The 72089-nt window shown below is 44.0% G+C and overlaps 1 protein-coding gene across 1 annotated transcript; it reads right to left on the bottom strand.

The window, feature by feature from the left end:
- Positions 1-50296: 50296 nt before the first annotated feature.
- LOC125534319 (GATA transcription factor 4) lies at positions 50297-51974 on the bottom strand. Its single transcript, XM_048697576.2, has 2 exons — positions 51394-51974; positions 50297-51252 (listed from the first exon to the last, which is right to left on the bottom strand). Exons 1-2 carry the CDS (start codon positions 51751-51753, stop codon positions 50536-50538), a joined length of 1077 nt encoding a protein of 358 aa, XP_048553533.2. The 5' UTR covers positions 51754-51974; the 3' UTR covers positions 50297-50535.
- Between the last annotated feature and the right edge of the window lie 20115 nt (positions 51975-72089).

The following is a 72089-nucleotide window of genomic DNA, read 5'->3' as shown; positions in this document are numbered from 1 at the left end:
CAACAGTTATAACATAGGGTGAGATAGAACTAGCTCCAGTTCATAAATGTAATGTAGGCATGTATTCTGAATATAGTCATATGTGCTTATGGAAAAGAACTTGCATGACATCTTTTGTCCTACCCTCCCGTGGTAGTGGGGTCCTATTGGAAACTAAGGGATATTAAGGCCTCCTTTTAATAGAGTGCCGGAACAAAGCATTAACACTCAGTGAATACATGAACTCCTCAAACTATAGTCATCACAGGGAGTGGTCCCGATTATTGTCACCTTGAGGTTACCGGATCATAACACATAGTAGGTGACTATTGACTTGCAAAATAGGATCAAGAACACACATATGTTCATGAAAACATAATAGGTTCAGATCTGAAATCATGGCACTCGGGCCCTAGTGACAAGCATTAAGCATAGCAAAGACATAGAAACATCAATCTCAGAACATAATGGATACTAGGGATCAAACCCTAACAAAACTAACTTGATTACATGATAAATCTCATCCAACCCATCACCGTCCAGCAAGCCTATGATGGAATTACTCACGCACGGTGGTGAGCATCATGAAATTGGTGATGGAGGATGGTTGATGATGACGACGGCGACAGATTCCCCTCTCTGAAGCCCCGAACGGACTCCAGATCAGCCCTCCTAAGAGAGATTAGGGCTTGGTGGCGGCTCCGTATCGTAAAACGGGATGAATCCTTCTCTCTGATTTTTTTTCTCCCCGAACGTGAATATATAGAGTTGGAATTGAGGTCAGTGGAGTCTCAGGGGGCCCACGAGGCAGGGGGCGCGCCATCCACCCTCGTGGACAGGGTGTGGCCCCCCTGGTGTTGATTCTTTCGCTAGTATTTTTTATTAAATCCAAAAATATTCTCCGTGAAGTTTTAGGTCATTCCGAGAAATTTTATTTCTGCACAAAAATAACACCATGGCAATTCTGCTGAAAACAGCGTCAGTCTGGGTTAGTTCCATTCAAATCATGCAAGTTAGAGTCCAAAACAAGGGCAATAGTATTTGGAAAAGTAGATACGTTGGACATGTATCAACTCCCCCAAGATTAAACCTTTGCTTGTCCTCAAGCAACTCAGTTGATAAACTGAAAGTGATAAAAGAAAAACTTTACAAACTCTATTTGCTCTTGTTGTTGTAAATATGTAAAGCCAGCATTCACGTTTTCAGCAAAGATTGTGAACTAACCATATTCACAATAACACTTAGGTCTCATATTTACTCATATCAATAGCATAATCAACTAGCGAGCAATAATAATAAATCTCGGATGACAACACTTTCTCAAACAATCATAATATGATATAACAAGATGGTATCTCGCTAGCCCTTCCTGAGACTGCAAAACATAAATGCAGAGCACCTGGAAGATCAAGGACTGACTAGACATTGTAATTCATGATAAAAGAGATCCAGTCACAGTCATACTCAATGTAAACTAATTGTAATGCATGCAGAAGACAGTGGTGCTCTCCAACTGGTGCTTTTTAATAAGGGGATGATGACTCAACATAAAAGTAAATAGATAGGCCTTTCTCAGAGGGATGCAGGGATTTGTAGAAGTGCTAGAGCTCGAGTTTTGAAATAGAGATGAATAATATTTTGAGCGGTATACTTTCATTGTCAACATAACAACCAAGAGATCTTGATATCTTCCATGCTACACACATTATAGGAGGTTCCCAAACAGAATGGTAAAGTTTATACTCCCCCACCACCAACAAACATCAACCCATGGCTTGTACGAAACAACAGGTGCCTCCAACTAATAGCAATCCTGGGGGAGTTTTGTTTGCAATTATTTTAATTGAAGCACGGGATTGGGCATCCCAGTTACCAGCCATTATCTCATGAATGAGGAGCGGAGTCCACTCCTTATGAGAATAACCCACCTAACATGGAATATATAGACAACCATAGTTGATACATGAGCTATTCGAGCATACAAAACAGAATTTCATTTGAAGGTTTAGAGTTTGGCACATACAAATTTACTTGGAACGGTAGGTAGATACCACTTATAGAAAGGTATGGTGGACTCATATGAAATAACTTTGGGGTTTATGGGGTTTAGTACAAGTGAAGGCTAGAAAAAGACTAGGAAGCAACCAACTAGACAGCGACAACAGTGATGAACATGCATTAAAATTAATCAACACTAAGTGTAAGCATGAGTAGGATATAATTCACCATGAACATAAATATCATGGAGGATATGTTGATTTTGTTTCAACTACATGCGTGAACATGTGCCAAGTCAAGCCACTTGAATCGTTCAAAGGAGGATACCACCCTATCATACCACATCACAACCATTTTAATAGCATGTTGGCACACAAGGTAAACCATTATAAACACCTAGCTAATTAAGCATGGCATGAGCAACTATAACCTCTAATTGTCATTGCAAACATGTTTCATTCATAATAGGCTGAATCAGGAACGATGAACTAATCATATTTACAAAAACAAGATAGGTCGAGTTCATACCAGCTTCTCTCATCTCAATCAGTCCATCATATATCGTCATTATTGCCTTTCACTTGCACGACCGAACGGTGTGGATAATAATAATAGTGAACATGCATTGGACTGAGCTAGAATCTGTAAGCATTTAATACAAGGGAGAAGACAAGGTAATATGGGCTCTTGGTTAGGTCAACAATAATGCATATGAGATCCACTCAACATTTTCATCATGGTCTTCTCCTGTCGACCCCCGAAGAAAATAAATAAAACTATTTACACGTGAATGCTCCCAACAAGAAAAAGAAGAACGAGAAATCTTTTGGGGTTTTCTTTCGATTACTACTACTACAAGCATGGAAAGTAAACTAGCTAAAAGCTACAACTAATTTTTTGTTTTTTTATTAAAGTTTTTCAAACACACAAGAAGAATGCTGGAAAAGAAAATAAACTAGCATGGATAATACAATGAAAAAGTATGAGCACCGACAACTGGAATGAGTGTGTGAACATGAATGTAATGTCGGTGAGAAATACGTACTCCCCCAGGCTTAGGATTTTGGCCTAAGTTGGTCTATGGCCACTGATGGCCTGGTGGATATCCAAAGTTGTAGTTGGGGTCATACTGAGATGCAGCAGCTACTTCCTGACGAGCTGAAGCTTGGAGGCGAGTTGCCTTCGTCCTCCTCTCATATTCGTTTGCTTCCTCCCTGGTTATAACATATCTCCATTTGCCTAAAAGTCAAAGAAAGTAGGAGCAGGGAGGGCAACATGGACGGTGCGCCATCTGTCAAAGATTAGTCGGTACTGGAGGAATTGTTCATTCCTCTCAACAAACAGATGGTGAACCATGGCATTATAATCTAGGTAAGCAGGAGGTAACTCTATATATCATTTCCATGTATGGGTATATTAAGACAATTAGCTACATGAGTTGCATAAATTCCACCAAACAAATCTCAACTTACACTTTTGTGATGTAACCTTCGTGCAACAATGGCCCCCAAGTTATATTGTTTATCACCTAATACCGCACTCTTGAGGACACTAAGATCTGGAACGCACATGTGACAGGCCTCATCTTTACCGTTAATGCATCTACCAATGAAGAGAGCAAAATAATGTATGGAAGGGAAATGAATGCTCCCTATGGTAGCTTGTGTGATTTCTCTAGATTCCCCCACAGTAATACTAGCAAGAAAGTCTTTATATTCAGATTTGCGAGGTTCACTAACATTGCCCCACTACAGGAGTTTACAAGCAATATTAAAATCTTCTAGGTCCATGGTATATGATTTATCATAAAGATCAAATAAAACAGTGTGAGAATTGCGCGAGGATGTAAATTTAAACCTTCTCACAAAGGAATCAGTTAGGTAGCGGTATTGCCGGCACTTATGTGACACGAAGTCCTCAAGATCAGCATTACGCATATACGCGTCAAATTCATCCTTGATGCCTGCTTGGACCATAAACTCCTCTGACGGCCATTCACAAGGCCGCACTTGAGATTCCCTTGGTGGTTCATCGTCATGTTCATGTATCGCAAGCCTTGGTCCTTGCTTCCTTGAGAAACCACCTTGGTACATTTTCCTAAACATTTTTCTTCCTCTGAAAAAATTTCTGAAATTTTTAGTGACTCAAAATGAAAGTGAATCAAACTCAACTAGATTGATAGCAACTACTCCCACAAGTGCCTATAGGCTATATCATGCATTAAAACTACTTTTGACCATATAAAGTTGACATGCAAGCTCAAGAACAGGGTCACCTAAGAAGCAAAAATTTGCAATGAATAAAGCACTAGAACAAAAACTAATTGGACCATTGGAGGAGTCACATACCGAAGAACAATCCCCCAAAGCAGTTTTGTGAATGGAGCTTTGAGCTAGGAGATCGAAAATGGCAGCAAGATGAGTTAGAACTCGGGTTTGAGCTGTGGGATGATTTTTTCTGGAGGAAGACGAAGTGTGTGGGTGATGGAATAAGTGGAGGGGGCCCATGTGGGGTCCACGAGGCAGGGGCACGCCCTGGACCCTTGTGGCCTGGTGGTGTGGCCCCCTGGTGTGTTCTCAGTGCCAATAATTCTAAAATATTCTACAAAAAATCATATTTCATTTTCAGGACATTTGGAGAACTTTTATTTTCGGGGTATTTTTTATTGCAAGGATAATTCAGAAAACGGACAGAAAATACTATTTTTGCTTTATTTAATCTAAATAACAGAAAGTAAAAGGAGGGTACAGAGAGTTGTGCTTTCTAACTTCATCCATCTCATGCTCATCAAATGGAATCCACTAACAAGGTTGATCAAGTCTTGTTAACAAACTCTTTCCGAATAACATGAAACCGGAGAATTTTCGAATAGCACTAAGTTACCTCAACGGGGATATGCATGTCCCCAACAATAAGAATATTATATTTCTTCTTGACAGTAGGGAGAGGAAATTCAAAACCTCCAATAGTAATCGCTGAAGTTTTTCCAATAGAATTGATACTATGGACTTGAGGTTGTTTCCTCGAAAAGTGTACCGTATGCTCATTACCATTAACATGAAAACTGACATTGCCTTTGTTGCAATCAATAACAGCCCCTGCAGTATTCAAAAAGGGTCTACCAAGAATAATAGACATACTATCGTCCTCGGCAATATCAAGAATAACAAAGTCCATTAAAATAGTAATGTTTGCAACCACAACAGGCACATCCTCACAAATACCGACAGGTATAGCAGTTGATTTATCAGCCATTTGCAAAGATATTTTAGTAGGTGTCAGCTTATTCAAATCAAGTCTACGATATAAATAAAGAGGCATAATGCTAACACCGGCTCCAAGATCACATGAAGCAGTTTTAACATAATTTCTCTTAATGGATCATGGTATAGTTGGTACTCCAGGATATCCTAGTTTCTTTGGTATTCCACCCTTCAAAGTATAATTAGCAAGCATGGTGGAAATTTCAGCTTCCGGTATCTTTCTTTTATTTGTGACAATATCTTTCATATACTTAGCATAAGGATTCATTTTAAGCATATCATTCAAACGCATACGCAAAAAGATAGGTCTAATCATTTCAGCAAAGCACTCAAAATCCTCATCATCCTTTTTCTTGGATGGTTTAGGAGGAAAAGGCATGGGTTTTTGAACCCATGGTTCTCTTTCTTTACCGTGCTTCCTAGCAATGAAGTCTCTCTTATCATAACGTTGATTCTTTGAGTGTGGGTTATCAAGATCAACAGCAGGTTCAATCTCTACATCATTGTTATTGCTAGGCTGAGCATCAACATGAACATCATCATTAACATTATCACTAGGTTCATGTTCATTACCAGATTGTGTTTCAGCATCAGAAATAGAAATATCATTGGGATTCTCAGGTGTGTCAACAACAGGTTCAGTAGAAGCATGCAAAGTCCTATCATTTTTCTTTTTCTCCTTCTTAGAAGGACTAGGTGCATCAACATTAGTTCTCTGAGAATGTTGCTCAATTCTCTTAGGATGGTCCTCAGGATACAAAGGTTCCTGAGTCATTCTACCCCCTCTAGTCACAACTCTAACAACATTATCATTTTTCTTATTATTTAATTCATTGAGCAAATCATCTTGAGCTTTAAGCACTTGTTCTACTTGAGTGGTAACCATAGAAGCATGTTTACTAATAAGTTTGAGCTCACCTTTAACTCTAGACATATAATCACTCAAGTGTTCAATCATATAAGTATTACGTTTCAGTTGTCTACTAACATAAGCACTGAAGTTTTCTTGTTTACCAATAAAATTATCAAACTCATCTAAGCATTGGCTAGCAGACTTATAATGAGGAATATCACCTTCATCAAATCTATAGAGAGAATTTACCTTTACTACCCGTGTCGGGTTATCAAGACCATGCATCTCTTCAATATGTGGTAAATTCTTAACATCTTCCGCTTTAATACCCTTTTCTTTCATAGATTTCTTTGCCTCTTGCATATCTTCCGGACTGAGAAATAGAATACCCCTTTTCTTCGGACTTGGCTTAGGAGTTGGTTCAGGAAGTGTCCAATCATTATTATTACTCAATATACTATTCAATTGCAATTCAGCTTGCTCGGCAGTTCTTTCCCTGAAAACACAACCAGCGCAACTATCCACGTGGTCTGTAGAAGCATCGGTTAGTCCATTATAAAAGATATCAAGTATTTCATTTTCTTGAGAGGATGATCAGGCAAAGCATTAAGTAATCTGAGAAGCCTCCCCCAAGCTTGTGGGAGACTCTCTTCTTCAGTTTGCACAAAATTATATATTTCCCTTAAGATCGCTTGTTTCTTATGAGCGGGGAAATATTTAGCAGAGAAGTAGTAAATCATATCCTAGGGACTACGCACACAACCAGGATCAAGAGAATTAAACCATATTTTAGCATCACCCTTTAGTGAGAACGAAAATAACTTAAGGATATAGTATTAACCAATTTTCTCCTCATTAGTGAACAGGGTGGCTATATCATTTAATTTAGTAAGATGTGCCACAACAGTTTCAGATTCATAGCCATAAAAAGGATCAGATTCAACCAAAGTAATTAACTCAGGATCGACAGAGAAATCATAATCCTTATCAGAAATACAGATAGGTGAAGTAGCAAAAGCAGGGTCATATTTCATTCTAGCATTCAAAGACTTTTCTTTCAGCTTAACTAACAGTTTCTTAAGATCATATCTATCTTTTCAAGCAAAAAAGTCTCTATCAGTTTCTTCATCCATAACATAACCCTCAGGTACATCAAGTAATTCATATCTAGGGGGAGAATCTTCATCATTACTTTCATCGATATTATCAGTTTCAATAATTTCATTCTCTCTAACCCTAGCGAATTCTTCATCAAGAAATTCACCTAGTGGCACAGTATTATTAAGCATAGAAGTAGTTTCATCATAAGCATCATGCATAGCAGAAGTGGCATCATCAATAACATGCAACATATCTGAATTAGTAGCAGGAGTAGGTTTAGGCGTTGCAAGTTTACTCAAAACAGAAGGTGAATCAAGTGCAGAGCTAGATGGCAGTTCCATACCTCCCCTCGTAGTTGAGGGATAAATCTTGGTTTTTTCGTCTTTCAAGTTCCTCATAGTGATCAGCAGATATAAATCCCAAGTGACTCAAAGAATAGAGCTATGCTCCCCGGCAACGGTGCCAGAAAATAGTCTTGATAACCCACAAGTATAGGGGATCGCAACAGTTTTCGAGGGTAGAGTATTCAGCCCAAATTTATTAATTCGACACAAGGGGAGCCAAAGAATATTCTCAAGTATTAGCAGTTGAGTTCTCAATTCAACCACACCTGAAAGACTTAATATATGCAGTGAAGTATTTAGTAGCAAAGTAGTATGGAAGTAACGGTAACGGTGGCAAAAGTAACAGTAGCAGTTTTGTAGTAATTGTAACAGTGGCAGCGGAAAAGTAACTAAGCAAAGATCAATATGTGAAAATCTCGTAGGCAACGGATCAGTGATGGATAATTATGTCGGATGTGATTCCTCATAAAACAGTTATAACATAGGGTGACACAGAACTAGCTCCAGTTCATCAATGTAATGTAGGCATGTATTCTGAATATAGTCATACATGCTTATGGAAAAGAACTTGCATGACATCTTTTGTCCTACCCTCCCGTGACGGATTCCCCTCTCCGGAGCCCCGAACGGACTCCATATCAGCCCTCCCGAGAGAGATTAGGGCTTGGCGGCGGTTTCGTATCGTAAAACGTGATGAATCCTTCTCTCTGGTTTTTTCTCCCCGAACGTGAATATATAGAGTTGGAGTTGAGGTCGGTGGAGTCTTAGGGGGCCCACGAGGCAGGGGCGTGCCCCAGGGGGTGGGCGTGCCCTCCACCCTCATGGACAGGGTGTGCCCCCTGGTGTTGATTCTTTCGCCAATATTTTTATTAATTCCAAAAATATTCTCCGTGAAGTTTCAGGTCATTCCGAGAACTTTTATTTCTGCACAAAAATAACACCATGGCAATTCTGCTGAAAACAACGTCAGTCCGGGTTAGTTCCAATCAAATCATGCAAGTTAGAGTCCAAAACAAGGACAAGAGTGTTTGGAAAAGTAGATACGTTGGAGATGTTTCAAATAGCTCAGCTAGCGAGCATGTGCTCAGAATGTCTGGGTACTACAATCACTTGAATCAAGTGGGAGTTAATCTTCCAGATAAGATAGTGATTGACAGAGTTCTCTAGGCACTATCACCAAGTTACTGGAACTTTGTGATAAACTATAATATGCAAGGGATAATGAAAACGATTCCCGAGCTCTTCGCGATGCTGAAATCCGCGAAGGTAGAAATCAAGAAAATCATCAAGTGTTGATGGTTGACAAGACCACTAGTTTCAAGTAAAAGGGCAAGGGAAAGAAAGGGAACTTCAAGAAGAATAGCAAGCAAGTTGCCACTCCAATGAAGAAGCCCAAAGCTAGGCCCAAGCCTGAAACTGAGTGCTTCTACTCTAAAGGAAATGGTCACTGGAAGTGGAACTGCCCTAGATACTTGGCGGATAAGAAGGATGTCAAAGTGAACAAAGGTATATTTGATATATATGTTATTGATGTGTACTTTACTAGTGTTTATAGAAATCCCTCGGTATTTGATACTAGGTTCGGTTCCTAAGAGTAGTAACTTGAAACGGGAATTGCAAAATAAACATAGACTAATTAAGGGTGAGGTGATGATGTGTGTTGGAAGTGATTCCAAGGTTGACAAGATCACCATCGCACACTCCCTTTTCCTTCAGGATTAGTATTGGAACTAAATAAATGTTATTTGGTGTTTGCATTGAGCATAAATATGATTGGATCATGTTTATTGTGATACGGTTACTCATTTAAATCAGAGAATAATTGTTGTTCTGTTTACATGAATAAAACCTTCTATGGTCTTACATCCAATGTAAATGGTTTACTGAATCTTGATCATAGTGATACACATAATATTGATGCCAAAAGATGCAAAGTTAATAATGATAGTGCAACTTATTTATGGCACTGCCGTTTAGGTCATATTGATGTAAAGCGCATGGAGAAACTCCATACTGATGGGTTTTTGGAATCACTTGATTATGAATCACTTGATGCTTGCGAACCATGCCTCATGGGCAAGATGACTAAGACTCCGTTCTTCGGAACAATGGAGCGAGCAACAGACTTGTTGGAAATACTACATACTGATGTGTGTGGTCCAATGAGTGTTGAGGCTTGCGGCGGGTATCGTTATTTTCTAACCTTCACAGATGATTTGAGCAGATATGGGTATATCTACTTGATGAAATATAAGTCTGAAACATTTGAAAGGTTCGAAGAATTTCAGAGTGAAGTGGTCTGATCATGGAAACAAATATTTGAGTTACGAGTTTGGTCTTCATTTGAAACACTGTGGAATAGTTTCGCAACTCACGCCACCTAGAACACCACAGCGTAATGGTGTGTCCGAACGTCATAACCGTACTTTAATAGATATGGTGCAATCTATGATGTCTCTTACCGAATGACCACTATCGCTTTGGAGTTATGCATTAGAGACGGTTGCATTCATGTTAAATAGGGCACCGTATAAAAATCCGTTGAGACGATACCATATGAACTGTGGTTTAGCAAGAAACCTAAGCTCTCGTTTCTTAAAGTTTGGGGTTGCGATGCTTATGTGAAAAGGTTTCAACCTGATAAGCTCAAACCCAAATCGAAGAAGTGCGTCTTCATAGGATACCCAAAAGAAACTGTTGGGTACACCTTCTATCACAGATCCGAAGGCAAGATCTTTGTTGCTAAGAGTGGATCCTTTCTAGAGAAGGAGTTTCTCTCGAAATAAGTGAGTGGGAGGAAAGTAGAACTTGATGAGGTAATTGTACCTGCTCCCTTATTGGAAAGTAGTTCATCACAGAAATCAGTTCCATTGATTCCTACACCAATTAGTGAGGAAGCTAATGATGATGATCATGAAAACTTCTGATCAAGTTACTATCGAACCTCGTAGGTCAACGGGATTAAGATCTGCACCAGAGTGGTACGGTAATGTTGTTCTTGAGGTCATGTTACTTGACCATGACGAACCTACGAACTATGAGGAAGAAATGATGAGCCCAGATTCCGCAAAATGGCTTGAGGCCATGAAATCTGAGATAGAATCCATGTATGAGAACAAAGTCTGGACTTTGGTGGACTTGCCCGTTGATCGGCAAGCCATTGAAATCTGGCAAATGGATGTCAAAATTGCATTCCTTAATGGATTTCTTAAAGAAGAGTTGTATATGATAGAACGAGAAGGATTTGTCAATCCTAAAGGTGCTAACAAAGTGTGCAAGCTCTAGCGATCCATCTATAGACTGGTGCAAACATCTCGGAGTTGGAATATACACTTTGATGAGTTGATCAAAGCATATAGTTTTATACAGACTTGCGGTGAAGCCTGTATTTACAAGAAAGTGAGTGGGAGCACTACAACATTTCTGATAAGTATATATGAATAACATATTGTTGATCGGAAATAATGTATAATTTTCTAAAAAGCATAAAGGAGTATTTGAAAGGAGTTTTCAAAGAAAGACCTTGGTGAATCTGCTTACATATTGAGCATCAATATCTATAGAGATAGATCATGACGCTTGATAAATTTTTTCACTGAGTACATACCTTGACAAGGTTTTTAAGTAATTCAAAATGGAATAGTCAAAGAAGGAGTTCTTGCCTGTGTTGCAAGGTGTGAAGTTGAGTAAAGACTCAAAACCCAACCACGACAGAAATAGAAAGAGAATGAAAAGTCATTCCCTATGCCTCAGTCATAGGTTCTATAAAGTATGCTATACTGTGTACCAGACCTATTGTGTACCTCACCATGAGTTTTGGAAGAGGGTACAATAGTGATCCAGGAGTGGATCACTGAACATCTGTCAAAATTATCCTTAGTAGAATAAGGAAATGTTTCTCGGTTATGGAGGTGACAAAGAGTTCGTCGTAAAGAGTTACATCGATGCAAGCTTTGACACCGATCTGGATGACTCTATGTCTTAATCTAGATACATATTGAAAGTGGGAGCGATTAGCTAGAGTAGCTCCATGTAGAGCATTGTAGACATAGAAAATTTGCAAAATACATACGACTCTGAATGTGGCAGACCCATTGACTAAACTTCTCGCACAAGCAAAACATGATCACTCTTTGGGTGTTAATCACATAGCGATGTGAACTATATTATTGACTCTAGTAAACCCTTTGGGTATTAGTCACATGGAGATGTGAACTGATCACATAAAGATATGAACTATTGGTGTTAAATCACATGGCAATGTGAATTAGATTATTGACTCTAGTGCAAGTGGGAGACTGAAGGAAATATGCACTAGAGGCAATAATAAAGTTGTTATTTATATTTCCTTATATCATGATAAATGTTTATTATTCATGCTAGAATTGTATTAACCGGAAACTTAGTACATGTGTGAATACATAGACAAAACAGAGTGTCCCTAGTATGCCTCTACTTGACTAGCTTGTTAATCAAAGATGGTTAAGTTTCCTGACCATAGACATGTGTTGTCATTTGATGAACGGAATCACATCATTAGAGAATGATGTGATGGACAAGACCCATCCGTTATCTTAGCATAAATGATTGTTTAGTTTTATTGCTATTGCTTTCATCATGACTTATACATGTTCCTCTCACTATGAGATTATGGAACTCCTGAATACCGGAGGAACACCTTGTGTGCTATCAAACGTCACAACGTAACTGGGTGATTATAAAGATGCTCTACACGCGATAAAGGGGTTGTGAATCCCTTCACGGCCACTTGCAAAAGTGAGATCTAATAAAGGTAATAAGATAAATATTTTTGGTATTTTTGTATAGATTGGAAAGTAAAGATTGCAAAGTAAACAATAAACTGGAATTGTAGATCGGAAACTAATATAATGTAAAGTAGAGCCGGGGGCCATAGGTTTCACTAGTGGCTTCTCTCAAGATAGCATAAATTATGGTGGGTGAACAAATTACTGTCGAGCAATTGATAGAAAAGCGCATAGTTATGAGAATATCTAGGCATGATCAAAAACATAGGCATCACGTCTGTGTCAAGTAGACCGAAACGATTCTGCATCTACTACTATTACTCCACACATCGACCTCTATCTAGCATAATCTAGAGTATTAAGTTCATAAGAACAGAGTAACGCATTAGGCAAGATGACATGATGTAGAGGGATAAACTCAAGAAATATGGTATAAACCCCATCTTTTTATCCTTGATGGCAAAAATACAATACGTGTCGGTTCCCTTTCTGTCACTGGGATCGAGCACCGCAAGATTGAACCCAAAGCTAAGCACTTCTCCCATTGCAAGAAAGATCAATCTAGTAGGCCAAACCAAACTGATAATTCGAAGAGACTTGCAAAGATATCAAATCATGCATATAAGAATTCAGAGAAGAATCAAATATTGTTCATAGATAAACTTGATCATAAACCCATGATACGTCTCCATCGTATCTACTTTTCCAAACACTTTTTACCTTTTTTGGACTCTAACTAGCATGATTTGAATGGAACTAACCCGGACTGACGCTGTTTTCAGCAGAATTGCCATGGTGTTATTTTTGTGCATAAATAAAAGTTCTCGGAATGACCTGAAACGTCAGGGAGAATATTTTTGGAATATATAAAAAAATACTGGTGAAAGAATCAACGCAAGGGGGCCCACACCCTGTCCACGAGGGCGGGGGCGCCCACCCCCCTGGGACGCGCCCCCCCAGCCTCGTGGGTGCCCTGATGCTCCACCGACCTCAACTCCTACTCTATATATTCATGTTCGGGGAGAAAAAAATCAGAGAGAAGGACTCATTGCATTTTACGGTACAGAGCCGCCGCCAAGCCCTAATCTCTCTCGAGAGGGCTGATCTGGAGTCCGTTCGGGGCTTCAGAGAGGGGAATCCGTCGCCATCGTCATCATCAACCTTCATACATCACCAATTTCATGATGCTCACCGCCGTGCGTGAGTAATTCCATCGTAGGATTGCTGGACGGTGATGGGTTGGAAGAGATTTATCATGTAATCGAGTTAGTTTTGTTAGGGTTTGATCCCTAGTATCCATTATGTTCTGAGATTGATATTGCTATGACTTTGCTATGCTTAATGCTTGTCACTAGGGCCCGAGTGCCATGATTTCAGATCTGAACCTATTATGTTTCCATGAATATATGTGAGTTCTTGATCCAATCTTGCGAGACAATAGTCACCTATTATGTGTTATGATCCATTAACCCCGAACTGACAATAATCGGGATACTTACCGGTGATGACCGTACTTTGAGGAGTTCATGTATTCACTAAGTGTTAATGCTTTGGTCCGGTACTCTATTAAAGGAGGCCTTAATATCCCTTAGTTTCCAATAGGACCCCGCTGCCACGGGAGGGTAGGACAAAAGATGTCATTCAAGTTCTTTTCCATAAGCACGTATGACTATATTCAGAATACATGCCTACATTACATTGATGAACTGGAGCTAGTTCTGTGTCACCCTATGTTATAACTGTTGCATGAGGAATCACATCCGACATAATTATCCATCACTGATCCAATGCCTATGAGCTTTTCACATATTGATCTCTACTTAGTTACTTTTCCGTTGCCACTTTTACCACTATTACCGTTACTTCCATATTACTTTGCTACTAAATACTTTGCTGCAAATATTAAGTCTTTCTGGTGCGGTTGAATTGACAACTCAACTGTTAATACTTGAGAATATTCTTTGGCACCCCTTGTGTCGAATCAATAAATTTGGGTTGAATACTCTACCCTCGAAAACTATTGCGATCCCCTATACTTGTGGGTTATCAAGACTATTTTCTGGCGCCGTTGCCTGGTGCTACCTCTTTTAGCACTGCGTTGGTTTTCCCCGAAGAGGAAGGGATGATGCAGCAAAGTAGCGTAAGTATTTCCCTCAGTTTTTTAGAACCAAGGTATCAATCCAGTAGGAGGCTACGCGCGAGTCCCTCGCACCTGCACAAAACAAATAAATCCTCGCAACCAACGCAAATAGGGGTTGTCAATCCCTATAGGGCCACTTACGAGAGTGAGATCTGATAGATATGATAAGATGATATTTTTGGTATTTTTATGATAAAGATGCAAAGTAAAATAAAGGCAAAGTAAATAGCAAAGCAAATAACTAAGTAGTAGGAGATTGATATGATAAAGATAGACCCGGGGGCCATAGGTTTCACTAGTGGCTTCTCTCGAGGGCATAAGTATTCTACGGTGGGTGAACAAATTACTGTTGAGCAATTGACAGAATTGAGCATAGTTATGAGAATATCTACGTATGATCATGTATATAGGCATCACGTCCAAGACAAGTAGACCGACTCCTGCCTGCATCTACTACTATTACTCCACTCATCGACCGCTATCCAGCATGCATCTAGAGTATTAAGTAAAAACAGAGTAACACCTTAAGCAAGATGACATGATGCAGAGGGATAGACTCATGCAATATGAAGAAAACCCCATCTTGTTATCCTCGATGGCAACAATACAATACGTGCCTTGCTGCCCTTACTGTCACCGGGAAAGGACACCGCAAGATTGAACCCAAAGCTAAGCACTTCTCCCATTACAAGAAAGATCAATCTAGTAGGCCAAACCAAATTGATAATTCGAAGAGACTTGCAAAGATAACCAATCATACATAAAAGAATTCAGAGAATATTCAAATATTATTCATAGATATACTTGATCATAAACCCACAATTCATCGGTCTCAACAAACACACCGCAAAAGAAGATTGCACCGAATAGGTCTCCACAAGAGAGGGGGAGAACATTGTATTGAGATCCAAAAAGAGAGAAGAAGCCATCTAGCTGCTAACTATGGACCCGTAGGTCTGAAGTAAACTACTCACACTTCATCGGAGAGGCTATGGTGTTGATGTAGAAGCCCTCCGTGATCGATGCCCCCTCCGGCGGAGCTCCGGAACAGGCCCCAAGATGGGATCTCGTGGATACAGAAAGTTGCGGCGGTGGAATTAGGGTTTTGGATCCGTATCTGATCGTTTGGGGGTACGTGGGTATATATAGGAGGAGGAAGAAGTACGTCGGTGGAGCAACAGGTGGGCCACGAGGGTGGAGGGCGCGCCCCCCTACCTCGTGGCCTCCTGTTACGTGGCTTGACGTAGGGTCCAAGTCTCCTGAGTTGTATTCGATGAGAAAATCACGTTCCCGAAGGTTTCATTCCGTTTGGACTCCGTTTGATATTCCTTTTCTTCGAAACCCTAAAACAGGCAAAAAAACAGCAATTCTGGGGTAGGCCTCCGGTTAATAGGTTAGTCCCAAATATAATATAAAAGTGGATAATAAAGCCCAATAATGTCCAAAACAGTAGATAATATAGCATGGAGCAATCAAAAATTATAAATACGTTGCAGACGTATCACCGGGGAGCATAGCTCTATTCTTTGAGTCACTTGGGATTTATATCTGTTGATCACTATGACGAACTTGAAAGACGAAAGAACCAAGATTTATCCCTCAACTATGAGGGGAGGTAAGAAACTTCCATCTAGCTCTGCACTTGATTCACCTTCTGTTTTGAGTAAACTTGCGACGCCTACTCCTGCTATTCATTCTGATATGCCGCATGTTATTGATGATGCCACTTCTGCTTTGCATGATACTTATGATGAAACTACTTCTATGCTTGATAATATTGTGCATATTAGGTGAATTTCTTGATGAACAACTTGCTAGGGTTAGAGAGAAATTAAATTATTGAAACTGATAATATTGATGAAAGTGATGATGAAGATTCTCCCCCTAGATATGAATTGCCTGTTGTGCCTGAGGGTTATGTTATGGATGAAGAAACTTCTAGAGACTTTTTAGCTTGCAATGATAGATATGATCTTAAGAAACTATTAGCTAAGCTGAAAGAAAAATCCTTGAATGCTAGAATGAAATATGACCCTACTTTTGCTACTTCACCTATCTGTATTTCCGATAAGGATTATGATTTCTCTGTCGATCCTGAGTTAATCACTTTGGTTGAATAATCTGAAACTGTTGTGGCACATCTTACTAAATTAAATGATATAGCCACCCTGTTCACTAATGACGAGAAAACTCGCTATTACTTTATCCATAAGTTATTTCAGTTCTCATTAAAGGGTGATGCTAAAACATGGTTTAATTCTCTTGATCCTGGTTGTGTGCGTAGTCCCCAGGATATGATTTATTACTTCCCTGCTAAATATTTCCCTGCTCATAAGAAACTAGTTGCCTTAAGGGAAATATATAATTTTGTGCAAATTGAAGAAGAGAGTCACCCACAGGCTTGGGGGAGGCTTCTCCGACTACTTAATGATTTGCCTCATCATCCTCTCAAGAAAAATGAAATACTTGATATCTTTTATAATGGACTAACCGATGCTTCCTGAGACCACCTGGATAGTTGTGCTGGTTGTGTTTTCAGGGAAAGAACTGTTGATCAAACTGAATTTCTATTGAATAATATGTTGAGTAATGAAAATTATTGGACACTTCCTGAACCAACTCCTAAGCCAACTCCAAAGAAAAGGCGTATTCTATTTGTCAGTCTTGAAGATATGCAAGAGGCAAAGAAATCTATGAAAGAAAAATGTATTAAAGCTGAAGATGTTAAGAATTTACCACGTATTGAAGAAATACATGGTCTTGATAACCCGACACAGGTAGTAAAGGTAAGTTCTCTCCATAGATTTGATGAAGGTGATATTCCTCGTAATAAGTCTGCTAGCCAATGCTTGGATGAGTTTGATAATTTTATTGTTAAGCAAGAAAACTTCAATGCTTATGTTGGTAGACAATTGAAACGTAATTCTTATATGATTGAACACTTGAGTGATTATATGTCTAGAGTTAAAGCTGAACTTAAACTTATTAGTAAACATGCTTCTATGGTTGCCACTCAAGTAGAACAACTGCTTAAAGCTCAGAATGATTTGCTCAATGAATTAAATAATAAGAAAAATGAAAATGTTGTTAGAGTTGTGACTAGAGGGGGTAAAATGACTCAGGAACCTTTGTATCCTAAGGGCCACCCTAAGAGAATTGAGCAAGATTCTTAGAGAATTAATGTTGATACACCTATAGTTCTTGTAAGAAGAAGAAAAAGAAAAATGATAGGACTTTGCATGCTTCAAGTGAACCTATTGTTGACACACCTGAGAATCCCAATGATATTTCTATTTCTGATGCTAAAACACAATCTGGTAATGAACATGAACCTAGTGATAATGTTAATGATGATGTTCATGCTGATGCTCAGCCTAGCAATAACAATGATGTAGAGATTGAACATGTTGTTGATCTTGATAACCCACACTCAAAGAATCAACGTTATGATAAGAGAGACTTCGCTGCTAGGAAGCACGGTAAAGAAAGAGAACCATGGGTTCAGAAACCCATGCCTTTTCCTCCTAAACCATCCAAGAAAAAGGATGATGAGGATTTTGAGCGCTTTGCTGAAATGATTAGACATATCTTTTTGCGTATGCATTTGAATGATATGCTTAAAATGAATCCTTATGCTAAGTATATGAAAGATATTGTCACAAATAAAAGAAAGATACCAGAAGATGAAACTTCCACCACTCTTGCTAATTATACTTTTAAAGGTGGAATACCAAAGGAACTTGGAGATCCAGGAGTACCAACTATACCATGCTGCATTAAAAGAAACTATGTTAAAACTGCTTTATGTGATCTTGGAGCCGGTGTTAGTGTTATGCCTCTCTCTTTATATCGTAGACTTGATTTGAATAAGTTGACACCTACTGAAATATCTTTGCAAATGGCCGATAAATCAACTGCTATACCTGTCGGTATTTGTGAGGATGTGCCTGTTGTGGTTGCAAACGTTACTATTTTAACAGACTTTGTTATTCTTGATATTCCCGAGGATGATAGTATGTATATTATTCTTGGTAGACTGTTTTTGAATACTGCAGGGGCTGTTATTGAATGCAACAAAGGCAATGTCACTTTTCATGTTGATGGTAATGAGCATATGGTACACTTTCTGAGGAAATAACCTCAAGTCCACAGTATTAATTCTATTGGAAAAACTTCAACGATTACTATTGGAGGTTTTGAATTTCCTCTTCCTACTGTCAAGAAGAAATATGATATTCTTATTGTTGGGTCATGCATGTCCCCGTTGAGGTAACCTAGTGTTATTCGAAAATTCTCTGGTTTCATGTTATTCAAAAATAGTTTGTTAACAAGACATGATCAACCTTGTTAGTGGATTCCTTTTGATGAGCATGAGATTGATGAAGTTAGAAAGCACAACTCTCTGTACCCTCCTTTTACTTTATGTTATTTAGATTAAATAAAGCAAAAATAGTATTTTCCGTTTGTTTTCTAAATTATCCTTGCAATAAAAAATACCCCGAAAATAAAAGTTCTCCAAATGACATGAAAATTTTATATGATTTTTTCTAGAATATTTAAGAATCATTGGCACTGGGAACACACCAGGGGGACCCACCATGTGCCCACGAGGGTGGAGGGCGCGCCCACCCCCTGGGGCGCGCCCCCTGTCTCGTGGACCCCACATGGCCCCCTCCACTTATTTCTGCACCCACACACTTCGTCTTCCTATAGAAAAAATCGTCCTCCAGCTCAAACCCGAGTTCTAGCTCATCTTGTTGCCATTTTCAATCTACTTGCTCAAAGCTCCATTCACAAAACTGCTTTGGGGGATTGTTCTTCGCTACGTGACTCCTCCAATGGTCCAATTAGTTTTTTTTCTAGTGCTTTATTTGTTGCAAATTTTTGCTGCTTAGGTGACCCTGTTCTTGAGCTTGTATGTCAAATTTATGTGGTCAAAAGTAGTTTTATTGCATGATATGGCCTCTAGGCACTTGTGGGAGTAGTTGCTATCAATCTTGTTGAGTTTGGTTCACTTTTATTTTGAGTTACTAAAAAATTCAGAAATTTTTCAGAGAAAGAAATATGTTTAGGAAAATATAAAAAGGTGGTTCCTCAAGAAAGCAAACACCTAGGCTCGCTATACGTGAGCCGGACTATGAACTACCGAGGGAGGCTCAAGTGCACCCTGGCGAATGGCCGTCAAAGGAGTTTATGATCCGTGCAGGCATCAAGGAAGAATTTTAAGCGTATGTGTGTAACACTGATCTTGAGGGCTTCGTGTCAGATAAATGTCCGCAATACCGCTACCTAACTGATTCATTTGTGAGAAGGTTTAAATTTACATCCTCGCGCAATTCTCACACTGATTTATTTGATCTTTCTGATAAATCATATATGATGGACCTAGAAGATTTTAATATTGCTTGTAAATTCCCGCACTAGGGCAATGTTAGTGAACCTCGCAAATCTGAATATAAAGACTTTCTTGCTAGTATTACTGTGGGGGAATCTAGGGAAATCACACAGGCTACCATAGGGAGCATTCATTTTCCTTCCATCCATTATTTTTCTCTCTTCGTGGGTAGATGCATTAACAGTAAAGATGAGGCTTGTCACATGTGTGTTCCAGATCTTAGTGTCCTCAAGAGTGCGGTATTAGGTGATAAACAATATAACTTGGGGGCTATTGTTGCACGTAGGTTGCATCTTAATAGTTTAAGTGGAGACTTGTTTGGTGGAATTTATGCAAGTCGTGTAGCTAATTTTCTTGAGATACCCATACATGAGAATGATATTGAATTGCCTCCTGCTTATCTAGATTATAATGCTATGGTTCGTCATCAGTTTGTTGAGAGGAATGAACAGTTCCTCCAATACCGACTAATCTTTGACAGACAGCGCACCGTCCATGTTGCTCTCCCTGCTCCTGCTTTCTTTGACTTTCAGACAAAAGGGAGATACGTTATAACCAGGGAGGAGGCGAACGAGTACGAGAGGAGGACGGAGGCAGCTCGCCTCCAAGATGGAGCCCGTGAGGCAATAGCCGCTGCATCACAGTACGACCCCAGCTACAACTTTGGATTTCCACCAGGCCAGCCGTGGCCATAGACCAACTTAGGCCAAAAGCCTAAGCTTGGGGGAGTACGTATTCCTCACCGACATTATATTCATGTTCACACACTCATGCCAGTTGTCGGTGCTCATACTTTTTCATTGTACCATCCATGCTAGTTTAATTTCTTTTCCGGCATTCTTCTTGTGTGTTTGAAAAACCTTAAGAAAAACCAAAAAAATAGTTGTAGCTTTTAGCTAGTTTACTTTCCATGCTTGTAGTGGTAGTAATTAAAAGAAAACCCAAAAAGATTTCTCGTTCTTCTTTTGCTTGTTGGGAGCTTTCCCGTGTAAATAGTTTTGTTTCTTTTCTTTTCTTTGGGGGTCGAGAGGAGAAGACCATGATGAAAATGCTGAGTGGCTCTCATATGCATTATCGTTGATCTAACAGAGAGCCCATATTACCTTGTCTTCTCCCTTGTATTAGATGCTTGTAGATTCCAGCTTAGTCCAATGCACGTGCACTATTATTATTATCCACACTATTCGATTGTGCAAGTGAAAGGCAATAATGACGATATATGATGGACTAATTGAGATGAGAGAAGCTGGTATGACCTTGACCTATCTTGTTTTTGTAAATATGATTAGTTCATCGTTCCTGATTCAACCTAATATGAATGAAACATGTTTGCAATGACAATTAGAGATTATAGTTGCTCATGCCAAGCTTAATTAGCTAGGAGTTTATAATGGTTTACCTTGCGTGCCAACATGATATTAAAACGGTTATGATGTGGTATGATAGGGTGGTATCCTCCTTTGAACGATTCGAGTGGCTTGACGTGGCACATGTTCACGCATGTAGTTGAAACAAAATCAACATAGCCTCCACGATATTTATGTTCATGGTGAATTATATCCTACTCACGCTCGCACTCAGTGTTGATTAATTTTAATGCATGTTCATGACCGTTGTCGCTCTCTAGTTGGTCGCTTCCCAGTCTCTTTCTAGCCTCCACTTGTACTAAGCCGGAATACTGCTTGTGCATCCACTTCCATAAACCCCAAAAGTTATTCCATATGAGTCCACCATACCTTCCTATATGCGGTATCTACCTGCCGTTCCAAGTAAATTTGTATGTGCCAAACTCTAAACCTTCAAATGAAATTTTGTTTTGTATGCTCGAATAGCTCATGTATCAACTAGGGCTGTCTATATCTTCCATGCTAGGCGGGTTATTCTCAAGAGGAGTGGACTCCGCTCCTCATTCACGAGAAAATGGCTGGTAACCGGGATGCCCAGTCCCATGCTTAAATTAGAATAATTGCAAACAAAAATCCCCCGGGATTGTTGTTAGTTGGAGGCACCCGTTGTTTCGGACAAGCCATGGATTGATGTTTGTTGGTGGTGGGGGAGTATAAACTTTACCATTATGTTTGGAAACCGCCTATAATGTGTGTAGCATGGAAGATATCGAGATCTCTCGGTTATTATGTTGACAATGAAAGTATACCACTCAAAATATTATTCATCTCTATTTCAAAATCGAGCTCTGGCACCTCTACAAATCCCTGCTTCCCTCTGCGAAGGGCCTACCTATTTACTTTTATGTTGAGTCATCATCCTCTTATTAAAAAGCACTGGTTGGAGAGCACTGCTATCATTTGCATACATTACTATTAGTTTACATTGAGTATGAGTGTGACTGGATCTCTTTTACCATGAATTACAATGTTTAGTCAGTCCTTGATCTTCAAAGGTGCTCTGCATTTATGTTTTGCGGTCTCGGAAAGGGCTAGCGAGATACCATCTTGTTATATCATATTATGATTGTTTTGAGAAAGTGTTGTCATCCGAGATTTATTATTATTGCTCGCTAGTTGATTATGCCATTGATATGAGTAAACATGAGACCTAAATGTTATTGTTAATATGGTTAGTTCATAATCTTTGCTGAAAACTTGAATGCTGGCTTTACATATTTACAACAACAAGATCAAACAGAGTTTGTAAAAGTTTTTCTTTATCACTTTCAATTTGTAAACTGAATTGCTTGAGGACAAGCAAATGTTTAAGCTTGGGGGAGTTGATACGTCTCCATCATATCTACTTTTCCAAACACTTTTGAACTTATTTTGGACTCTAACTTGCATGATTTGAATGGAACTAACCCGGACTGATGTTGTTTTCAGCAGACTTGCCATGGTGTTATTTTTGTGCAGAAATAGAAGTTCTCGGAATGACCTGAAACTTCATGGAGAATATTTTTGGAATATATAAAAAAATAATGGCGAAAGAATCAATGCCAGGGGGCCACACCCTGTCCACGAGGGTGGGGGGCGCGCCCACCCCCCTAGGGCGCGCCCCCTGCCTCGTGGGCCCCCTGGTGCTCCACCGACCTCAACTCCAACTCTATATATTCACGTTTGGGGAGAAAAAAATCAGAGAGAAGGATTCATTGCGTTTTACGATACGGAGCCACCGCCAAGCCCTAATCTCTCTCGGGAGGGCTGATCTGGAGTCCGTTCGGGGCTACAAAGAGGGAACCCATCGCCATCGTCATCATCAACCTTCCTCCATCACCAATTTCATGATGCTCACCGCCGTGCGTGAGTAATTCCATCGTAGGCTTGCTGGACGGTGATGGGTTGGATGAGATTTATCATGTAATCGTGTTAGTTTTGTTAGGGTTTGGTCCCTAGTATCCATTATGTTCTGAGATTGATGTTGCTATGACTTTGCTATGCTTAATGCTTGTCACTAGGGACCGAGTGCCATGATTTCAGATCTGAACCTATTATGTTTCCATGAATATATGTGAGTTATTGATCCTATCTTGCAAGTCAATAATCACCTATTAAGTGTTATGATCTGTTAACCCCGAAGTGACGATAATCGGGATACTTACCGGTGATGACCGTAGTTTGAGGAGTTCATGTATTCACTAAGTGTTAATGCTTTGGTCCGGTACTCTATTAAAAGGAGGCCTTAATATCCCTTAGTTTCCAATAGGACCCCTGATGACCCACAAGTATAGGGGATCTATTGTAACCTTTTCGATAAGTAGGAGTGTCGAACCCAACGAGGAGCAGAAGGAAATGATAAGCAGTTTTCAGTAAGGTATTCTCTACAAGCACTGAAATTATTGGTAACAGATAGTTTTGTGATAAGGTAATTTGTAACAAGTAGCAAGTAATAAAAGTAAATAAGGTGCAGCAAGATGGCCCAATCCTTTTTGGAGCAAAGGACAAGCCTGGACAATTTCTTATATAGAGAAAAGCGTTCCCGAGGACACATGGGAATTATCGTCAAGCTAGTTTTCATCACGATCATATGATTCACGTTCGGTACTTTGATAATTTGATATGTGGGTGGACCGGTGCTTGGGTGATGTCCTTACTTGGACAAACATCCCACTTATGATTAACTCCTATTGCAAGCATCCACAACTACAAAAGAAGTATTAAGGTAAACCTAACCATAGCATGAAACATATGGATCCAAATCAGCCCCTTACGAAGCAACGCATAAACTAGGGTTTAAGCTTCTGTCACTCTAGCAGCCCATCATCTACTTATTAATTCCTAATGCCTCCCTCTAGGCCCAAACAATGGTGAAGTGTCATGTAGTCGACGTTCACATGACACCACTAGAGGGATGACAACATACATCTCATCAAAATATCGAACGAATACCAAATTCACATGACTACTAATAGCAAGAATTCTCCCATGTCCTCAGGAACAAACGTAACTACTCACAAAGCATATTCATGTTCATCATCAGAGGGGTATTAATATGCATAATGGATCTGAACATATGATCTTCCACCAAGTAAACCAACTAGCATCAACTACTAGGAGTAATCAACACTACTAGCAACCCACGGGTACCAATCTGAGGTTTGGATACAAAGATTGGATACAAGAGATGAACTAGGGTTTGAGATGAGATGGTGCTGGTGAAGATGTTGATGGAGATTGACCCCCTCCCGGTGAGAGGATCGTTGGTGATGATGATGGTGATGATTTCCCCCTCCCGGAGGGAAGTTTCCCCAGCAGAACAGCTCCGCCGGAGCCCTAGATTGGTTCCTCCAAGGTTCCGCCTCATGGCGGCGGAGTCTCATCCCGAAAGCTTGCTTGTGATTTTTTTTCTTGGACGAAAGACCTCATATAGCAGAAGATGGGCATCGGAGGGCTACCAGGGAGCCCACGAGGCAGGGGGCGCGCCCAGGGGGGTAGGGCGCGCCCCCACCCTCGTGGCCAGGGTGTGGCCCCCCTCTGGAACTTCTTGCGCCAAATATTTTTTATATATTCTGAAAAGTGCTCCCGTGGAGTTTCATGACTTTTGGAGATGTGCAGAATAGGTCTCTAATATTTGCTCCTTTTCCAGCCCAGAATTCCAGCTGCCGGCATTCCCCCTCTTCATGTAAACCTTATAAAATAAGAGAGAACAAGCATAAGTATTGTGAAATAATGTGTAATAACAGCCCATAATGCAATAAATGTTGATATAAAAGCATGGTGCAAAATGGACGTACCACCCCGCTGCTACGGGAGGGTAGGACAAAAGATGTCATGCAAGTTCTTTTCCATAAGCACGTATGACTATATTTGGAATACATGCCTACATTACATTGATGAACTGGAGCTAGTTCTGTGTCACCCTATGTTATAACTGTTGCATGAGGAATCGCATCCGACATAATTATCCATCACTGATCCAATGCCTACGAGCTTTTCACATATTGATCTCTGCTTAGTTACTTTTCCGTTGCCACTGTTTATAATCACTACAAAACCAATACTATTACTTTTGCCACTATTACCGTTACTTACATATTACTTTGCTACTAAATACTTTGCTGCAGATATTAAGTCTTTCAGGTGCGATTGAATTGACAACTCAATTGTTAATACTTGAGAACATTCTTTGGTTCCCCTTGTGTCGAATCAATAAATTTGGGTTGAATACTCTACCCTCAAAAACTGTTACGATCCCCTATACTTGTGGGTTATCAACCTACAATTCATCGGATCTCGGCAAACACACTGCAAAAAGGATTACATCGAATAGATCTCCAAGAACATCGAGGAGAACTTTGTATTGAAGATCAAAGAGAGAGAAGAAGCCATCTAGCTAATAACTATGGACCCAAAGGTCTGTGGTAAACTACTCACACATCATCGGAGAGGCTATGGTGTTAATGTAGAAGCCCTCCGTGATCAAATCCCCCTCCGGCAGATCGCGGGAAAAGGTTACTAGAAGGGATCTCACGGGTACAGAAGGTTGCGGCGGTGGAAAAGTGGTTTCGTGGCTCCCCTGGATGTTTTCAGGGTATAAGAGTATATATAGGCGAAAGAAGTAGGTCGGTGGAGCTACGAGGAGCCCACGAGGGTGGGGGCGCGCCTGCCCCCTGGGCGCGCCGCCCTACCTCGTGGCCGCCTCATTGCTTCCTTGACCTCCACTCCAAGTCTTCTGGATTGCGTTTGTTCCAAAAAAGATCCTCGTGAAGTTTTCATTCTGTTTGGATTCCGTTTGATATTCTTTTTCTGCGAAACACTAAAATAGGCAAAAAAAACTGCAATTTGCACTGGGCCTTCGGTTAATAGGTTAGTCCCAAAAATAATATAAAAGTGCATAATAAAGCCCATTAAACATCCAAAATAGATAATATAATAACATGGAACAATCTAAAATTATAGATACGTCGGAGACGTATGAACCGGAGATGTGTCTCGATCATGTCTACATAGTTCTCGAACCTGTAGGGTCCGCTCGCTTAATGTTCGATGACGATTTGTATTATGAGTTATGTGATTTGATGACTGAAGGTAGTTTGGAGTCCCGGATGAGATCACGGACATGACGAGGAGTCTCCAAATGGTCGAGAGGTAAAGATCGATATATTGAAGGCTATATTCGGACATCGGAAAGGTTCGGAGTGATTCGGGTATTTTTCGGAGTACCGGAGAGTTACGAGAATTCGCTGGGGGAAGTAGTGGGCCTTAATGGGCCATACGGGAAAGGAGAGAAGGGCCTGAAGGGTTGGCCGCTCCCCCCCCCCCATGGCAAGTCCGAATTGGACTAGGGAGGGGGCGGCGCCCCCCCTCTCTTTCCTTCTCCCTCTCCTACTCCTTCCCTCTCTCCCCTCTTGGAAAAGGAAGGGGACTCCAACTAGGATTGGGAATCCTAGTTGGACTCCCCCTATAGGCGCGCCCCTCCTAGGCCAGCCTCCTCCTCCCTCCTTTATATACATGGGCAGGGGGCACTCCAAGATTTGTCTTAGCCGTGTGCGGTGCCCCCCTCCATAGTTACACACCTCGGTCATATTGTCGTAGTGCTTAGGAGAAGCCCTGCGCCGGTAACTTCATCATCACCATCGCCACACCATCATGCTGATGGAACTCTCCTTCGGCCTCAACTGGATCAAGAGCCTGAGGGGCGTCATTGAGCTGAATGTGTGCTGAACGCGGAGGTGTCGTACGTTCGGTACTTGGATCGGTTGGATCACGAAGACGTTCGACTACATCAACCGCGTTACTAAACGCTTCCGCTTTCGGTCTACGAGGGTACGTAGACACACTCTCCCCGCTCGTTGCTATGCATCTCCTAGATAGATCCTGCGTGATCGTAGGTAATTTTTTTAAAATACGGCGTTCCCCAACACCTTTGTCCCTGGGAGGATGATCACTGACAATGCCTTCGTGGCCTTCGAGTGCATTCACCATATTAAGCAAGAAAAGGACCCAAAAAAAGCGTTTGCGCATATAAACTTGATCTATCAAAAGCTTATGATCGGGTTGATTGGGTGTTCTTGAAGCAAGTGATGGAAAAGATGGGTTTCTCTCAACGATGGGTGGACTGGATAATGACTTGTGTTACATCGGTGAGGTATTCTGTCAAATTTAATGGTACCCTCTTGGATTTGTTTGCAGCATCACGTGGTCTTCAGCAAGGTGACCCATTATCACCCTTCCTGTTTCTTTTTGTCGCTGATGGATTATCTGCTATATCAAATCGGGGTGTAAGATCAAATGATATTACCCCGGTCAAAATTTGTAGAAGAGCTCCAGGTATCTCACATCTTCTATTTGCGGATGACACGATGTTATTCTTTGAGGCCACTCAATCCCAAGCTATGCAAATTAAACAGGCCCTTGATGCCTATTAATTAGCCACTGGTCAATGTCTGAACTATGATAAGTGCTCCATTCCCTTTGGTAGTGCTTGCCCTATAATTTTTCAGGAGCAAGTGCATGTTGTTCTACATGTGACCACCTCGTGTTTCGAGGAGAAATACCTGGGACTTCCAACCCCTGAAGGTAGAATGTCGAAAGGGAAATTCCAAAACCTTCAAACTAGCTTGACAAAAAGATTGTTTCAATGGAGCGATGGCCATCTTTGCTCAACTAGGAAGAGAAGTTCTCATTAAGTCAGTTGCACAGGCGCTCCCTACATATATGATGGGTGTTTTCAAACTTCCATTTTCAGTGTGTGATGACTTGACAAGGATGGTTAGGAACTTTTATTGGGGTTCGGAGAAGGGTAAACGTAAAGTTCACTAGAAAGCTTGGGAATGCTTGCGGCAACCCAAGCGAAAGGGTGGGCTAGGCTTCAGGGATTTTCGCTTATTTAACCAAGCTCTTCTTGCCCGTCAGGCCTGGAGACTTATTGTGAAGCCGGATAGTCTTTGTGCTCGACTCCTTAAAGCTCGATATTACCCTGATGGCAAGTTAGAAGATACTGTGTTTTCAGGCAATGCCTCTTCCTCTTGGACAGTTATATGTCATCGGCTAGACCTCTTGAAAAAAGGATTATTATGGAGGGTTGGTAATGGCCAAAGTATTCACGTGTGGAGGGACAGTTGGATTCCAAGACCACCCTCATAAACCTGTTTCTTTGCAAGGTAGATGCAAAATCCGGTTCGTTTCAGAACTGCTTAACCAAAATGGTTCTTAGAATGTTCAGATTCTGCAGTCCTATTTTTTGACATGCGACGTTGTGGAAATTCTTAAGATAAGAGCTTCGCCCAGACTAGATGATGACACTTTGGCATGGGGACCGGGTGTACACAGTTGTTTTTCAGTTAAGAGCACATATGAATTTACACCGAACCTATCTACTGGTGAGACAGACGGGGCGTCAAGCTCATTATCTAATGGAAGCAGGAAATTATGGAGCATTATTTGGTCATGTAACATACCCCCTACAGTGAGAAATTTTGCATGGCGTTGTGCATCCAATTCCCTACATGTATGGGAAAACAAGTATAAAAGGGGTCTGGAATTATCAGCTAATTGTTCGGTGTGTGATAAGGGAACAGAGGATAACTTTCATCCATTATTTATCTGCCCGAGAGCTGTTGGACTATGGGGTACAATGTCTGATCTGTGGCGCCTACCAGAGTTAAAATCTATCAACCACACATGCAAGGAGTGGCTGCTCCATACACTTGATTCCTTACCTGAAGATGAGCATCCTATGCTACTAATGACGATGTGGAGAAGTTGGCATGTTAGGAATGAGATTGTGCATAACAAGGATCCACCCCCGGCTGATGTGTCCAAGAGTTTTTTGTGCGGCTATTTGGATTCATTACTATGCATCCGAACTGAACTTTTTGCTGATCCGTGCAAAGGCAAATCCGTGGCACTTCTTGTTCGGCTCCAAACTAAGCCAAAAGTTGTTGCTGCGCCTTTGAGATGGACCATGCCAATGCAAGGATGGACTAAACTTAACTGCGATGGCTCCTTTTCTACGAATGATAGAGCAGGATCGGGCATGGTCTTGCGGGATGGAAATGGCACTATTATTTTTTCTTCATTTAGGCGGCTATTCTCATGCCGAGATGCCTTGGAAGCGGAACTTGGTGCGTGCATGGAAGAACTTTCTTTAGCCTTGTCACGTACTGACTTGCCGGTCGCAATTGAGCTGGATTCTTTGATAGCGGTCAAGATGATTCAAGCTCGCGACATTGATGGATCGCTCTACTCGTCCTTGGTGAAGGAGATCAAGTACCTCATGAGTCTTTGTAGGACCAGTATTACTCACATTAGTCATTTTCAGAATAGAGTTAGTGACTCTTTGGCGAACTTTGCTCGTGTAGAGGATAGAACCATGACCTGGTTGGGTTCTGGTCCACCTGAAGCCATTGAGTTAAATAACATTGATTGTAACTTTTGTGTGATGTGAGTAATACAAGTTTTACCCGCAAAAAAAAAGAAAAAAAAGAAAATTACTATCTACCTTAGTGTTATATATGTACGTGTAAAAACATACGTCTACACATTGTTGTGCACATTGATTGGAAGGGAAGGAGGTCTCAACCTGATATCAATCTTGATCTCGCCTAACACAAACAAGCATGTTTTGCTTGCTGCCATTGTTACTCCAGATTAATCTACATGACGATATTGCTACTTTCAAATTTGTTCATACTATTATTCCTTTTGATTTACTTCTAATTTGGCAAATGTCGTCAGGTCCAAATTTATTAATTATGTTATTTCTTCAAACTTTACTTTAAATTCCAGAATGAACTAATAAGCTATACTAAGTTAACTTGGGATCACATCTCATGTTCCAAGTTGGCATCCTGAAAAACCCCTACTCTCAATCGATTCATTGTTGGACATGTTGTTCATTGTTTTTGAAGCTCACCGGTCATGTCGAATGACCATTGGTTGTCACGTTAAAATTGTAGCGACCCGACCCGAATGGACCAAGTCTCTGTGCTTAAGTGTCATCCCTGGATCGGTATGCTGACACACACCGTACTCGAGGATTTATAACAGAGGTAAATCACATGTAAAAGTAACATAAATACTATTACCTCAATACAAAATAGCGGAAATAACAAGGTTGTGGATTCCCATAAACACCAACGGAAAGTTGAGTGTAGAAATCGTAACCCTAACGTATCACTTACTTGTCGTAAGATAATCCTGCAACATGAGACGTTGCAGCCACAAAGGGTCAGTACATTGAATGTACTGGAAAATTCACACCATAGAGAGAAATGATGAACAAAGGCTATCACTACATGCATATTTGGCTGGTGGAAAAGCTCTATGGTTATAATGTTTTTGCGAAAAGCCAATTTTTACCTACTGCAAAGGAATAAATTTTATTTAACTATCATGGTGGTTGTTGAACATTGAGAATGGTTGACAACATTTCAATCCCAATTAAGTAACATCATTAAACCCAACAAACTTAATTTAAAGTAACATGATGATATTCACATGATAATCCAAGTACTAGATACTCAAGATGTCCATAACCGGGGACACAGCTAACCATGATTAGTTTATACACTCTACAGAGGTTTGCGCACTTTTCCCCACAAGACTCGATCTCCTCCGTTGGGATTCTCGCACTACATGTTGTTTGAGAAACAGATGACCGAGACATAGTATTTCAGAAGCGCTAGCACCTTACGATCGGGTAGACCGTTACACCTACTTTCCCCTACATCTACTAGTCTACCACTGTAAGAGTTCGCACAACTTAGTCAACTATGCTAGAGCCCATAGTAGCTTGTGGCTGCACATGGAAGTTTCTAGTATGAATAATCTCATGATCCCTTTGAGCCTGGGTGGCGGTCCATAAAAAAACAGGCAATCCTGGAATACCCAGGTGCCTAGATAAGCAATCGCTGGAATACCCAGGTGCCTCAATCCAGCCAGATGTGTGTTAAAGTTGCCACCTTAAGTAAACCATTAATTAACAATCTCACATCTGTCATGAAATACTCTCAAACCCAATCCACGTCTACGAGCATAGCATAGCAGTATAAGCATAACGTAATAGTAACTCCCAAGGTTTGAGTGCAGGGCAATAGGTTCCTACCTCATCAACTACTACCCAATACCCACATGTTATCAATCCTACTCATGCAATGTTTGAGGGTGAAACTAATGCATAAAAACTGGGTATGAAAGGGGATATGATCAAAGTGTGAACTTGCCTGCAATGTTGATGAAGATGATTCACACTCAAAACTCTTGATAGATCTACTCGTCACACTCCGGTCAATCTATCGTAGGCAAGCAATAGTAACCACACATAAGCAATCACTCAAAAGATCGGAAAGATCGAAGGAAACGATTCGGAAAACATCAAAACCAAGCAAATAACTCTTGCAACATAAAAAATTTCTAACAGTACCAAAATTATGTGAATTTGGCCTTATCAGAAAGTTTAGGTCAAGAGCTTCGATTTGCAAAAAGAATCAACTGAAACGGAGCTACGAAACTCAAGTTATGATCAAATGAAGTTTGAATCTAAATTTGTTCTAATTCAAATTTTAAAATTTTCAAAAACCTTTTTGAGTTGGATTACTGGATAGAGGAGATCATAACGAAGACGTGAGCGTTGGTTTCGTTGAATTTGGACTAACGAGTAAAAAGTAGTTATTGTTTTGAGATCAGGGGCTAAACTGTAAATAAAACATCTACAAAGAAGTCCCTGTCTAGAACTAGCAGAAAAAGAAAAAAACTTAAAAAGCAAACGTTCATTTTCTACACCTAACCAATGAACGTTCTCTAAATAGATCCATCTAAAAGGAAATCGGTTTTATAAAAAAATGATCTAGGTTTTTTTAAAGAACTGAACTAAACCGAGAATAAATCGGGGTGGTTACCGGTTTGGGGCGTTTTCCATCGAAAACCGCCGGCGGCAGTTAGTGAGTCCGGCGATGTCGGCGGCGGTTCCGGCGACGGGGCGAGACGCGGGCGGCGGCGCAGGCGAGCGGCGAGGGGAGGCGGCGAGCGGCGGATGCGGCAGAGTGCGGCGCGAGCAGCGGCATGATGCGACAGCGGCGAGGCGAAGCGCGGAGCAGCAGCAACGGGCGGTGGCGGCGCAACGCGGCGAGGAGGCGAGCGGCGGCGCGAGCAGAGAGGGGGACGGGGCCCGGGGCGATGGCTTTATGAGGAGGGGCGAGGAGGTGGCGTGGGGAAGGGGCAGGAGGAGGAGGCGGAGTCCGGCCGGACTCCGGCTGGCGGCGGTGATGCTCGGGACTCCGTCCTGAGCTTGGGGGCGGTGCAGCGCGGCTAGGCTGCGGCCTGGCCCGGTTGGCTAGGCCGGCCCAGTCAGAGAAGGAGTTTAAAAAAAACATTTCCAGACAAATAAAAATAATAAAAGCAAAATAAATAAAAATATTATATAGGCATATAATATATCAAAATTTTTAGAAAAAGATTTTCTACAACATGAACATTTTTCTAGAGTCAAATAAAATTCATACAAATTCAGATAAAACAAAGAGTGCTACTGGTCTATTAAAATCCAACAAAAATCATTTTAAAAATACCAAAATGATTTCAAATTAATTTTTCTCCAATTTTCTAATGTAGGGAATCATGTTACCCTATTTTCCATTTATTTTATTTTTGGAGAAAATAATTTGAATAAAACTCAAACAATTCCAAATTGAAAATAATTTCAAAAGGATTTTAAATTTTGATCCTTTTAAACTCCCATCTCATATTTCATATAATTTGAAGAAGTCATTTTATCTTCTCTCATGAAAATCATTGAGTTGCTTGAAGTTTCTGAAGTAAAATTATTTCCAAATGAAATTCAAATCTTTTCAAAACCCTTTTCATTTATTTTAAATGGAAGAAGTCATATCATCTTCGCTCAAGGGTTTTGTATTTGAAAGAATTTGAATCCATGGAGATCAGAAAGCAAATATGAAAGTTTGGGAAAGTCCTTTTATTCCCTCTCATTTAACTTCCAAAAAGATTTGAATTCACTCACTTTCAGACAATCAATCAAACAATCCATCAAATCTATCTATTTATTATAACATTCCAAAATTTAGAATTTTGGGATGTTACAAACCTACCACCCTTAAAATGAATCTCGTCCTCGAGATTCGGAGAGGCTAGCAAGAAATAGGTTAGGGTTTGGGGGTCTCCTCAAAATCCATCAATCGCCACAGGGGTCTGGGGTGCTACCACCCTTAGGAGCATGGTTACGGTTCCCTCGAAACTCATATACTTCATCCATATTGTTAACAGTGTCGGTCTTCTCAGATCTTCAGGATAATTCCTTATCTGGGCTCTTTCGGTAGTGGCATAACCTTATCCTCAATTCTTGTGTCTTTCATCTAGGTAAGGTTCTTCTGTGACTGGGTCCTCTTAGCTGTCAGGTCTGGCACCAATACTAAACAACTATCGATATCTCATGGTGGTCAACCATTTATGGTTTCTCCTGCAGGAAATGGGTCTGGGTTGATCCTCACCGTATAACCTACGGTTGGCAAAAACTGCCTTGTACAAAGGAAAAATACCTATACCATTCTAAGGCTTAAACAAGGTTTTCATCGTAGTCTCTTTACTATAGGTAAGTCACTCAGATTTACCATCCCATATAGCAAGGCGAATAATAAGAGTAAGTCGGTATGGTGATCAATCCATCCCGCAACCAAATCATTACCTTGTATACGGTTTAGCGAATCTCGCATTCTAACACTCGATCATCCTCACAAGCATTGCAGAATTTCTCTTGTCCATGAACTGCGTTCGGAATAATCCATTGATTCTGCAAGCCAAACAAACATCTATCGTTCCTTCACAACTCTCAGGTTTTGCGTTACTCCTATAAAATCGTCTGCCGATAAACGTCGTATCTTCCTCTGGGGTTTTTCCTTCAGCAAGAATGTGCTTGCTTCTTGGCAGGTCCTAGGGTCTATGAGTTATGGCCCATCTCATCACTTGTAGTCCTTGAACTTATCATCGGGCAACTGATCATTATTCCAACTTCCAACTTCCTAGTATTCTTAAATCCATCCAATTGTACTGTCTTCCTTCCTTCTATTGGCACCAAACTAGGACATGATTACTCAGACTCATCATGGAGTTTCCATTGATCCATATTTCCGACATCATACCTCTTTTATATCCAATAGTAATTTATCTCTTCATCCTCGTGGGATATCCCTCATACCGAGATAAAAACTTATACTTATGAAGTCCATATTCCACTTCGTGGAACATCATTATCCTTTCCAGGGTCAAGCGTCCTTACAGGGGAATATGAGCCATCTCTGCATGGCACTTCAACTGGGAAACGTGAAACACATCATGAACTCCCGACAGTCCTTCGGGTGACTCCAACTTGTTGGCCACTTCTCCCACACGCTCCAAAACTCGGTATGGTCCTACAAATCTCGGGGCTAACTTTCCATTAACTCCAATTCGTTTAACTCCTCGCAGAGGGGGCACACGAAGACATGCTCTATCTCCAATTTCATAGACTACCTCCTTGCGTTTTTTAGTCTGCATAACTCTTCTGCCTGGACTGAGCTACCTTCAGTCTATCTCGAATCAACTTAACATTCTCTTCTGACTCCTTGATCACATTTGGTCCAAACAACTGACGGTCTCCAACTCCATCCCACATACTCTTGGAGTATCACACATATCGAGACAAAACTCGTATTCATTTTGTCTGAAATCCACTCAGTGGAGTATCCTTATCTTTTCCAGGGGTCAAGGGTTCTTACAGGGTACTACCACCCTTAAAATGCACAAATCTTCCATAGACCATATTTCTCATATCCTCAGAAATGGTCAAAATCCTTCTTCATAGAGTAACAACTCATAAAATCCATATCAGTACCAACGATGCTAACTTTATTCACTCTCAATTGATTACAATCTCTCGCTTTTCCATTACATGTCTCAACTCAACACCTCAATATAAAAGAAAATGTTCTCACTACTTCTACCACTACTACTACATTACTTCTCACAGACACAACTAATTATCACAAGTCTCCTTCTTCTTGGGACAAGCCCTGGCAAAGTGCCCTGCTTCATTACAACAAAAACATATTACTTCTGACAACTCCCGAGGTTTCCTTGTGATTATATAGCCTCCTTGGGTCCTTGGCTTCCTTTTTGGGCAATTGCTGAGATAGTGCCCTGACTCCTTGCACCTATAACAGGTGATATGACTCAGGTTCTTCCTGGAATCCAGTCTGCTTCTCTTCCTGGACCTTTTCATGCCAATCATGGCTTCTATTTCTTCTGGGTCATATTCTACTTCCTCCGTTGGGAATTCTACTAGATCCCCATTCATACAATTTTGGGAGATGTGTCCTTCTTCTCCACATGAATAGCAAGACTTAGGGCAGGGTTTACTTGGGTCTTCTTTATATGTGTCCTCCATCTCTTCCTTCATCACAGCTTCTTCTAAAATTTCCATGAGGGCTCCTTTCATTACTTCTTTCTTCTGCTGGATGGTTCGTTGTACCATGGGGTAAATGTGACACTGAGCAGGATAGTGGGCAGTCCCTTCACACAAGAAACAAGTAATCTGCCTAGTTGGGCATTCTTCAACTGGGTGACTTCCTTCACAATTAGAGCATTCATCCTTGTATTCTTTATGGTTGTGTCCTATTTCTCCACAAAGCTTGCATGCACAATGCTTCTTCATATCATTTTCATAGGGCTTCAACTCCTGGGACACAAACCGAGACTTTGGCAAAGTCAACTTAAATTCTTTCCAAGTGGTTACTCTTTTCCATCCATTGATGGTTTGGTACATCCTCCACCAAGTAGCAGCACCTCTTTCAAAGCACTGAAGAGCATGCTGGGTCATATCCTTTCCGACTATAGGGTTATTCTACATGTGATCCTCCATGTTCTGAATCCATTGGTCCGTCTCCAATTGACTCATCGGTCCAGAAAATATAAGCTCGTCTTCATTCATCCTCTATTGGGTCCATGGATTTGGGGTGAGATAAGAGAGATAGAGAGGGATACACACAATACAAACAAAAGTTTTGAAAAGACCGATTTAATTTGTGGCTGTCGGGAAAAACATCAAACAAATGACAACTCACAAACGTCGCATCTAACGTAGGTATATAACAGGGGTTTGGTATTCTAAAGGTCAATAAATCTTCAACGTCTCCAAACTCTTCAAGTCTTGTTCATGCCTCCAATGGCTTCTTCTGATCATGCTTGTCTTTCTCAAGTTCTTTTGCCAGATCAACTCTGTTGACGTGAAGTCTCTCGTGACGTCCTTTAATATTCTGGAGTTGCGTTCCAAACTTCTGGTTTCAACATCCTTCACATGAACCATGGTCATATTGTCCTTCAGTTCTTGACAAATCTCCGGTATCTCGAGGTTGTAGCTCCTCCAGCTTGGCTACTTTCAGCTTTTGGTTCCTGAGTTCTTCACGAAATGCTTCCTTGTCTAATACGGCTTCATGGAGCTCCACCTTAAACTTCTTGATGTACTACTCCAAATCCTGGTGATACACCGGCTAAGGTTAAAACTTCATCTTACTAATAGGTGCTCCATCAGCCTTCTTCCATCAAATCCATTCTGAAGAAATGCATCCTTTGTTGGAAATATGCCCTAGAGGCAATAATAAATTGGTTATTATTATATTTCCTTGTTCATGATAATCGTTTATTATCTATGCTATAATTGTATTGATAGGAAACTCAAATACATGTGTGGATACATAGACAACACCATGTCCCTAGTAAGCCTCTAGTTGACTAGCTCATTGATCAATAGATGGTTACGGTTTCCTGACCATGGACATTGGATGTCATTGATAACGGGATCACATCATTAGGAGAATGATGTGATGGACAAGACCCAATCCTAAGCATAGCACTAGATCGTGTAGTTCGTATGCTATAGCTTTTCTAATGTCAAGTATCATTTCCTTAGACCATGAGATTGTGCAACTCCCGGATACCGTAGGAATGCTTTGGGTGTATCAAACGTCACAACGTAACTGGGTGACTATAAAGGTGCATTACAGGTATCTCCGAAAGTGTCTGTTGGGTTGGCACGAATCGAGACTGGGATTTGTCACTCCATGTAAGCGGAGAGGTATCTCTGGGCCCACTCGGTAGGACATCATCATATGCGCAATGTGACCAAATAGTTGATCACGGGATGATGTGTTATGGAACGAGTAAAGAGACTTGCCGGTAACGAGATTGAACTAGGTATTGGATTCCGACGATCGAATCTCGGGCAAGTAACATACCGATAGACAAAGGGAATTGTATACGGGATTGATTAAGTCCTTGACATCGTGGTTCATCCGATGAGATCATCGTGGAACATGTGGGAGCCAACATGGGTATCCAGATCCCGCTGTTGGTTATTGACTGGAGAACGTCTCGGTCATGTCTGCTTGTCTCCCGAACCCGTAGGGTCTACACACTTAAGGATCGATGACGCTAGGGTTATAAAGGAAGCTTGTATGTGGTTACCGAATGTTGTTTGGAGTCCCGGATGAGATCCCGGACGTCACGAGGAGTTCCGGAATGGTCCGGAGGTAAAGATTTATATATAGGAAGTCCTATTTCGGCCATCGGGACAAGTTTCGGGGTCATCGGTATTGTACCGGGACCACCGGAAGGGTCCCGGGGGCCCACCGGGTGGGGCCACCTATCCCGGAGGGTCCCATGGGCTTAAGTGGGAAGGGATCCAGCCCAAAGTGGGCTGGGGCGCCACTTCCCTTATGGCCCATGCGCCTAGGGTGAAGGGGAACCCTAAGGAAGAGTCCCAAGGAGGGAAGGCACCTCCTAGGTGCCTTGGGGGGGAGGGAAACCTCCCCTGGCCGCCGCCCCCTAGGAGATTGGATCTCCTAGGGCTGGCGCACCCCCCCTTGGGCTCCCTATATATAGTGAGGGTAGGAGGGCCTCTAGAGACACCCCCTTATGCCTTTGGTGCAGCCCCTCCCTCTCTCCCAAGTTCTTCTCCTCTCCCGTGGTGCTTGGCGAAGCCCTGCAGGATTGCCACGCTCCTCCATCACCACCATGTCGTTGTGCTGCTGCTGGATGGAGTCTTCCTCAACCTCTCCCTCTCTCCTTGCTGGATCAAGGCATGGGAGACGTCACCGGGCTGTACGTGTGTTGAACGCGGAGGTGCCGTGCGTTCGGCACTTGATCATCGGTGATTTGGATCACGACGAGTACGACTCCATCAACCCCGTTCACTTGAACGCTTCCGCTTAGCGATCTACAAGGGTATGTAGATGCACTCTCCTTCCCCTCGTTGCTGGTTTCTCCATAGATAGATCTTGGTGACACGTAGGAAAATTTTGAATTTCTGCTACGTTCCCCAACAGTGGCATCATGAGCTAGGTCTATTGCATAGTTTCTATGCACGAGTAGAACACAAAGTAGTTGTGGGTGTTGATTTTGTTCAATATGCTTGCCATTACTAGTCTTATCTTGATTCGGCGGCATCGTGGGATGAAGCGGCCCGGACCAACCTTACACGTATGCTTACATGAGACCGGTTCCACCGACTGACATGCACTAGTTGCATTAGGTGGCTGGCGGGTGTCTGTCTCTCCCACTTTAGTCGGATCGGATTCGATGAAAAGGGTCCTTATGAAGGGTAAATAGCAATTGGCATATCACGTTGTGGTCTTTGCGTAGGTAAGAAACGTTCTTGCTAGAAACCCATAGCAGCCACGTAAAACATGCAAACAACAATTAGAGGACGTCTAACTTGTTTTTGCAGGGTATGCTATGTGATGTGATATGGCCAAAGGATGTGATGAATGATATATGTGATGTATGAGATTGATCATGTTCTTGTAATAGGAATCACGACTTGCATGTCGATGAGTATGACAACCGGCAGGAGCCATAGGAGTTGTCTTAATTTATTTATGACCTGCATGTCAACATAAACGTCATGTAATTACTTTACTTTATTGCTAACCGTTAGCTGTAGTAGTAGAAGTAATAGATGACGTGACAGCTTCATGAAGACATGATGATGGAGATCATGGTGTCATGCCGGTGACGATGATGATCATGGAGCCCCGAAGATGGAGATCAAAAGGAGCAACATGATATTGGCCATATCATGTCACTATTTGATTGCATGTGATGTTTATCATGTTTATACATCTTATTTGCTTAGAACGACGGTAGTAAATAAGATGATCCCTCATTAAAATTTCAAGAAAGTGTTCCCCCTAACTGTGCACCGTTGCGACAGTTCGTAGTTTCGAAGCACCACATGATGATCGGGTGTTAGATTCATACGTTCATATACAACGGGTGTTGACGAGCCTAGCATGTACAGACATGGCCTCGGAACACATGCAAACACTTAGGTTGACTTGACGAGCCTAGCATGTACAGACATGGCCTCGGAACACAGAAGACCGAAAGGTCGAGCATGAGTCGTATGGTAGATACGATCAACATGAAGATGTTCACCGATGTTGACTAGTCCGTCTCACGTGATGATCGGACACGGCCTAGTTGACTCGGATCATGTAATCACTTAGATGACTAGAGGGATGTCTATCTGAGTGGGAGTTCATAAGATGAACTTAATTATCCTGAACATAGTCAAAAGATCTTTTCAAATTATGTCGTAGCTCGCGCTTCAGTTCTACTCTTTAGTTATGTTCCTAGAGAAAATTTAGTTGAAAGTTGGTAGTAGCAATTATGCGGACTAGGTTCATAAAACTGAGGATTGTCCTCATTGCTTCATAGAAGGCTTATGTCCTTAATGCACCGCTCAGTGTGCTGAACCTCGAACGTCGTCTGTGGATGTTGCGAACATCTGACATACACATTTTGATAACTACGTGATAGTTCAGTTAAACGGTTTAGAGTTGAGGCACCAAAGACGTTTTGGAATGTCGCGAAACATATGAGATGTTTCGAGGGCTGAAATTGGGATTTCAGGCTCGTGCCCACGTCAAGAGGTATAAGACCTCCGACGATTTTCTTAGCCTGCAAACTAAGGAGAAAAGCTCAATTTTTGAGCTTGTGCTCAGATTGTCTGAGTACAACAATCACTTGAATCGAGTGGGAGTTGATCTTCCAAATGAAATAGTGATGGTTCTCCGAAGTCATTACCACCAAGCTGCTTGAGCTTCATGATGAAATATAATGTATCAGGGACATATATGATGATCCTTGAGATATTCGCGATGTTTGACACCGTGAAAGTAGAAATCAAGAAGAAGCATCAATTGTTGATGGTTAGTGAAACCACTAGTTTCAAGAAGGGCAACGGCAAGAAGGGATACTTCATGACACGGCAATTCAGCTGCTGCTCTAGTGAAGAAACCCAAGGTTGAACCCAAACCCGAGACTAAGTGCTTCTGTAATAAGGGGAACAACCACTGGAGCAGAATTACCCTAGATACTTGGTAGATTAGAAGGCTGGCAAGGTCGATAGAAGTATATTGGATATACATTGTGTTGATGTGTACTTTACTAGTACTCCTAGTAGCACCAGGGTATTAGATACCGGTTCGGTTGCTAAGTGTTAGTAACTCGAAATAAAAGCTACGGAACAAACGGAGACTGGCTAAAGGTGAGCTGACGATATGTGTTGGAAGTGTTTCCAGGGTTGATATGATCAAGCATCGCACGCTCCCTCCACCATCGAGATTGGTATTTGCGTTGAGCATAGACATGATTGGATTATGTCTATCGCAATACGGTTATTCATTTAAAGAGAATAATGGTTACTCTGTTTATTTGAATAATACCTTCAATGGTCTTGCACCTAAAATGAATGGTTTATTGAATCTCGATCGTAGTGATACACATGTTCATGCCAAAAGATAGTAATGATAGTACCACCTACTTGTGGCACTGCCACGTAAGTCATATCGGTATAAAACGCATGAAGAAGCTCCATGTTGATGGATCTTTGGGCTCACTCGTTTTTGAAAAGTTTGAGGCATGCGAACCATGTCTATTGGTGTATATGCATGAAGAAACTCCATGCAAATGGAGCATTGGGACTCACTTGATTTTGAATCACTTGAGACATGCAAATCATACCACATGGGCAAGATGACTGAAAGCCTCGTTTTCAGTAAAATGGAACTAGAAAGCAACTTGTTGGAAGTAATACATTTTGATGTGTGCAATCCAATGAGTGCTGAGGCATGTAGTGGATATCGTTATGTTCTTTCTTCACAGATGATTTGAGTAGATGTTGAGTACATTTACTTGATGAATCACGAGTCTGAATTATTGAAAGGTTCAAGTAATTTCAGTGTGAAGTTGAAAGATCGTCGTGACAAGAGGATAAAAGATCTATGATATGATCATAGAAATGAATATCTGAATTACGAGTTTGGCACAGAATTAAGACATTGTGGAAATTGTTTCACAACTGATACAGCCTGGAACACCATAGTGTGATGGTGTGTCCGAACATCATAACTGCACCCTATTGGATATGATGCATACCATGATGTCTCTTATCGAATTACCACGATAGTTTATGGGTTAGGCATTAGAGACAACCACATTCACTTTAAAAGGGGCACCACGTAATTCCGATGAGATGACACCGTATGAACTATGGTTTAAAGAAACCCAAGCTGTCATTACTTAAAAGTTTGGGGCTGCGACGCTTATGTGAAAAGTTTCAGGCTGATAAGCTAGAACCCAAAGCGGATAAATGCATCTTCATAGGACACCCAAAACAGTTGGGTATACCTCCTGTCTCAGATCCGAAAGCAATAAGGGATTGTTTCTAGAATCGGGTCCTTTCTCGAGGAAAAGTTTCTCTCGAAAGAATTGAGTGGGAGGATGGTGGAGACTTGATGAGGTTATTGAACCATCTCTTCAACTAGTGTCTGGCAGGGCACACGAAGCTGTTCCTGTGGCACCTACACCAATTGAAGTGGAAGCTTATGATAGTGATCATGAAACTTCAGATCAAGTCACTACCAAACCTCGTGGGATGACAAGGATGCGTACTACTTCAGAGTGGTACGTAATCCTGTCTTGGAAGTCATGTTGCTAGACAACAATGAACCTACGATCTATGGAGAAGCGATGGTGGGCCTGGATTCCGATAAATGGCTCGAGGCCATAAAATCCGAGAGAGGATCCATGTATGAAAACAAAGTGTAGACTTTGGCAGAACGGCTCGATGGTCGTAATGCTATTGAGTACAGATGGATTTTAAAAGGAAGACGGACAATGATGGTAAATTTCACCATTAAGAAAGCTCGACTTGTCGTTAAGATGTTTTCCGACAAGTTCAAGGAGTTGACTACGGTGAGACTTTCTCACTCGTAGCGATGCTAAGAGTCTGTTGGAATTATATTAGCGATTACTGCATTATTTATGAAATGTTGCAGATAGGATGTCAAAACATTGTTTCCTCGACGATTTTCTTGAGGAAAGGTTGTATGTGTTACAACCGGAAGGTTTTGTCAATCCTGAAAGATGCTAATAAGTACGCAAAGCTCCAGCAATCCTTCTGAGGACTGGAGTAAGCATCTCGGAGTTGGAATGTATGCTTTGATGAGATGATCAAAGATTTTGGGTGTATACAAAGTTTATGAGAGATTGGTATTTCCAAAGAAGTGAGTGGGAGCACTATAGAATTTCTGATGAGTATATGTTGTTGACATATTGTTGATCAGAAATGACGTAGAATTTCTGGAAAGCATATAGGGTTATTTGGAAAGTGTTTTTCAATGGAAAGCCTGGATTAATCTACTTGAACATTGAGCATCAAGATCTATAAGGATAGATCAAAACGCTTAAAAGTACTTTCAAATGAGCACATACCTTGACATGATCTTGAAGGTGTTCAAGATGGATCAGTCAAAGAAGGAGTTCTTGCCTGAGTTGTAAGGTATGAAGTTAAGACTTAAAGCTCGACCACGGCAGAATAGAGAGAAAGGACGAAGGTCGTCCCCTATGCTTAAGACATAGGCTCTACAGTATGCTATGCTGTGTACCGCACCTGAAGTGTGCCTTGCCATGAGTCAGTCAAGGGGTACAAGTGTGATCCAAGAATGGATCACAAGACAGCGGTCAAAGTTATCCTTAGTAACTAGTGGACTAAGGAATTTTCTCGATTATGGAGGTGGTAAAAGAGTTCGTCGTAAAGGGTTACGTCGATGCAAGCTTAACACCTATCCGGATAGCCCTGAGTAGAGATACCGGATACGTATAATGGAGCAACAATTTAGAATAGCTCCAAGTAGAACAGTTATTTGGAATAACTCCAAATAGAGCGTGATAGCTGCATCTAGGAGATGACATAGAGATTTGTAAAGCGCACACGAATCTGAAAGGTTCAGACCCGTTGACTAAAACCTCTCTCACAAGCAACATGATCAAACCCAGAACTCATTGAGTGTTAATCACCTAGTGATGTGAACTAGATTATTGACTCTAGTAAACTCTTTGGATGTTGGTCACATGGCGATGCGACCTGTGAGTGTTAATCACATGGCGATGTGAACTAGATTATTAACTCTAGTGCAAGTGGGAGACTGTTGGAAATATGCCCTAGAGGCAATAATAAATTGGTTATTATTATATTTCCTTGTTCATGATAATCGTTTATTATCTATGCTATAATTGTATTGATAGGAAACTCAGATACATGTGTGGATACATAGACAACACCATGTCCCTAGTAAGCCTCTAGTTGACTAGCTCGTTGATCAATAGATGGTTACGGTTTCCTGACCATGGACATTGGATGTCATTGATAACGGGATCACATCATTAGGAGAATGATGTGATGGACAAGACCCAATCCTAAGCATAGCACTAGATCGTGTAGTTCGTATGCTATAGCTTTTCTAATGTCAAGTATCATTTCCTTAGACCATGAGATTGTGCAACTCCCGGATACCGTAGGAATGCTTTGGGTATATCAAACGTCACAACGTAACTGGGTGACTATAAAGGTGCATTACAGGTATCTCCGAAAGTGTTTGTTGGGTTGGCACGAATCGAGACTGGGATTTGTCACTCCGTGTAAGCGGAGAGGTATCTCTGGGCCCACTCGGTAGGACATCATCATATGCGCAATGTGACCAAATAGTTGATCACGGGATGATGTGTTACGGAATGAGTAAAGAGACTTGCCGGTAACGAGATTGAACTAGGTATTGGATTCCGACGATCGAATCTCGGGCAAGTAACATACTGATAGACAAAGGGAATTGTATACGGGATTGATTAAGTCCTTGACATCGTGGTTCATCCGATGAGATCATCGTGGAACATGTGGGAGCCAACATGGGTATCCAGATCCCGCTGTTGGTTATTGACCGGAGAACGTCTCGGTCATGTCTGCTTGTCTCCCGAACCCGTAGGGTCTGCACACTTAAGGTTCGATGACGCTAGGGTTATAAAGGAAGCTTGTATGTGGTTACCGAATGTTGTTCGGAGTCCCGGATGAGATCCCGGACGTCACGAGGAGTTCCGGAATGGTCCGGAGGTAAAGATTTATATATAGGAAGTCCTATTTCGGCCATCGGGACAAGTTTCGGGGTCATCGGTATTGTACCGGGACCACCGGAAGGGTCCCGGGGGCCCACCGGGTGGGGCCACCTATCCCGGAGGGTCCCATGGGCTGAAGTGGGAAGGGATCCAGCCCAAAGTGGGCTGGGGCGCCACTTCCCTTATGGCCCATGCGCCTAGGGTGAAGGGGAACCCTAAGGAAGAGTCCCAAGGAGGGAAGGCACCTCCTAGGTGCCTTGGGGGGAGGGAAACCTCCCCTGGCCGCCGCCCCCTAGGAGATTGGATCTCCTAGGGCTGGTGCACCCCCCCTTGGGCTCCCTATATATAGTGAGGGAAGGAGGGCCTCTAGAGACACCCCCTTATGCCTTTGGTGCAGCCCCTCCCTCTCTCCCAAGTTCTTCTCCTCTCCCGTGGTGCTTGGCGAAGCCCTGCAGGATTGCCACGCTCCTCCATCACCACCATGCCGTTGTGCTGCTGCTGGATGGAGTCTTCCTCAACCTCTCCCTCTCTCCTTGCTGGATCAAGGCATGGGAGACGTCACCGGGCTGTACGTGTGTTGAACGCGGAGGTGCCGTGCGTTCGGCACTTGATCATCGGTGATTTGGATCACGACGAGTACGACTCCATCAACCCCGTTCACTTGAACGCTTCCGCTTAGCGATCTACAAGGGTATGTAGATGCACTCTCCTTCCCCTCGTTGCTGGTTTCTCCATAGATAGATCTTGGTGACACGTAGGAAAATTTTGAATTTCTGCTACGTTCCCCAACATCCTTAACTCAGCACGGTGACAATAGCATCAGCGGGCGATGACATCACGGATAACCGTGTTTCTGCTCTTATCATTCCCATGAGCTATCATTCCATAGTTGATATATCCTGCCTTAGGGTTTTCTTTGACAAAACTTCGAGTTCTCATGCTCCTTGTTTCAGTCTTTCTCCGATACACCTTGATCTCGGGTATTGACAACTTCCATAGTCTGCCAAGTTCCATAAGGGTAGCCTTCCTAGGTCATACAAATCTGGGAATTCTTCAGAGCCTTCAAATTCTACTTGTCTTCGGTCTTCAACCGTTGTAGTTTCCATTATTCAGATGCACGGAAAATACTCTTCATTCCGAAGTGATCTTAGTTGTCCGATATCTTGTATTTCTTGGAGTGGTCTCATCAGTCGAATCTTCGTGTGGTCAAAAGGGGAAAGGCGTATGGTCTCACTAAAGGGAATTTTTGAATAAGCTCAGAGGAGAAGAGAGGTAAAAGATCTTTTTGAAAGGGAAAGTTGTAGAGAAAAATCTTTGCTATGGGCTTGCCAGTTTCTAGGGTCACGTCCTACAGTCAACATGTGCTCTGATACCATCTTGTAGCGACCCGACCCGAATGGATCAAGTCTCTGTGCTTAAGTGTCATCCCTGGATCGGTATGCTGACACACACAGTACTCGAGGATTTATAACAGAGGTAAATCACATGTAAAAGTAACGTAAATACTATTACCTCAATCCAAAATAGCGGAAGTAACAAGGTTGTGGATTCCCATCAACACCAATGGCAAAGTTGAGTGTAGAAATCGTAACCCTAACGTATCACTTACTCGTCGTAAGATAATCCTGCAGCATGAGACGTTACAGCCACAAAGGGTCAGTACATTGAATGTACTGGCAAATTCACACCATAGAGAGAAATGATGAACAAAGGCTATCACTACATGCATATTTGGCTGGTGGAAAAGCTCTATGGTTATAATGTTTTTGCGAAAAGCCAATTTTTCCCTACTGCAAAGGAATAAATTTTATTTAACTACCATGGTGGTTGTTGAACATTGAGAATGGTTGACAGCATCCTCAATCCCAATTAAGTAACATCATTAAACCCAACAAACTTAATTTAAAGTAACATGATGATATTCACATGATAATCCAAGTACTAGATACTCAAGATGTCCATAACCGGGGACACGGCTAACCATGATTAGTTTATACACTCTGCAGAGGTTTGCGCACTTTTCCCCACAAGACTCGATCTCCTCCATTGGGATTCTCGCACTACATGTTGTTTGAGAAAAGGATGACCGAGACATAGTATTTCAGAAGCGCTAGCACCTTACGATCGGGTAGACCGTTACACCTACTTTCCCCTACATCTACTAGTCTACCACTGTAAGAGTTCGCACAACTTAGTCAACTATGCTAGAGCCCATAGTAGCTTGTGGCTGCACACGGAAGTTTCTAGTATGAATAATCTCATGATCCCTTTGAGCCTGGGTGGCGGTCCATAAAAAAACAGGCAATCCTGGAATACCCAGGTGCCTAGACAGGCAATCGCTGGAATACCCAGGTGCCTCAATCCACCCAAATGTGTGTTAAAGTTGCCACCTTAAGTAAACCATTAATTAACAATCTCACATCTGTCATGAAATACTCTCAAACCCAATCCACGTCTACGAGCATAGCATAGCAGTATAAGCATAACGTAATAGTAACTCCCAAGGTTTGAATGCAGGGCAATAGGTTCCTACCTCATCAACTACTACCCAATACCCACATGTTATCAATCCTACTCATGCAATGTTTGAGGGTGAAACTAATGCATAAAAACTAGGTATGAAAGGAGATATGATCAAAGTGTGAACTTGCCTGCAATGTTGATGAAGATGATTCGCACTCAAAACTCTTGATAGATCTACTCGTCACACTCCGGTCAATCTATCATAGGCAAGCAATAGTAACCACACATAAGCAATCACTCAAAAGATCAGAAAGATCGAAGGAAACGATTCGAAAAACATCAAAACCAACCAAATAACTCTTGCAATACAAAACAATTTCTAACAGTACAAAAATTATGTGAATTTGGCCTTATCAGAAAGTTTAGGTCAAGAGCTTCGATTTGCAAAAAGAATCAACTGAAACGGAGCTACGAAACTCAAGTTATGATCAAATGAAGTTTGAATCTAAATTTGTTCTAATTTAAATTTTAAAATTTTCAAAAACCTGTTTGAGTTGGATTACAGGATAGAGGAGATCATAACGAAGACGTGAGCGTTGGTTTCGTTGAATTTGGACTAACGAGTAAAAAGTAGTGATTGTTTTGAGATCAGGGGCTAAACTGTAAATAAAACATCTACAAAGAAGTCCCTGTCTAGAACTAGCAGAAAAAGAAAAAAACTTAAAAAGCGAACGTTCGTTTTCTACACCTAACCAACGAACGTTCTCTAAATAGATCCATCTAAAAGGAAATCGATTTTATAAAAAAACGATCTAGGTTTTTTTAAGAACCAAACTAAACCGAGAATAAACCGGGGTGGTTACCGGTTCGGGGCGGTTTTCCATCGAAAACCGCCGTCGGCAGTTAGCGAGTCCGGCGATGTCGGCGGCGGTTCCGGCGACGGGGCGAGACGCGGGCGGCGGCGCAGGCGAGCGGCGAGGGGAGGCGGCGAGCGGCGGATGCGGCAAAGGGCGGCGCGGGCAGCGGCGCGATGCGACGGCGGCGAGGCGAAGCGCGGAGCAGCAGCAGCGGGCGACAGTGGCGCAACGCGGCGAGGAGGCGAGCGACGACGCGAGTAGAGAGGGGGACGGGGGCCGGGGCGGCGGCTTTATGAGGAGGGGCGAGGAGGTGGCGTGGGGAAGGGGCAGGAGGAGGCGGCGGAGTCCGGCCGGACTCCGGCTGGTGGCGGTGATGCTCGGGACTCCGTCCCGAGCTTGGGGGCGGTGCAGCGCGGCTGGGCTGCGGCCTGGCCCGGTTGGCTGGGCCGGCCCAGTCAGAGAAGGAGTTTTTTTTTTAAAAACATTTCCAAACAAATAAAAATAATAAAAGCAAGATAAATAAAAAAATTATATAGGCATATAATATATTAAAATTTTCACAAAAAGATTTTCTACGACATGAACATTTTTAGAGTCAAATAAAATTCATAGAAATTCAGATAAAACAAAGAGTGCTACTGGTCTATTAAAATCCAACAAAAATTATTTTAAAAATACCAAAATGATTTCAAATTAATTCTTCTCCAATTTTCTAATGTAGGGAATCATGTTACCCTATTTTCCATTTATTTTATTTTTGGAGAAAATAATTTGAATAAAACTCAAACAATTCCAAATTGAAAATAATTTCAAAAGGATTTTAAATTTTGATCCTTTTAAACTCCCAACTCATATTTCATATAATTTGAAGAAGTCATTTTATCTTCTCTCATGAAAATCATTGAGTTGCTTGAAGTTTTTGAAGTAAAAATATTTCCAAATGAAATTCAAATATTTTCAAAACCCTTTTCATTTATTTTAAATGAAAGAAGTCATATCATCTTCGCTCAAGGGTTTTGTATTTGAAAGAATTTGAATCCATGGAGATTAGAAAGCAAATATGAAAGTTTGTGAAAGTCCTTTTATTCCCTCTCATTTAACTTTCAAAAAGTTTTGAATTCACTCACTTTCAGACAATCAATCAAACAATCCATCAAACCTATCTATTTATTATAACATTTTAAAATTTAGAATTTTGGGATGTTACAAAAATAGAGGGCGCGCACCTGTAAAGGGTCATGAGAATGCGTATCACATTTGAGACGTGTGTTATTCTTTGATCTCCTGTTGCAACAGGTATGTTTGCTAGTAGAAATAGAAACAAATAATTTTGTTTGCAATAGAAGGGGGAAAAATGCTTTTGTATAGACAGGGTAAAGCAAAAGGGAAAAGAAAAACATTATATCTGTTAAATTAGGCACTCCCATTGATTATTACTCCGACTTCCCGAGCACGCGTCACATGGCTACCGAGCAGCGCTTGTGCAGTTCCAACAAAAGCCACCGCAACATGCGGACGTGCACCCAAAGGAAGGCGCACATGGAGGTCGGCAGGCCGCATTGCACACACCTGCACTCCATGGCCGCAACGGGGCTCCGCCCCAAGCCATCTTTACCCATCCTGCCGTCCTGCGCAGCCCCACGGAAAAGCTAAACGGCAAAGGAAAAAAAGTAACACCCCTGCCACTCCTGCTAATAAGTGAAGAGAGAAGAGAGAAGAGAAGCGTAATGAGGGGGGGCACATCACGTGACCGGAACGTTGCCCACTCTTTCCCCTGCCGGAAAGCTCCGCGACGGGCCCGAGTCACGTGCCGAGCCACCCACCATTCCCGGCTCTCGCACCCGTCTTTCTTTTTCTCGCCATTAAAAAGCTTGACCTACCGGTGAGAAATAAAGTCCGTGGAGTAGCAGGGCAGTAACCACGGAGAAAAGCTGCAGCACCCCAATGTGCCAAGACACTGGCTGGTGCTAACGAGAACGAACAGACCGAACGCGCAGGCTCTAACTACTGTAGCTAGTGGCACTCGAGCTTCTTGCATGACCGGCAGTAACATCGCTCAGATTTTGCCATGGAAAAAGCAGTCAGTTTGATGTTTTTTGTAGGAGGCAGAGACGAATCCTGACACTCGAAGAATAATCCGTGAAACTCTGGTAGATTTTGGCCGTTCGTTCGATTAACAAATTTAGCGTTATTTACGAAGTTCTTGAGAAATTATACCACAATTCAGCGTTGGATTGGCCACGATGGCAATTGTACCAACAGAACTTGATATTCATCACTCGTAGTAGAACTTGGAAGGGAGGTAGGTACCAACAAATTAATTAACAAAAAGATGCAAAATATATGGAGAGAAAAAAAGGCGAAAAGTGAAGAAAAGGAGGCCTGAGAATTTTGCAAAGGGATCTAGCTAGCTAGCTAGGCTGCGTGCGGGCGCGCGATGATGCACGGCTAACTAGCTAGGAGTACATCCGTACGGCCGGCTCAAGCGATCAACATATGCCGTAGTCATGGAACATGAGCTCCGGCTTCACGGTCACCCCGGGGCCGGGGCCGGCCGCCGCCGCCGCCACGTCCAGACGGTGGCTGCCGCGGATGAGAACGAGCTCCTTCTGGCGGCGCAGCTCCATCACCTTGCGGTGAGAGTTGGAGTGCTGCGTCAGCAGGAACGTGGGGCTTGCCGCCGGCCGGTACTCCGGCACCAGCCGTCCTGACTTGAACCGCACGCCGCACGCGTTGCACAGCGTCTTGGGCCCCAGCGGCCCCGTTCGCCACTGCGGCGTCTTCTCCGAGGCGCAGTGCGTGCAGCGCCGCACGCCGCCCTCCACCAGGCCCACCTCGCCGCCGGCGACGGGTCCCTGCTTCTTGCCGCGACTGCCGCAGTTGGAGCCGCTAGGTCGTGCCGTCGTCGAGGACGGGAAGTCGGACGAGGAACACGAGGACGAGGGCGATGGCTGCGAAGGCGGGTGCGGCATGAGGGAGTGCCATGCGGCGGCGGCCGCGGCGCTCGCGCGCGACCGCTTGCTTCGCGCTCCGCGGCCTGGCACCGCTGTGACGCAGCTGTCTTGACCAGCCGAGCTGCCACCGCCGTTGTTCGCCGCGTTAGCCGCCGCCATTGCCGCATGCGCGGCCGATGAGTAATTCGGCATGTCCGAGTAGGAGTCGTCCACGAACTTGGATAGCCATTCGAGCTCCGCGGCTTCCTCGCTCTGAAACGCACACGTACATACACATTCAGGTAAGCTCAGCAGTTCGATGATCACGAGTACGTGTCAGAATGCACACGATTTAACGATCATGCACAATTTCATCTGCAAGGGCTACGCGTTCGTCAATTATGCGGTGCTTACGGGTATGTAGAACTCGTCGGCGAAGGAGAGCATGGACGTCTGGTGATCCGACGACGTGGCGGAAGGGGTGGTGGCCGACAGCTCGCCCACGCCGGCGCCGAGGTGGTGATGGTGGTGGAGTCCGTTGTCCGGCGCGGCGGGGAAGAAGTCGTGGGCGCCCGCGGTGGGGAAGTCGAGAAGCTCATCCACGCGCATGCTGGCGTCGCGCATGGGCTGCATCCCGTAGAAATGGTGAGCGGCCGCGGAGTAGCCGCCGGCCTGGTGGCCCATGGGCGCGGCGTGGACGTTGGAGGCGTTGTGGTAGGAGCCCATTCCCATGCCGAGCTCCACGCCCATGGCCATTTCCCACTCGGACGCCATTCCAGCCCCCGGGAGAGCAGCAAGCTTGTGTGCCGCGTACTTAAAGAGCACTGGCACTGGCCGTTCCAGTACGAGCTAAGCTAGCAGTGAGGAGTGTGAGTGTGCGAGAAGGTTTATAAAGTGGTGCGAACGAGGGAGGAGGCGAGCTGGGCGGAGAAGAAATAGTGCGCGCTGGGCTTTGAAGGGCGAGCTCCAATCAGTCGCCAGTAGCAGGAAGGGCAGTTGCGAGATAATTTAATGGAGAGAAGGACAGAGGGGAGAGAGAGAGAGAGAGAGAGAGTTTAAGGTGGTGCGATTAGGGGGGGTAGAGGATTAGCGTGCGGAGGGGAAGGGAAGCTGGCCTGCTACAGGGTACCCCAGCACAGGGGCAGGCCTCCAACGTGCCCACCCATCTTCTCTCTCTGTGCACGCTCATGTGCGCGCCAGACCACATGCGTCTCTCTCTCTTTTATCACAGCTCCATTCTCGGCCTAGCAACGCTTTAAGAGCATCTACAAAAACCAGCGGGCGCGAAACGTAAATGACAAAGATCTGAGGGTGCAAAAGGCTAATTATTCCCTCATATAGACACTTCAAATAAAATTTTCTAGCCCCCCCTCGCCTCAACATAGCTCCGTTGTTGAGAAAGTGCTCTTCTACCTCGGAGCTTAAATGAGCTCGGGATGAACATTAAATTCCAAAAAAAAAAACAAATTCGGAAGGATTTGAATTTTGTGTGTATCAAACTTTAGCGAATGGTTTGAGTGCTTGTAGATTTCACCATGGAATGACATCCGTTGAAGCCGTGGAAAAACAACAAAATCAACACTCTGAAATATTTTTGAAATTAGCACTTTAGGAGCATTTATTATTTTGTTTTTTTCTATTACTTTCACAAATGTCTTTTCATGATAAAATTTTAGAACACCCAGAATATTTGTCAGTGTTTGCCACGAAAATAAAATAGTTTCCTTATGTATATATTTTTAGAATTTAATGTTCACTCAAGCTCATTTGAGCTCGAGCTGAGAAACATCACGTCCCCACCGCTGTGCTTTTCATTTTGGTAAGGAAAGGAGGGGAATCAGCCGTGCATGGGATGTGAGTTTCTGAGCCAGAGCTTAATTGAACTTGGATGAACAGTAAAATCCAAAAAAATTAAACTTTTTTTGGGTACAAACATTGAGAAAATTTGTACGTGCTCACAAAATTTCATCTTGAAATAACATTTTTGAAAGTCGTGAAAAAAAGCAAAATTGATGCTCCAAAAATGTTATTTTTCGAAAGCATTTTGGATTGCTGATTTCTTTTTTGCCACAACTTCAAAGATATCTTTTCAACATGATATATTGTGAGCGTGTAAAACTTTTGTCAATGTTTGCACAAAAGAAACCAAATATTTTTTGAATTTTTTCTTTCTCTGAGTTTTACTGTTCATCCCGTTGAGCTCGGGAGCTTTGCCGTGCATGTTACTACTACTACTTTAACCCTAACGCATTGAGAGCGAGTGCATGAGCACACGACGCGCCACGTGACCCCGTGAGCTGTAGCCTGCGGCGAGTGTCGCCCCAGCCCCACTCGCCATAGACGGACGGGCGAAGTGGACGACGCGCAACGGAATGGAAGGGAAGCATCATGCAACGCATCATCTCTCCTGCCTGACGCGAAATGAATGCTGCCTCGCGCGGGGCATTTCGTACCGCTAGCCAGGCGGGAAGGTCTGACACCCAGAATGGCCACCCCGGTCAAAAATAATTCCATTCCGGGGAGGTCTCCAAGCGTTTCCTTCTTTGATCGCCGTCCCGCCCCAGAGCCTTGGCGCTGGTGCTCGTTTCCCTGCCGGTCTCGGCATGCAATAAAAGCCCCTGTGGCACGCAGCAACGCTTGCCCGCTTCACGCATTTGCTCTTCGCTGCTGCTGCTAACCAAACCACCCAGTCTGTAAAGTTCCGGTTCATCGGGGAGGCCGACTCCGGCGAGGACGTGCGGGCTCAGACGGCCAGCCGGGCCCGAGGAATCTTTCTTTATATAGGCCGGAGGCCAATTACTCTTCCTTGCCCGGCCCGGGTGGCAAGCAAGCGGCTAGCTGCTGGACGCCGGCCGGCGTGCGTGGTGCGTGTTCGGTTATGTGCGAGTGACTGCGCGGCATGCATGATTTTTTTTTTAGACAAACGCGGCATGCATGAAATGATGCATGTGCCATGATGCATGCCGGGGTAGCAACGTAAAGGGGCTTCCCCGACCCATCACGCCTTTGCTTGGGTTCCATAAGTGCGTGCATGTACTCTACTGGGAGCCCATAATTTCGCCATCCTAGTTAGTAATAGCATGCACTGCCTCCATCTACGCACCCAATCCTCGTAGTAACGTTGTACCGGTACGTACGTATCGCATCGTATCGTCCACAGTAAGCCAGCAAAGTTCTTTCCTGCTACGGAGAGTATGAGTTGGACAAAAATGTTGGCTTAATTCCAGTCAAGTATCGGTGTTTCTCTGGCCTTGCAACGCACGTACGTACGTATCACATGTATGTAGTGCTTAACTTAAGCGCGCCAAGACAGAGATCAGGAGCACGTACGTACGCATGTATATATATACGCGGGTACGGTGAAGTTTGTGGAACAAGCTGTGTTTACTTGCGAGTAAATTGGAAGGAGGAAGATAAAGGGAAAAGGCCCATTTGGAAGTAGGGCATGCTAGGCCCGACAGCGGACATGTTACACATGGTGCGCCTGACACACGGAATATTGATACGTGAACTAATCATGCCAAGCTGTCGTTTTACGCGTCCTCCCTCACGTAAACCTTTAGGTCACTGCAGTAACTGGTCGGCTTTAATCAGGAGAGCTGCAGTAATGGGACTAGTAGCACTACCACGCAGCTAGCTCTAGAACTCGCTTTACTCAGCTAGTCTTTCTTGTAAGTATATAGAGTAACTTGGTTTCAGTTCAGAACTAGTACGTGCCATGGGAGAATTGAACTTTGGTTTTCTCTAAGATCGAGGTGATCGATGCAAGATAGTACTCCTGCCCACATGTGTGCCTGCTAATAACGTAACATTCGATTCTTGGGGGCCGGACGGTTAATATTTAGAAGTGATTTAGATAGATATTTATGCAAGTCAAACTTGCATTAGCTGTACTGTGCACTTGTGCGTGGGCGAGATATATATATACGCCGAGAAGAACGAAATGGTGCGTGGCCGCGCGCACTACGTGCGATCGCACCGGAATCACATGCTAAAAGCGACGAGGCGCATAAAATATGCAAATTAATTCGTACAAGAATTATGCATTAGTCCGGTCGCGTCACATGAAGCTAGCAAGCTTGAAGTGAGCTGTCTCCACTTGACCACAGCTAGCTTAACTGGCACTCTAGGGTCTGGTCAAAAGGGAGCTAGTCCAGTTTAGCTAAAGCCTAAAGCGTCCTACTACATGTACCATGATGCACATGAGCCCTTCATGATCTTGCTACTCCAGAAATGTTTACACTAACGGGCACTTAACCATCTACACTGACGGGTTTGGTGGTCGTTACCGGGTTAGCGTTTTCGTTAACGCTTTCATTAAACCTGCGTGAAAATCGAGAAACTTACTATGACCATATGTTCGTTCACGATTGGGGCGGCATTAACCACAACACGAGCAAGCTCCTTCCGTTCGCGCGCTATTTAAAAGAGACCAGACGTCGGGCAATAATCGCTCCGCCGCCCCTCATTCCCTTCTTTCATCAATTTCTCAACCCTTTTGATGGCATCCGACGAGTAGGAATAGCAGTTCTTCGGCATAAAAGAAGGTTGGGTGGCCCGCCGAGCCCGCCAGATACGAGCGAGGCAACTCGCTGGTCCACCTCCCTCGCCTAATCCAACGGAGCAAGTTGCCGCTCCAAGCTGGTGCGTGATTCAGCAACTCGCCGCTTCAGGACAGCTAGTGGGAGGAGTGTCGAGTTCCTCCAGGCCGGCACGGAGGAGCATGATGACACGAGCATCGCTGCCATCGACGACGCCGTGTCTACCGTGCCTCCCATGCCTACGACCGCGCCATCCACCGTCAACACGCGTGTAACCGCGCCCTGGAGGCAAAGAAAGAAGCCGGTTGTGCGGACATCGATGAGGTGGCAGACCGCACGTCCACGCCCGTCGCCATCATCGAGGAGTAGTAGAACACGGGAGGCCGCCGCCGCTTGGGTCCCATGAACGTCACCGCCGAGGCGACGCCGGCGTACACAACCGATGTCTTGCCCGGTCGTAGGCCACCGTCGTCCCCCTACCCAAAAACCAACTCCGACCCGTGCAGCATAGGGACCCTTCCCCTTCGCTTGAAGCACCAGCCGACGGTACACTCTGATGAGCGGTGGGGAAGCGAGCCACCCTTGGCGTTGAAGCGTATACCTCCGGGGCTCACGGTTGCCGGACATGAGGACGACAATGGAGAACCGCCGCGACCGACAGTAGACTAGTGAAGGTTATCCATGTCGTCGGAATGGATATCTACCGACGCCAGCCGTAGACTAATTTTATCTTAGTCCGGTATCGTTTTCATCCTGTTTGTTAAAAAATGTTTAAAATGTATGCGGGCATCGTTGTATTATGGCTTCCCCTCGTCTTCACAGGCTGGTCCTTTTGTCCACGGATGGATGCGTGAGAAAATTTACGAATCGCCGTTGAGGATGCCCTTAATTCTCATCAAGAGCCGGTCACACCAAGAACAAAAAACACAAAACCGGATAAGAAACTAGCTACACCGGGCTGGATCCGGCTTGCCTGCTCCCTTCCCATGCTCCCATCCGTACTCTCACCTCATCCTACGACTGTCTTTTTTTCTTTTTCTTTGCTAATCTAATCATCTTTTCCCCTGATTTTAAAAGGATGGAGCCAGACTTCATTTTATTTCAATCAAATCAAGTCACGTAGGCGGAAGCATGGTTGGGCGCACACTTAGGAAGCAGGCGAGTCTCCACCGGGCTAGGCAGCCAATCGCCCTCTCGCCCCAAAATTGCGCAGCGTCTACTCAATCACCTCGTCGTCCTCTTTCCTGCCGCAGTAATCAATCATGAGGCGAGGCGGGTGATGCGAGAGGCTGTCCGCAGAGAATTGTCAAACACGAGCGGGGGCCACGCGTGCATGCAGTTCGGTGCATCGTTTGGATGGTGGGTGGGGTACTACGGGAGTACGGGTTGCGGCGGTAGTTACCGCAGGTAAAGGAACGCCCGGGTTGACGTCAGGGTAACGTGGAGTGTCGGCGCTGACGGCCGGGGACCTCTCCCGCGTCTCGCTCCGGCGGCTCCACCCTCCTCTCCTTTACTTTCCTCCGCCGTCTCCGTTTTTTAACCGCCCGCCGTTGTCCATTGCCGGTGCCACTGCAGTGCGTGCCCACCTCGTTTTCCCCACCTCCGTTATTCTCTCTTCCTCTCTTCCCTATCCACCGCTCCATCAATGGCAGCGCGTAGCTAGCTATCCACCGCAGCTGGATGAGACATGAGAGAGAGGAGGCCCGGCCGGGGCATGCACGTTATCCACACGCAGACGGTGAAGTGGCGGTAACAGTGTCAGTACTACGAGAGACACATGTGCCCAGCGCCCTAGCTGTTCCCTCTCTTTCACCACCGGCCAGGGACCGATACGGCACCCCCGCGCGCGCTCTTTGGTAAAAAAGGAACAAAAGGCAAGAAAAGGACGTGCACGTAATGCGAGTGGTGACGGAGGGAGCTCGGTTGATCTTTCGCTGCGTAAGGCTAACTCCATCGCGCGACCCTATCCTATCCGCCCTGGTCTGTTTGAGGTAAAACAAATAAATCGAACGACTCATCGCGCGGGAGCAAACGGATTTTTGTCCGTTTTGTGTTCACCTTCGACCCATCCCCGAACCAAGTTTACTGTTTTTGGGGTGAAACGACACCATGCGGACGTGCGGGCCGTCTACGCGTGTCGTTCTCTGGCCCGCCCGTCGGTGGCACAGGACGGGCCTCTTTTTATCCGCCCCCCTCCCTCCCTCCGGCCGCATCCCCCTCCACTCTTTCCCTCGCTGCCGCCGCCGCCGCTGCCATTACAGCCGTGCAGTTCGGACGCACGCTCGCCCAGGCCCTTCCCCTCGGCGCCGCCGAGCTACCCAACCACGACCACCTGGTTTGCGCACCCGCCGGCCAGATTTGGGGCGGATCCGGTCGGTCTTGAGCTCGCCCGGCTGTGGGAGGCCGGGCCGCGCCATGGACTGGCCGGGCACCTCGCCGGAAGGCCCTGGCAGGGCAGCAATGCCACATGCAGGCAGTGGCTCCTCCTCTAGCCGCTCGGATCTGCACCGTCGGTGGTCCACCGGCAGATAGACGAATGGCGGTCGGCCGGGCTCGGTGCTTGCCCAAAAGCTCGTCGGCGCACCGTTGCCACTCATTAAGTGCGACCACTGCCCAAGGATGGTCGTGCGCCGCGTGTCTACAACGCCGCAACATCCCGGATGGGTGTTCATCAAATGCTTAAACAATGGGGTATGTGGTCTTTTTAGATTCGGTTTGTGCTCTAGATTTGACTACTTGTGCTAACTTCAAATTTTATTGTGTAGCATGGATGCAAGTTTGGGTATTGGGAAGAAGAGTACATCGATATATTGATAGAGCGAAATTTAGTACATGTTCGTGCACTTTTAGCTAGCATAGAGATTGTAGATGAGATAAGTGCACTTGTTGCTAGATTAGAGGCTAGACACGAGACTAGGTGTGAGGAAGCAACGTCGACTTCTGGCTTGAAGAAGAAAGGAGGATGCCAGATCGACCCTCCTCCACAGATCAACAATGAGTGCATCGAGAAGGCCCTAACCCAACTCAAGGGAGCAGTTATGGAAGTTGGGTATCTTCTAAAATGTATTCTTGTGGTTCTTGTTTTCTTTGGTCTTACTTTTCTAGTCAAAATGTGATGATGTATTTTTCATGTACCGAAAATGAATGATGAAAAAAAGTTAAGAACTTGTAAAGAAAACTGTACACGGACAGGATGCGGTTAGGATGCGTCCGCGCGCTGGACGCACGGTCACCGCATCTCAGAACATGCCCGGACACAACCCCATCGCTCTACCCAAACGGACAGAATCCGGACAAAACGGACGTTCGTTTGGAGTCGCGCGGTGAAGTTGGCCTAATGACCGTGCTCGACATGCGTGGCGGCGGCTAGCCGCAAACGGTGAAAAATTCCTCCTCCTCTCTTCCACATAGTACGTACTCTCTTCGTTTCTTTTTAGTCCGTATATAAAGGTTGGTCAAAGTCAAGCTCTGTAGAGTTTGACTAACTTTATATTAAAAAATATAAACATTTACAATATGAAATCAGTATTATCAAATGCACCATGAAATGTATGTTTATACTATATAGTTTTAGCATTGTAGATATTCATATTTTTTTATATAAATTTAGTCAAACTTTGTACAGTTTGACTTTGACCAAATCTTATCAGTTTGTCTAATTGACATCTAGATGTTTTTTAAGGATGTCACATCTAACCTCCCACAAGTATATAATGCATCAATAAGAAACAAAAAAACTAGAACAAAAAAATAGACCATAAACAGAGTGAAAATCAGCTTAGATGTGACATAATTATGTCATATCTAGATGTGTCTTAAACAGATTCAAATCTTATATGCGGAGTAAAAAAAAACGGAGAGAGTACGTAAAACGCGCCCCGTCCTCTCCCTCTCAGCTCGAGAAAAAGCCGGCGCCACCGTAGTCATGTCCCCTACGCGCGACGTGGACGTCCACCTCCTCGCCTGCCGTCACCTCTCCGTTCCGTACGTCCTTGATCTTGTGCGCGCTAGTAGCTAATTAATCTCCCTGGCAGAGCTTCAGCCGCATGTATATTGCATGCACGTACGCACGCACGCACGTACATCCTTATTAGCGCATCAACATCGCCCCAAAAGTTCTGGATCAATCAATCAGCGGATTAGGGGCATCCAAGGGGAATAATTAGGCATTGTCATTTAGCGAGATCAACAGTTGCGTTGTCGTAAGCTGTGTTTGTACTAGCTAATGAAACGATCGGCCTCACAAGTGGCGACGGGCGAGGAGAGCCGCCGGGCCTCGACACTTATGGCACGGGTGGCATGTCGGATATCTTCTCCTCGACTAGGCTGTACGTATCAAAGGACCACCGTGATGGTTACCAATAATGATGATGGCCGGACCGAGTTGATCGATCCTGTCAAGACTAATAGCTCTGCAAATTTCCAAAAGCATTTCCTACTATTTTCTCGACCGTCATGATGAGAGCGCTCGCGCGCGCGCGAGAGAGATATACACGGGAAAACCAACAAGAACTTCCTCCAATGATCGGCCAATACCCAGGGACCAGAGCATGAAATCATATGTGCAAGAGGAGACGGTGTGTGCATGGCGGGCGACGGGACGGTTGCCATTTCGCGACCACGTGAAGGACCACCGGTGCGCAGGGGTACTATTCTGTCGCGTCAATTCGTCATGGACGTGGAAATGTACGAGATGGTTTGCTAGCTGTGCACCCCGACCCCGACCCCGGCCCGCTCACTTGTGTCCGTCCGGCCGGAGGACCACCGTACGTACGTAGCGGCCGGCCTCTTGCGTGCACCCTGGCCCTGCACCCACCACCCACACTGTGTGCCAACAACTGCACACATAATGTCACAAGCGAGCTGACAGGCAGGGCCGCGGCTGGTGGGCTCCGATGCCGTTAACCTTGCTAGCTGCTTTTGGCTCCACATTGTACCGGCCGTGCCGTGCGTGGTGGTATTCTATTGCCCTCATCTCATCTCATATCTCGGGACCAATTACTGGATAATGTTCCATGCTTGCCAGCGAAATGTCTGACAGTGGCCAGTGCTAATGTAGTGAGGCGATGCCAGTAAATTACCACCAATAATGCATGGCATAGTGTTGCCAAGAGGCAATGCCCCGGAGTTGGTCACCACTTGCGATGCATCAACAGTTGGCCCGTCGGTCCGATGCCAACGTGCATGCACGCACGCCCGCACGGGCAGGCGCAGCGCCGGCCGCTCCTCCACTCCATGCGCCGACGCGATATGCGTGCGCGTGTGAGCGCGCACGGGAACAGCTAGGCGGTGGGACTTCTTTTTGGTGCGGGCGGGCAAGAGGCCGCGAGTAGAGCCAGCAGTTGGGCATCGAATCACGTGAGGGCGACGAGTATCCCGAGGCTGCTGTTGGCGTTAGGTGGGCGTACGTACTACTACGTGGGGTCGCCGGAATCCGCGCGGCACGTGCCTACTCGTGCTCCCGCAGCTCTCCGCCTCCGCCCACGTGAGCGAGGTGGCTCTCCCCCGCCTCGTCGTACTCGCACCCGATCGCCGCGCCCGACGGATTAGTTAACTGATCCCGGCGACGACCCGAGCGCCCCCCTCCCGAAGCAGCGCCAGCCTAGTTCGCCTGACACGGCGTCGCGTGAGGCGGGCGCCCTGCTGTGTCGGCTGGAAACTTCGGAGGCGCGCGTCCCGTCGCGCGAGAAGGTGCACCGCATGGTGGTGTTGGGTTGGTTGGGGCAGTGGAGTGGCGGAGGACGACGACGGCGATGATGATGATGATGGGGAAGGGTGGGAGAAAGAAAGGGGGCGCGTCTCTTTCGGGGCTCTGACACCCGCCTGCTGCGCATCACGTGGCGGTTGCTTTCGCAGGGCCCCTGCCGTACCCCATGCCACGTGTCGGGCCATACCCCCGCCCTGCCGACGCCAGGCGCGTCATCACTCCCGCCACCCACTAACTAAGCGCAATCTGTTCCGCTAGGTGCAGGAGCAGCTAGAGAGACCTCTGTTACTAGTACTACGACTACTGCAAATTTTACGAGGTAGTAGTGACACTGTGTACGTTGGCCTCTGATCCACACTGGCCCATCCGGCAAGGAAGGCCACCACAACAAGCTGTGAGAGAACATCCATTCGTTCACACAGATCGCAGTTCACCGCTGGCTAGTACCGGCGCGTTCCGATCACTGTAGTAGATGAGATATTTGCGTGGGCGTGGGCGTGTAGCAGCCGGGCTTGAATGATTCTTGGACGGGAAACCGCTAGCCTAGCCTGTGGACCTAATTAATTACTCGCTACAGGGCAGCGGCGTCGGAGCGGGGGGCTATCTACTCTACTCTCTCACGCGGACCACGCCGTCACGTGGGCAGCACCCCGCCGAGACAGCCTCCAGTGGACGGACGGAACGGGACGGCGAGCCTGGTCCTCGTTTCTGCCCTGTTTCACCATACCTTTTGTGCGCGCCCTACTTCGCGCCCTCCTACGATCACAGCTCATCTTTGCTATCAGTAATTTATCCCTTTCTCGGTTGTCCACGTGTAGCTAGCCTCTGTGTGAAAATCGTGGGGTAAACTTGGATATATACTACGCATACGCGTTCGTTTTGCTCAAGGTAATTCGTGTGTCAGTGTGAAGCGAGAAAGAGTTTTGGCTTTAAATGTGGGCGGTAGCTTTCAAGGTGGCTGGATGCATTCAATGGATCTTTCATCGTGTTTCCTTTAGGCCGGCTGAGTTGTGTGCTGCGCTTGTGCTCGTAGGCCCGAGCCCATGCTTCTTCTTTTCAGCGGCACCTATTTCTTCCTCTCCTTTTTCTTGCCATGTTCATCCATCCTTTTAAAAGACTTCCAACTACTGCAATAAGTTCAAATGTCTCCAAATGAATTGTCCAAACCAACAAGATAGAGTAAATGGAGGCTGTGAAAGAAAGAAAAAACATGGCTACACATGTCCGGTTTGATTAGTTACCACTTTCCGAGAACCAGATGCTAGTAATGCTAGGCCGGCCGCAATGGTTGCACAACTGCTTTGCTTTGCATGGAAAAGCTGCCAGAGTGAGCTTTTCGTTGGGCGAACCTAGCTTTAATGCAAGGGTTTATCGTGTAGGTAAAGGGAAATTAATTAATTTTGGCGCGCAAGTACTCCACCGTGACACACACGCACACACACACACATACACCACTGCACCTGCACATGCATGATCGTGAGAGTAGAATTGCTTGTATCACGCGTCATGACTTTTCCCTGCCTGTGTTCCCAGCTAGAAACCGGTACCTCTTTTGGTGCCCGCATTGGTTTGCTGCACACTATTAAGGTGGTGTGGCCTACTCCAGTTAAGAGGCTGAATTAAGGGCTCACGCATAAGCACAATCCTGTTTGCTTATCGATGCCTATGTACTTTCTGAATAAGTGAATAGTAGGTTGCTTTAGTGAAATGACAATACGGACACATATGGATGATTTGTAGTGTTCATACATTTATGCAAGTTGTTTTGATCCCTGGATTTCTTAGTGCTCGGCCGGGGTTGGAATCAGAAAGGCAGGGTGTACCGGGTGAAAAATGTTTTCTAAATAATTTTCGGACATTACCCCCTCCTTCCTCTCCTCTTCCTCCCAGGTGCTGGGTGCAGTTTAGCAGGCATGGCTTACGTGTGCTCTACTGCACTTCATAGTCGGCCTTGGGTATCGCCAGCCACGCAGAAAGGGCCAAGGAGGAGGGGTGGTGCATGGAGACCGACAGGCTCCAAAGTAAGGTGCATGCCAAATCGGCACCGGTAGAACCGAGTATGAAGAAATTGAGGTCGTGCGGCGGTCTTTCATGGCGGGGGTGTGCAAACTATTGTGGCAGTCGAGGTTCAAATAAACGCTCATACCTCGGTCAGTTAGTTGGTGCGAGTGGCCATGGTGGTGTCCTCCGTGGAGCTCATGGCAGCCATGGGTATGGGGGACCCAGTCAAGTAAGGCACATCGACCGTGACTTCCCCACTCGCGGTGACGGCCGCATGGGCCTATGACACGGCGACTGTTAAGCAGTCTGAGCTGGCATCCGGTCCTCTACCACATTGTCCATGGTGGCAGCGGCGGATGTTGCGTGTGGCCATCTCTGTTGGCGGATGGCTGATGCGTGGAGGTTGGGATCATGACATCGTGCGAACGGGTTGCGCACCATGGTAACTTAGGTAGTTGTGTGTGGCAGGTCAGCGGGGCGCGTGATGTTGTGGTGGCATGGCGACTCTACACAATAAAAATCTAGTGCTCATCGGTGGCTGGCCGCATTCGGCGACCGCCAACGAACTTTTGGCGTCTCCTCCGTGACGGCGTTCCAGCTAAGGGGCCTCTCCCCCTGATAGTTACTAGCCTGGTGGGCCGGGCTGACAACTCCTATGTTGGTTCTATCCTGGGCCACTTTGAGCGGCCCATGGTGGTGTACATGAAGATTCCGGAAGACTTGGAATACAATCCGAAGATAACATAGCAATGGAGGACTCTACCTCCACCAATGTAGCCGACCTAGTTATGTAACCTAGGACCTCCGATATGTTATATAAGCAGGGGGCGGGCTCACGTTTCAATACAATAAATGCAACTAGGACGTAGATTATTATCTCTTCCATGAGAGCTAAACCTGGGTAAACATTGCCTCCTGTTGCCATTGTGCCAAGTCACCTAGTTAGGATACTCTAACAGAGGATTTGCTGGATTTAACTCCGCACGCTGTGTGGCACTTATCTCTAATCTGGGGGTGCCATTGGCGGGCTTCTCGCTCGGGCCAGCTAAGCATATATATATATGGTGTCATCAAGATGATCGTCGATTTATGGACGACTCCTCCCCCTGCCTCAATGGCCTAAGGTGATAGCCTATGGTATGAAGATGTCCCACCCAAACGCTAGTGCTATTTTGGCCTGACGTGGAATATACATCGACATGGCAAACGAAAGGTTTGTCTTCAAGATGATGATTGGAACACCGTGTCATGTCTAGGATGAAAACTCTTGTTTGGCCTTGACCGACTGAGCTCAGTAGTGTCGAGGTTGCGTGTGAACTTGCTAAAGGCATTGCGTCTTGCTAATTTACTTGCCTTTGGTGGTCGGTCTCATCAACCATGATGAAAATCATTGTCTCGGCTGTCTTCGGTCGGGCGTGAAGAGGGTGGCGTGAGGGTGCCTATTCTTTTTCGAAGGCGTTGTTGTGAAAGAAGTTGACTTATACATGGTTCGGCCTGTGGTTGCCTTTGTCATGTACTTTGATTAATAATTAATAAAAACAGTTGTGTACATGACAATGATGCAGAAGTGAGTGGTTTAATCTTCTTTTTGGGAGGAAAATATATAGTGCATGACCTGCCAACCTTCAAAATGGTATACCATGTGCCCCACAATTCATAAGGCTATAGATACATCCGCTTTAGATTTAGAGTGTCCCGAGTTATGATGTTTATGATGACTAGTAAATGTGTATGTGGAATGCAAATTGATATTAGCCAATAAATTAATTACACGCACATATTAGGTAGTATGATATTATTTTGCATGTTAATTATGTGAGTAGCGTAGGCATTGATATTTGGTATGTTATTAACTGCACGTCTTGAATGCTCACCGTTAGAGCAGCCTCAGTCATTTGATTGACCTAGTTTGATGGCTGAGATTAGTTGGATGTGCACCTTTCGACCTTTTTATATGGGTATATATATATATATATATATATATATATATATATATATATATATATATATATATATATATATATATAGATGTTAGAGCAACTTCAATGGGGTGACCCAAACGGACGCGCGCTTTGTTCGCTTTTCGTCCGTTTGGGTCGGCCAGGCGGACATGCGTGTCCGCATTCTTAAATGGGTCGTGTTGACTGTCTAACGGGAGGCGGACCCAAATATACCCGCGTAGGAAAAAAATAGCTCGCAGAAATAAACATAATTAAACATTAATTAGCCTATCAACCGCCGGCCAAAGTCCACTTAAACCTAATTAAACATTAATTAAAATATAAAAAGTTTGCGCTCGCACACTGCCCTAGACGTCGTCGGCCTTGCCTTAGCCCTTGACGTCGCCATCGCCCTCCCCGCCGGTGAAGTCGATGAAGATGGGAGCAGGGCCAGCCCGCCCGAACGCCTCTTGGTACGCTGCCAGGGCAGCCTCCTCCGGCGTCTACTGGGTGGCGGCATTGCGGCTCGCAGGGCACGCTCCTCCTCCTCCTCTTCCTCAAGCCGCAGCGCCTCCGCGTCACGTTGCAGCAGCTGCTTGTATCGCATCTGCCGGTCGTCGTTAGCCTCCTCCCGGGCGAGCCAGTGCGCCTTCCAGCGCTCAAGGGGGGCCGCCTCCTCCTCTGGCGTCGTGGCGTAGTGGACCAGAGGCGCGCTCACCCACTCACGGTATTGGCCGGTCCACGTGTAGGCCTCCTCCGGCCAAGTGGGTGGAGGCGGGGAGTGCTTCCGTGTCAGCTCTGGATCCGGCTTGGGCTTGAGGACGGGCGGCGGCGGTGGCGGACGCGGGACGAAGAGCGGGGTGTGGACGGAGTCCCCCGCCGCCGACAAGGCAAGGGTTTGCTCCAGCCCATCCCAATGCGCGTGCTCCTCGAGGCGGCTAACCTCCAGCGCGTGCTGCAGGGCCTCCTCGAGGGCGGCTTGGTACTCCGCCTTCGCCTCCATTTTCTCCGGCTCTAGCCGCGGGGGCGGTGGTGGAAACGACGGCGGGTTGGCGTCCATGCCTAGCCGCCAGTTGGGAGAGTTGGCAGCGTACTCGGGCAAACGCCGCTGCGCCGGCTTGAGCTGCGCCCAGCACCTGCGCACCTCCTCGTCGTGTGCCCGCTGGGTCCGCCGACACCGGGATCCGGTGCGGATCCAGGTGCCAGCGGTGCGGCAGCGTAACTTCGAGGTAGGGCAGTGGCTGCCTGTACTCCCAGTGCCACCGCGCTTGGTGCACCGGGATGTGTAGACGCCAGCGACCTGGGCGGACACACGCCGGCGGCGGAGGAGGAGGGGGATGAGGAGTATGGGAGGATGAGGCACCGGGGATGCACTTGCCCTTGCCCTTGCCGCTGCTGCTGCCGAAGAGGCTCATTGCTTGCTAGGGTTTGGTGATGTCAACGCGAGGAAGCACAAGGGGGTGGTGGGGGGCCAGATGTGGACGGAAGTGGATGAGGCCGCCGCACGCGTGGTTAAAAAAGGACGCTTTCACTGGCTGACTAGTGGGTCTGCTGTCGATGGTCGTCATAAATTAGACGACGAGCGTAGTTGGGTGGCCTATAAGTGGGGCCGCGGCGGACACCAAGGAGACCCGTGGCGCGTCCGCGCCGACGCATTTCAGGCGCAATTTTGAGCCGGAAATGGGTCGGCGTGGACGCCAGACGGACGCGATTTGGGTTTGTGTCGACGCGTTGGGACACCACTTTTATCCGTGCCGACTCAAACGGACGTAGGCGGATAAAATAGGTCGCCTCATTGGAGTTGCTCTTAGTGTTGTTTCCTGGGTGTGCAACACTGTAATCTAAGGGAAATAGACTTGCATATACAATTGCACAGTGATGGCATGCTGTTTCTGAACAATGTTGGGTTGGTGGTGCAACATGCACACACATTGTTGCATACCTATTGTCTTTCTATATATGTTCAAATGTCTTTTGTAACAGACTAACAGCGAACTGTCATGTACGTAACAGGCTCCCATTCGTATAAGTTTCGATAGAAGCTAGCAGTGGACATCATCAATCGAGTTGACATGCATGCTACCTTCACACGCGCGCACAGCTAGCTACAGGTTCACTGGTGCGCGACAATGCTGGTCGAGTGCAAATCAATTAAGGAACAGTTCCTTTGACAGGGAATCGAGATTAGGGCTGATGATTTGAGAGCAAGCCAGCCATTTGTTGCCATGTGTTTTGTTCACAGTCGTGCAGTTTGCATGACATAGTATGAGTTTTCCTTTTGCGGGTAGACGTAATCTCATATCATTAGCCGTGACAGTCCAACAATATGAGGTGTAGCGAACCAACATATGATTGAATAGTTAGAAGGACAGTGATATCCTTAACCTATTATGGTTCAAGTCCTGGTATTCACACTATTTCTGAATTTATTTTACTATTTCCGGCTATGCGCGTTCAGTGAGAGGAGATGTCCCGTCTACTACGAGACACCTTTGATGACTTCGTCAACCTTAAGATGATATGCCGGTTCAGTCTTTTAAAGGTGCTCATAGAATGTTAGCCCCGTCTCGATGATGTGTCTAATATCGTCAAAGGGCGTATAGAAGTCTGTCTCCGGTGGATCTCGTGGGATTCGAAGGATGGTTGTCTTTGATGGATCCGCTCGGATCCGGTCTTTGTTCATCTTTGTTCATTGGTGGCCGTTGTTGTTCTGATGCATTGATCCTATGGGACTTTAGCGCGACGGATGCGTTGGTCCTATAAGACCTTAGCACGATGACTTCCCGACTATATACTACAACAAGTTATGTCTGGCTCCGGCAAGAGAGGGCCGATAACGGGGGCACACTTTCGACTCACTTCAGTGTTTGTAGTCATTCCTAGGTGGTCTATAAATCTAAATGTGATTTTTATTATTTTTTAAGTTTATTATACTATCATGATTAAAGATGAATAGATCCACAGTTTCAGAATCATACTCGACGCACGAAGAAAAGGAATGGGCCTGAGGGTGGAGAAACGGACCTTGCATGTTGTGGTCTCCAGCGCCTTCATAACATGGCACATGGTGGAAAAAATCAACAGTAGCATGTCCCATACTTTTAAAAGAAAATGTCATGTTGTTAAATAAATATAAGTCTGAACTTTTAGAAAAGAATTGCATGTCTAATAAAATCGTTTATGTAGTCCTACAGAATCCTTTAATTTACCCTACAGAATAAAGAAAAAAAGGTAAAAAATCTTGTAAGAAAAAGGAAACCAACGGTAATAAGAATAAATAAATAAATAAAACTAGGAAGCTACAAAAATGAAAATACAAATAATTTAAAAATCCAGAAAAAAACAAATATAAATGGAAAATTAACAAATTTCACATGTTTTGCTAGAAAATGTATGCATGTTCAAACAAAAGTGTTCATGTATCTATAAATCAAAATTTTGTATTTTGCACAAATGGATAGAGGAAAATCAAAACAAAAAATAACAAACGAAAAACAAAGCAAAAAAAAGAAATAGAGTGAGAAACAGAAAAATAAAGAAGAAGAAACGTAAAAGGGAAATGGAAGAAACGCAAAGAAAACAACCCAGCACGCTGGAGCCTTCCAGGATGGCCCAAGCTGGCTCGTCTATAGGCGAGAGCGTGCTATAGCTCGTCCAATGCGAGTTATAGCGTTTGACATCAATTTGAGCGACATATTTTTAGATAGCTTTTACTGGGCGTTCTTTGCGTCAAAATGCGAAATTACAAGTTAAGGAGTACTCTTTGAAAAGATCAACCCCCAACTCCTTAGGTGCCGTCACTTGTCGTAACCTATTGTTTTCTTAAAAAATTATTTATTAAAAGCATTATATTTTATGAATTGTGCATGCAAATTCCGAATTGTGTTCATTGTTGGATTTCTTGCGTTGAGATCTTTGAAACTAGATCTCAAGTTAATAGGTTTTGATAACTTTGTTCACAAGAAAAAAAAGGAAATTGGGAAATAACCAAAAACAAAAAAATAAAATCTGTAAAAAATGAAAACGAAATAAATGTCAACCGGGAAAAATGAATAACAACAAAAATACAAGGGAAAACCGGAGCCCGGAAGCACGGTTGTGATTTTTCACCTTTTTTCCTTTTCAAGAAGCACCCTTTTTTCTCAAAAACTCACAGAAGCAATTCTTGTCTTGAAGCGCATATTTTTTCCTTTCCGAGAGCTTCTCGCAGAATAAAAAACATGCTTCCACGAGAAGCAAAATTGTGCTTTTCGTGAAAGCACATATTATTTTTCAAGAAGCACTCGTGAAAGCAAATATGTGCTTCCATGATAAGCAAATATATGCTTTCTCATGGAACTTAATTTTGTTCCTTTTAAAGAAGCACGGATATGCTTCTCACGGAAGCGAATATGTACTTCCACGAGAAGCAATATGTGCTAAGAAGCACAGTTATTTTCCATTTCCAATAATCACAGTTGTGCTTTACAAAACAAATTGCTCCAAAACATAGGGAATACCATGATGAAAGTGAAAAGCAAAAAAAAAGACTCATCTAAACCCGGAAACACATACAGAAAAAATAGAAGAAGAAAAAAACAAAATCTAGAGGGAGCACCCAACACGTGACGGCGGCTGGACGCACCACTTGGCGCGCTCGCATGCCAAGAAAGTGACACTTGCAGGAGCCTGATACCTCTAAAACATATTTACAATTTTAAAATTATTGCATGCTATTATAGTTTCAATTTTGATTACTTTTTATAGCAATTTATATATTATTTTTCCAGACTAACCTATTAATAGTTTCCAGACCCAGTTCTTGTTTAGTGCATGTTTTTGGTTTTATACAAAATCAATATTTACAGAGCTCAAAGTACCGTGGGGATTTTTGACAAAAAAATCAAGAGAAGAAGAATCCGAAAAGCACCAAAGATGCGAGAGGGCCATGTAACCCCCCCCCCCCCCCCCCCCCCCCCCCGCCCCCCGAAACGGTGAGGTAGCACGGCTAGGGGGGGGGGCACATGCGTAGGCTAGCCGTCTGGGGCCCCTAGGCACCGCCTTATGACCATCTTCGCCAATAAAATCTCATATTTCCCGAGACCTTCAGTACTATTTTTCGCGATTTTTTTGTTGCCGCGGGTTTTGTTCCCGTGGAGATCCAACCTGAAGGCCTATTCGAGGACCCTGCCGGAGGGGGAATCAATCACCGGGGCCACCTTCATCAACCTTGTTGCCTTATGACCATGGGTCCATAGCAGTAGCTAGATGACATCCCCTCTCCCTTGTCATTCAATACAAAGTTCCTGTGAGCTGCCTTACGTGGTCGGGATCCATATGATATAACTAGGCGATTCCCCGCGCATTGCCGCGGGACTATATGCCTTAAATAATATTTTCAATCATTATTAAACTTCATCGCAAAGACGTTGTGTAGAGAAGGTTGCTCGAAATAATGTTCTAAGTGCTGGCGCGTTTATGCATTTGAACAAAATAATTCTCACCAAGTAAGATAAAATCTTGAGTTTACTTATATTTATGTAAAAGGATTAACCAACCAAATATTGTAAATATCTGTGAGAAAATGGTTTTACAGAACTATATTATCCATGATTGTATTACTGTTACACACATCTTCATCCAACAATCTAGAAGCCTGAGACAAAATTCCTAAGGTACGCTCTCCCTAGAGGTTAGTCTTATCTGAATGTCTTTTTGCAAAAAAATTGTATTACTGTTACACACATCTTCATCCAACAATCTAGAAGCCTGAGACAAAATTCCTAAGGTACGCCCTCTCATACCATCAGCATTCGCAGCCGTTCGATCATTAATTCTGGGCAATTTCGACCGTCTGATTAACTCTAGATCGCACTCAGGCTCGCTTCATTCGCTGCTAACCAGCGCTAGCCTTGCTGGGCCGCTCCTCTGGTAACAATTTTGGGGTTCTGCCATTAAGTTGGGATGGGCTGCTACTCCTTCTTGTGATTAGCCTATCCAATGTCTAAACGAACAAATCCACTGGCCTCCTCCCTGACCTCTCGCCTCTCTGTCTCACGATATGGAACACCGCCCCCTTGCCCAGCCGTCACCATTTGCAAAAAAAAAAAAAAATGTATTATCAGAATGTCACCAAATGTTGCCGACAGACATATAGCCCCCAAACTACAGAAGGCATAAACTGTGATAGTACTATTGCAGTCTGAAGTTCTTAACGAATGCATGGAAACATCTACTGTAGTATGAAGTTCTCAATGAAATGCAGTAAAAATTAGGAAAAACAGTGACATTTAATCAATAGTACTCCAAAAGAGCTACATGGAAACATCTGGGAGTTTCCAAAAGTTCTTTCTCTCTCTTTTGTTTTTCTTTCAACAGTTTGTTCCTTTTTTCTATTTTTCTTATCATTTATATTTTCCATTTGTTTTAACATCGTCGATATTATAAAAATAATTTTCCAAATTAATGAACAAATTTAAATTCATGATATTTTTTAAAATTCATGAACATGTTCCAAAATTGGAAGCTTGGATAAATTGACAAATATTCCTAAACAATAATGAGCATTTTTTAAATTAGTAAAGAAACATTAAATTGCAAATGATTATTTAAATCTCTTAACATTTCCGAAATCCCAAACATTTTTTTAAAATTCGTAAATATTCTTGAACATTTGTTAACATTGATGGACAATTTTAAATTCTAAATATTTTTAAAAATTTGTGAACATTTAAAGTTGGGAAACATTTTAAGAAAAATCACAAACATATTCCAAATTCATAATTAATTTTGAAATTCAGGATTTTCTTAATTTGATGAACATTTCTTGAATTTGCAAACTAATTTGAAATTCTAAACATCTTTTACAAATTCAAGAACATTTTCTTTATTTTCAATATTTTTAAATTTATTGAAGTTTTCTAGAATTACGAACATTTTGTA

This window comes from Triticum urartu, chromosome 1A, assembly GCF_056163025.1.
Source record: "Triticum urartu cultivar PI428250 chromosome 1A, HENAU_Tu73, whole genome shotgun sequence".
In the NCBI taxonomy this organism is placed as follows: domain Eukaryota; kingdom Viridiplantae; phylum Streptophyta; class Magnoliopsida; order Poales; family Poaceae; genus Triticum; species Triticum urartu.
Note: the sequence above shows the minus strand (reverse complement) of the source record. Positions and strands in the feature narration are given on the sequence as shown.

Coding starts and splice junctions, on each gene's coding strand:
- LOC125534319 (XM_048697576.2), bottom strand. CDS start 51,753: ATGGCGTCCGAGTGGGAAATGGCCATGGGCGTGGAGCTCGGCATGGGA. Junction 51,253..51,393: donor CCGACGAGTTCTACATACCC/GTAAGCACCGCA, acceptor TGTGCGTTTCAG/AGCGAGGAAGCCGCGGAGCT.